The sequence below is a fragment of the Phyllostomus discolor genome, chromosome 14 (genome assembly GCF_004126475.2).
Source record: "Phyllostomus discolor isolate MPI-MPIP mPhyDis1 chromosome 14, mPhyDis1.pri.v3, whole genome shotgun sequence".
Taxonomy (NCBI): domain Eukaryota; kingdom Metazoa; phylum Chordata; class Mammalia; order Chiroptera; family Phyllostomidae; genus Phyllostomus; species Phyllostomus discolor.
In genome coordinates this window covers 2,849,713-2,920,722 of record NC_040916.2, presented here as the reverse complement: position 1 = coordinate 2,920,722, position 71,010 = coordinate 2,849,713, and the positions used below count along the sequence as shown (strand labels likewise).

General features: G+C 44.9%; 2 protein-coding genes and 2 long non-coding RNA genes across 6 annotated transcripts; 3 read left to right on the top strand and 1 right to left on the bottom strand.

The window, feature by feature from the left end:
- Window positions 1-4,200: 4,200 nt before the first annotated feature.
- FMOD (fibromodulin) lies at window positions 4,201-14,238 on the top strand. 2 transcript variants are annotated; one of them, XM_028530769.2, is made up of 3 exons: window positions 4,201-4,396; window positions 7,069-8,056; window positions 12,454-14,238. In XM_028530769.2, the coding sequence occupies exons 2-3, from the start codon at window positions 7,078-7,080 to the stop codon at window positions 12,603-12,605; spliced, it is 1,131 nt and encodes a 376-aa protein (XP_028386570.1). In that variant the 5' UTR covers window positions 4,201-4,396; window positions 7,069-7,077; the 3' UTR covers window positions 12,606-14,238. The 2 variants fall into 2 exon arrangements, with proteins under 2 accessions (XP_028386570.1, XP_028386569.1); XM_028530768.2 differs by lacking the exon at window positions 4,201-4,396 and having other exon boundaries at window positions 7,051-8,056.
- A 16,849-nt stretch (window positions 14,239-31,087) lies between these two features.
- LOC118498250 lies at window positions 31,088-33,030 on the top strand. Of its 2 annotated transcripts, XR_004900776.1 has the most exons (4): window positions 31,088-31,130; window positions 31,283-31,319; window positions 32,594-32,682; window positions 32,869-33,030. It is a non-coding gene; the product is annotated as an uncharacterized LOC118498250 (long non-coding RNA). The 2 variants fall into 2 exon arrangements; XR_004900775.1 differs by lacking the exons at window positions 31,088-31,130; window positions 31,283-31,319 and adding an exon at window positions 32,034-32,131.
- Window positions 33,031-34,399: 1,369 nt separating this feature from the next.
- Window positions 34,400-42,550, bottom strand: BTG2 (BTG anti-proliferation factor 2). The gene is made up of 2 exons (XM_028530868.2): window positions 42,295-42,550; window positions 34,400-41,192 (listed from the first exon to the last, which is right to left on the bottom strand). Exons 1-2 carry the CDS (start codon window positions 42,446-42,448, stop codon window positions 40,858-40,860), a joined length of 489 nt encoding a protein of 162 aa, XP_028386669.1. The 5' UTR covers window positions 42,449-42,550; the 3' UTR covers window positions 34,400-40,857.
- A 17,600-nt stretch (window positions 42,551-60,150) lies between these two features.
- On the top strand, window positions 60,151-61,159 carry LOC118498143. Its single transcript, XR_004900663.1, has 2 exons — window positions 60,151-60,407; window positions 60,497-61,159. It is a non-coding gene; the product is annotated as an uncharacterized LOC118498143 (long non-coding RNA).
- Window positions 61,160-71,010: the final 9,851 nt, after the last annotated feature.

Below are 71,010 nucleotides of genomic sequence, written 5' to 3'. Positions count from 1 at the left end.
AATAGTATGGGGAAATGTAGAAGCCAAAGAACTTATATGTATGACCCATGGACATGAATTAAGTGGGGGAGTGTTAGTGCTAGGGTGGTGGAGGGGAATAAAGTGGGGGAAGGATGGGAAAACTGTAATAGCATAATCAATAAAATATATATTTTAAAAAGAAACCTGTTTGGATGGATTTTTACTCTTACCCTCCATCCCCTGGTTGTTTATGATTAGAGGTTAGTTGTTGGTTATTTGTGGGGATGAAGAGGAAAGGGTTGGTGCTACAAGGGCATCACTATGTCTGTGCTGGAAGAAATTGGAGTCAGAAGGCACTTAGTTGCTTCCACACAGGATGGGTCCAATGTCAGAAACAATCAACTTTGATAAGTACTTTTCCGGGTGGGGAGAAAATAGCAGCACCTTGAACCCCTGAAAAATCTAATTGGCCTGAAGGCTGGAGTGCTTTCCTGGCCTGGTTGATGGTGGTTCTACCCAGCATTGGGTACTGAGTACAAACATACTCCGTAGGGAGCCAAAAATATAATTCACTTCATCACTCTTTTTTTCCTGTTCACAAAGGACTTTATTATCTATTTATGCATACTAAGAACATATGGAAATCTGCATGGCTCACTTCACATGCAGTAAAACAATGTTTACTTTACAATAAGTGAGTGTCAACTGTTTTATGCAAATAGACAACACTTTAAAGGCACATTCTTAAAGAAAATCTTCATTTACAAAATAAATAAAAGGTAAAGAAGCAATTACTGCTTTTAAAAAGCAGCTGCTTTGTTCAAGAGTGGAAAGTTTATGCCTGCATTAAAAGAGAACATGATCACAAATAATGAAAACAATGAACAAATGAAAAACACCTTTACCATAAAGCAGTAGACTTTCAAACACTTCATAACTCTTTACTGCTTACCTACTAAGCACCAAGAATTATGCCCAGCTAGGGATACAGGCTCCAGATATGAATAATATAGCCTCTCTTTTTAATTTGCTTGTGGTCTAATGACTTGATAGAGCTGGCTTGACAACTCCCAGAAAGCACCAGTGTCCCAGATGAACCTCCTTCATATGTGGTCTCCTTTGGAAACCAGGGAAACATCAGTATCCCCTACTTGGTTTCCTGGAAACCAAGCTCTCAGGGTCTAGATTCAGGAAGCAGAAAAAGGGAGCAACAGTATGCAAAATGGAAGAATGTTTGAACAGTGAATGGTTCCCTGGAACACTGACTCCTGACCTGATCCCAGTCATCTCTTCTTTCCCTTCTAACTGAAAAGCTTACCTTGAAACAGGACAGATGAGTGAAGATGTGGTGTAAATCTCATTGCTTTAGAAATGGTCAACAAACCACATGGAGATATTGTCTTTTTTGGTGGAGCTCAGTTGGAAAGAATCACAGTCAATGTTTAGTCTTCTGAACAGACTCTACTGGATTTCATTCTTAGTGAATGCAGTATTATTCAGCATGCTGGAATTTAAACAACAACAACAGCAACAACAACAAAACATCTGTACCAAATGGTTGGATTTGCTAGGCTATCTAGGCCCATCTAAGAAGTGTCAGACCCAGTTGCCAGAACTGTTGTTTTCTGTTGAAAAGTGACTACTTTCTCGACTCAAAAATGAAGAGAAAGTTTTCTATCCTTCATTTTTGACAATCATCTTCATTATTTACAATCATCTTCATGTTAAAGTCACTCTGTCTCACTCATGAGATTGGAGTCTGCTGCATATACAGCTGCTTTATTTTGAGCAGCCATTGGATTGAAGTTTTCTTTGTGTCCTCAACACTAAGGGCCATGCGAGGTACAGTGTAGATACTCATATTTATTAAATTGAAATGAAATATGTGTGGGGTCAGGAAGAGAAGCCCTGTATCCCATCCCCCTCTCATCTTTACATTCCCCTGTCCCCAGTTGGAAGCATACTGCCTCCATATTAGTCTGGCTCTGACAGCAAAGTGTTTACCACCCCCTCCCCTTGACCAGCCCTCTGACCTTTTGCTGTAGGAAAGTGCAAGGGCTTTGGAGTCATGTAGCTCAAAATTCAAATTCTTGTTTTACTACCTTCTAGCTAATCACTTTACATCTCTGAGCCCCTATTTACAATGCACAGTACCTACAGTGGTCATTAAATGAGATAACATAAGTAAACCACCTAGTATATAGTAAGTGGTCAGCAAAGGCCTGTTCATTATGTTTAATCTCTTAAAAACTCTTTCTAAATCCTGAGAAGATTGGGTCCCTGACAAAGACTTTTCTAACAGCTCATACAGCTCAAACCTATTGGAGCAAGCAAAAATGCCATTTGCCTGACTCCTCTAAATTCTTCAAATTCAAATCCAAGCCCTTCTCAGTTGTTGTTTTAATAAGGACTGCTTCAAATTTGAACCTTGTGTACTGTTAGTAGAAATATAAAATGGTGCATCTCCTATGGAAAACAGTATGGTGGTTTAAAAAATTAAAAATAGAATGATGGAATATTAAGAGTTCTAGAATTTTTCAATTCTAAATAGAATTGGTGAATTCTACTTCTGAGCATATATCCAAAATAATTAAAAGCAGAGTCTCAACAAGATATTTATACACCCATATTCATTGCAGCATTATTCACAATAGCAAAGAGGTAGAAACAACACTAATGTACATAAATGGATAAATAAATTTAATAAATTAGGTCAATTTATGCAATAGGATAAAGTAGGAAGAAAATTTTGACACAAGCTACAACATGGATGAAACTTGAGAGAATTATGCTAAGTGAAATTAAAAAGACACAAAAAGATAAATACTGTATGATTGAACCTATATGAGATATTTAGAGTAGTCAAATTTATAGGAAGTAGAATGCTGGTTGCCAAAGGGTGGGGAGTGGAAGGGGAGTAGAGAAATGGGGAATCTTTGTTTAATGAATATACAGTTTCAGTTTTGAAAAATGAAGAGTTCTGGAGACTGGTAGCATAACAATGTAAATATACTTAACACTTCTTATGTGTACACTTAAAAATGTTTAAGAGGGTAAATTTTATGTTTATAAGCACTTTACAAAAATTTTTTAAAAGGGGGGTTTGTTTCCTGGATATCGAGGGAAGCTTTTAGTTGAAGAAAGCAACTAAAAGGACGTGATCTAAATTCTGAGGCTCCCAGATGTTTTCTTCCAAATCCCAAACTCCAGACTCATACTCAGACATCTGCCTGTGTACATTTCCCCTGGAATGCCTAACAGGCATATCTAACTTAGTGCATCCAAAGCATACTTTGGTTTCCCACCCAAGTCTGTTCCTCCCCATCTTTCCAATACCAGGAAACGGAGCTACCACTCATCCAGTTGCTCAAACTTAAAATCTAGGATATATCCTTCAGTTCCCTAACTGCCCATATCAGGTTTATCTTCAGGACTTGTCACTTCCCTGTCTAAAAATACATTCATTAGCTTTCTTCCACTGCACTGAGCCAATCTGCCATCACCTCTCCATGAGGCAGCACTGGTGCCTCTTGCTTTCCCTCGACTCCCTTTCTCCACACACAGTCTCTTCTGTGTGCCTTTAAAAATGTGAATCAGATCCTGTTGCTTCTCCTGAGTAGTTTAAAAGATGACTTTTTCTTTTAGAATAAAAACTAAATCCATTCCATGGCCTAAAACTCCCTTCCTGATCTAGCTCCTGCTTGCTTCTCCGACCTCATCTTCCCCTTGTACAGGGTGTCCACACCTGTAAAATAGGTATAGCAATCATCTCTCCCACATTGTGAATGCCAGCTGTGTGCTAAGCCAGGCACCTTACATACAGCATTTCATATTGTACCACTTCAACCTAACAAAGTAAGTGTTAAGAACCCTAAGATTAAATGAAAGTGTATGATGCTAGTACACTGCAAGCTGGAGCCAGAAGAGTGAGTACTAGCTCTGGGGCAGGGAGGGGGAGTCACAGGTTGCAGAAAGAGTTAATTAAGTTGCCTCTTCCCAAATCCTGGCCCTCCCCATCTTGGCATCTGCCCTTGTGGGTTTAATGAGAAACCCAGGCACTTTGTAAGAGCCTGTACAAATAATTTCTAGGTTGCCACTAACTCATTGAGCAGAAAGAAACCCAGAGCTGCCAATGCTTCAGGGAAGATAGTGAGTGGAAAGAAGGTGGTTTTTATAGCGCCAGGCGGGCAGGATTTGCGTAGTTGAGTGTGGGCTCCACCCCTGAGGCAGAGCTGAAAAAGCCAGGATCCTGGCTCCTGAGCCCCTCTCTTCATAATATTTGATTAGGAATTTGGGGGCGGGACCCTGGCCTGGCACAGACACGGACACTCTCAGTAGACACTCTCACTCCTTCTCTCTCTCATACACACTTTCTCCAACCCAAGGAGTCCACAGACAGAGAGACGTGGTCACTTTCTAAAAGGTTCAGCTCCAGGTAAGTGTAGTCATTTTACTTGTTTTCACGTCTTGTAGTTCAATAAAGAAAATAAAGAAACGGGGCTGCTGGGGAGTGGGAAGAGGGAGGACTCATTCCTCATTTTCTGTGGGCCATGACCCCAGGATGCTGGAGAGAGCAAAGAGGAAGTAAAAAGAAGGGAGCTCTAAATACTACCCTTTTTCTGTAGCTCCTTTCTGATTTTGGGCGGGGGGAGGGAAGGAGACTCCAGTTTTCAGTCACTAAAGCAAAGGGAAGCGAGCTCTGCCCTACTACTATTCATAAACGCTATCAGCCCCATGTCTCTGCTGTCTTTCATATAGAGGGCTGTGTGAACTAAACACTGCTATGGAGGAGGGGAGTTTTGTGTACTGTGTCTGAGTGTGTGTGTGTGTGTGTGTGTGTGTGTGTGTGTGTGTTGCTGGGGTAAAAGGGAAAGAGAAATTTTGAGAGTCGATCATGTCTAGGGAGCTGTGAAGTGTGGGTCCAGTCCAGGAAGAGGTGGATTCTGATTTGACTTCCTCCACTCTGACATGAGGGAGAGATGGTTCGCTAGACTGAAGTAATGAAAGAACAACAGTAACCCCTGAGTGAGCTCCCCGACCTCACAGAGTGCCTGTCCTAGGAACCTTCCACCTCACAAAACTCTGAGCACAGGAGGGTCTTTTAAATTATTAGGGGATAATTTAAAAGTAGACAATCCTTGTGCAATATTGCTAAGAGATGGGGTTGGGGCAAGAAGAGGCACAAGGTCTCCACCAAACTGTGTCAGCAGTCAGGGCTTCTAAAGAGAGGCCAAAATGGGAAGGATGCATGCCCCTGGAAAGCTGAGTCTTGAAGAGGAAGCTGGCTCTTGTCTGCCAAGGTACTCAGTCTGGAAGGAGAAATGGAGACAGAGGCTCACTGTGCCAGCCTCCAGACAGCCACCTTGGTCCTGCAGCAGCCCAGAGCTGTGCATGGAAAAATGCGCTGCTGGCAGTGGGCCACTTCATCCGTCTACTCTCCTGGTCAGAACCCGGGCCCAGTCAGCAAGCCCAGGCAGTGGGCAATTGGGTCCACTTTCTAAAACACTGTGGGTTCTTTGTCTGAGGCCTCAGGTTGCTTGAGAATGAGCCAGGGTGCCTCTCCTCTGCAGCCCAGAGGCTGATGGGATGAAGCAAGCTTAAAGGAACTGCTTTCAGGGGACAGAGAGATCTGGGAAGGGTGCTGGCCACAAAGGGACTATATTGCCATAGTCAAGGTCCTTCCCATTAGTTCTTTGGATTTGATGGTGGCTTTTAGATACCTTTCTTTCCCCTGTTCATGGTTGCCAACCCCAGCAAGGCCCAAACAGCAATGTGAGAGATATATGTGACTTTTCCAGGACCAAGAAAGGTTCTGAGGTTTCCCCATCCAAGGGTGACACTCACACCTCTAGGAGGTGCCCATTGCTCATAGGACTATACAGTGCTTTGGCTGTAGGTATTCAGAGCAGGATGCTCAGGCCTGATATGTCACCTCCCGGCCCCTCATCTTCTATACCTTCAGCTTCCCTCTCAGATGACAGTAAGCCTACATTTCTCTCTAGGACAGCCTGTTCTCATCTCACTAGCATGCATATAAGCTTGAAGGCTGATGCCAGTGTAGAGGTCTTGATATGGAACCTTGTAATTCAGATGTCACCACAGGGAGCTTGGGATGGGAGGGAGAATGCCAGAATCCCATTCTCTTGGACATACATGAGATTCTTCAATTCCTAGTGCTTTTTTAGTGTTCCTCAATTCACGGCCCCATGTAGCTCTTGCATAATGTCCATGGTGCAGCATGAACAGTGCTGACACTTTACTAGATACCACAAAAGACAGCCAAGTGGACTGACTCAGACTCCTTGTACTCAGCCACTCTAGAAGACAAATGCCATTCCTGGGTGCCAGTGTCCCCAGTCTGGAGGGAAGCTGTAATTGTTATATGAAAACCCTGTGCCTGCTAAGTTGCATATGTAGCCACAAACTGCTTACCCAAGAGTTTTCTCACCCAGTAGAATGTCCTAGATATTGGCACTTTAGAGGGTAGCCCAAGTCTCACGGTGGCTGTAGAAGGACCACACCCCTTCACAAAGACTCAAAAGCAGACTCTCAGACTTCCAAAGAGACCAGAAGATCTTTCCGAAGTAGTTGAAATCTTTCCCCTTGTGGTCTCAAGCTACTGGTGGAGGTTTCCTGATACATGGAAAAAGCCACAAGGCTTTTTCCTTGGATTCTTGAAAAATATTATTTCCCTGGGGAGTCAAAGTTGGACATGAATTCAGGCCTAAAAAGCATCCCCACCCCACTGCACAGGGATTGATTGCTGTGGGCTCTCTAGCTACCCCAACAAAAACTTCAGGCTGCAATGAATCTGTCCCTCCAAAAAAAATGCAGCACCCCTAGTCAACTTTTTTCTAATCTCAAAGACTACCTCTGTGACTCTATGACCAGGGGAACATGCACCTAGGTCTCCTCAGGTAGCAAGCTCCAGCTGGACCCAGTATGCAGAGCCAACCCTAGGAAAAGGCATGGAGAAAGTAAGTGCAAGCTCCTGTTCTCAGATGTTTGGCACTATATCAGATCTGCTCAAAGCCTAAGGCTCACCCATTCTGCCTCCCTAAAGTCTCACTCATGCCTGTTTGCTCTGTTCTCTTTCCCTTCTTGCAGAGAGACAAAATGCAGTGGGCCTCTGTCCTGCTGTTGGCAGGGCTCTGCTCCCTCTCCTGGGCTCAGTATGATGAAGATCCCCACTGGTGGTTCCACTACCTCCGAAGCCAGCAGTCCACCTACTATGATCCCTATGACCCTTACCCCTATGAGCCTTATGAGCCTTACCCCTATGGGGTGGAGGAAGGTCCAGCCTATACCTATGGCTCTCCATCCCCACCAGATCCTCGAGACTGCCCCCAGGAGTGTGACTGCCCACCCAACTTCCCTACGGCCATGTACTGTGACAACCGCAACCTCAAGTATCTGCCCTTTGTCCCCTCCCGCATGAAGTATGTCTACTTCCAGAACAATCAGATCTCCTCCATCCAGGAAAGCGTCTTCGACAATTCCACTGGGCTGCTTTGGATCGCTCTTCATGGCAACCAGATCACCAGTGATAAGGTGGGCAGGAAGGTCTTTTCTAAGCTTAGGCACCTGGAGAGGCTGTACCTGGACCACAACAACCTGACCCGAATGCCTGGCCCGCTGCCTCGATCCCTGAGGGAACTCCATCTCGACCACAACCAGATCTCACGGGTTCCCAACAATGCTCTGGAGGGGCTTGAAAACCTCACAGCCTTGTACCTTCAACACAATGAGATTCAGGAAGTGGGAAGTGCAATGAGGGGCCTTCGGTCATTGATCTTGCTGGACCTGAGTTACAACCACCTTCGGAGGGTGCCTGATGGACTGCCCTCAGCCCTTGAGCAGCTGTATCTGGAGCACAATAATGTTTATTCTGTCCCTGACAGCTACTTCCGGGGATCACCAAAACTGCTGTATGTGCGGTTATCCCACAATAGTATCACCAACAATGGCCTGGCCTCCAACACCTTCAATTCCAGCAGCATCCTTGAGCTCGACCTCTCCTACAACCAGCTGCAGAAGATCCCCCCAGTCAACACCAATCTGGAGAACCTCTACCTCCAAGGCAATAGGATCAATGGTGAGACCTTGGCAAAGGGGCATGGGGAGTGGCTGTCTATTTCTTTGAAAAGACCCTATTCTGAGTGCCAGTAGCAATACAAAAGAAATAGCAGTAGGGTAACTAGAGAACAAAATGAGGCAACCTGAAAACCAAGCCTTACACTTAAACTAAATGGCAATATTAATAAAATTCAGTGGGAAGTGGATTGGTAAGAAGACTTCCCAGAAGAGGTAAGTTTCAGTCTAGGTCTTGAGATATAAGTGGGCATGGGCTAGAGGAACTCAGGACAAAGCCATTCTGGGATGACACATAGCTCCTAACAAAGAAACCCTGTCATTGAACAAGTTGCCTGTAGGAGACAGCCAGGAAATTCTTGTGCCTCAGAGGAAGGACTCATGTACGTACTGAGGAGCAGTGAGATATGACTCTGGAAATGTTTGGGGGTGGCAGTTCATAGAGAGAAGGGATTTAAGTTGAACTTCAAGAATCCACCCTAGAAGGAAGTAGGCTAAGAAACCACGGCATATCTGTAACTACTCTCTGACCCAGAAGAGGATGAGCTCTCTGTTTCCACCCAATCTACTCCTGCCTCTCCAGCCTGGTCTTGCATTTAGGTGTTTATTTTTCAAACATAACAGCTGGTGGACAAGAATATGCAGCCTCTCAGAGCTAAATACAGTACTTGTTCTGATGAATTCTCTCTGGAGTTCAAGGAGCCCCTGGAAGTAGGGCAGAGGTCTCTTTAACATAACATGAGCCTGACTGAATATCACAAAGCCCTGGAGTAAGGGGTAAGGAAACTGAGCTTCTTGTTTTCCAAGTACTTCCTTGCAGGTGCCTAAAGGAACCAAAAGAGCTTCCTCTCTGCCTCTAAGAACTGAAATACTTATTTCAGATTGGACTATCCAGTTGCTTTTCAGCTCTTACTAAGAATCTTGTGTTTAGGATGTGCTTATATTACTCCAGGGCCTCTGATGTCTTAATCCTAGCTGGAAGGTCCTGAACCAGTATTTAACCTTCCTTACTCTGTCAGAAAATTTCCTCTCTCCCAGGGGAAAGAAAGACTCATTGGTGATCACTATCAAAGGGTTTCGAAGTAGAGCCTGCTGAGAGAGAACAGCACAGGTAGGGATTGTGTCACTCTGTTTCTCTCGATCTTTTTTCTCCCTGTGCTCAGGGAACAACAGATCAGTCATTTGGCAAGATGTTAATAAACTGGATAGCCCTCTGAGTGAGAGAGCCATCAGTCCTAGAGGATGACAGTGGGGCTGGAAAGGTGATGAGGTGTCTGGTCCTTTAGTTTGAAGTGCAAGACACCATCATATGCACTGCAAACTGTTTTGCCTTTAAAGTTTCTCTTTCTTTGGAGGATTTTCTCATTCCAAGGGAGATGGCTCTCTAAGATGTCTCTAAGATGTTTCATGCCACAAAGTGTTTGACATTTACCGGTAGCTGTCCATCATTCCATGAATTCTACATAATCCCACCCAGAAGTCACCACTACTTACCTGCCACCCATTCTGAATCCAGGAGGATTGTCACATCAGAAATGTCGTATTATATGTGATGCTTAATCAGAGTTTGGCTCTGAAAATGTGACAGCAAAAAACAGCTGTCATGGTAGAGAACCTGTTCGTTATTCCCTAACCGTGCAATCAGAGGAGCTTGGTGTGGAAATGGCTCTATCACAGCATCAGTCACCACTCCGCCCTCACACAGAACTACATCTGCTGCTCAAATATTAGGTAGGCCACTCTTTCCAAAAGCTCTGATGAAGATAAAATTTACTAAAGTATCCCAAGTCTTGCAAGAAAGTTCTCCCTTAAGTCAAACAACCTAAAAATTTTCATTGTCTACCCCAAAAGCCAAACCCTTTTGTCTAGTTCTTTGTCTCTCTCCTAGTATTCTCTGTAGGTAAAATAAAACCAATTTCTTATTGTTCTCAATTAGTGAAATAATAAGTGGAAAGTGCTTGGTCCATGGTCTGGCACATTGTTATTGTTAACTTTGCTTCTTATTACCACTTTGAAGTTAACAGGAATAATTTTGGGTTGTTTGTTTTTTACTTTCTGATGGCAAAGATGGGGAAACTGAGATGCAGAGAAGGAAACACAGTCTCTCCAGGTCACCCAGACTATGTAGGATAGCATCCTGAACCCCAGCTTTTATTGTCCAAGGACCTGGAGCCAGGTGTCTCCGGATGAGAACTCGAGGAGTATCTCTCTAATTCAGACCACCAGCAGAAAAGATTGTTGCCTTGCACAGGAAGTCAGGGACCAGGGGTCGGGGAGCTCTGAGGGAGGGTCCAAAAGGGTGGGAAATAAACGGTGTACAGGGAAAAAGCCCTGTCCTCTTCTTTCTTCCACTAGCATCTTCCTCAGTTTTTCCAGCCTGGCAAAAGCAAGTGAACACAGCTTGGACTGTTATTCAGTAGCTTTGGGAATCCAGGAAGCTGGGCGGGTACAGCAGGAGGAATCTGGAAAGACTTATGTCAGTTTTAATCTGGGCTGGAAAGTGTCTTCATAGTCTCCAAGCAGAAGAGCCCTGCCCTATTCATGAGTTTGAGGAAGACACATGGGGGGCTCACAGTGCCCAACACATGAGTAGAATCTATATACACTGTGTGTCCAACAGCCCCTAAAGACCCCCATATTTATATATGCAGAGTTGGGATCCAGGATTTGAACAGATGGTGTGAGGGCTTCAAGCAAGGGTGGAGAATCTATCCTAGGACCTTCAGCACAGTCCCAAATAGGGCTGGAAATAATACTTAAGCTGGACCACTTTGCTTCTCCCCAGTCCACCCCACTCCACTCCTTCTGTGCAGACACCATAGACCCAGCCCCTAGCCCTTGCTCTGCCCCCAAGCTGCCCACTCAGAGGCCACTTGATCCATTCCCCAGCACCAAAGAGGAAACAAACAAAAGCATTTCAGATTTTCTCTCAGTACTCTCCAGAGAGAGGTATTTCTCATTGCCCCACTATGCCCAGCATCTCATTATTCTTGTGGGCTGGACCTTTGTAGTACAAGTTAATTGGCTGCAGCTTTACCCTGTCTCCTCTTGGTCTGTTTTTAACAGAGACTGAAAACAATCGAATGTGCTAATTTAAAAACATGCTCTTCATCAACCTATATGTTCTCTATACTGTCTTTCTTGCAACCTTCATCTTCGTCCTCATAAACTCTCCCTCCACAATGTCCTCCATCATTCCCCTCCACCCGGGAAGGGAGTCAGATAACCTTCCTCCCACTCTTGTTGCCCAGCTTTAGGCCACACAGTTCCTGACCACTGCTTCAAGCTGAGGAGCACCTCTGGTGGATGCAAAAGCCAACCCTGCTCTGGGCAGCCTGCGTGTTACAGCCCTTGGGGTGTACCATCTGGATCCTACCCTTAAGACCAGATCTATTGGAACTACCACTCACACAGAGATATTCCTGAAGCTCTCACACACCACAGTGAAGTAACCAAAGAGGCCTCAGAGCTTTCAGTGGTGACTTTTGTTATCTGTGCTGGATTTTTAACTGAGTTCTTGGGATTTCTTCTTTCAAGTCTTGACCTAGTAGACTCTAGAGAGAGAGTCTGCTCTAGAGAGAGGTGGTTGATTTGTCTAAGAAGACAACCAGAGGGATAAGTGGGTAAAAGGTAGCAGCAGAATTTGTTAAAACCAAACAGAACTATTGTACCTATTAGGATTGCGTGTTTGTGGGGAAAGCTTCAAAAGGGGGAAATTCTTTTGAGATTTTTAAATAACAGATAAACCATAATCATATGAAATGCAGGAGGCAGGGGAATTGTGTACTTTACTTTTGAGGTTCATAGCAGCCTTATTTGTGGATTTTTGTCTCCGTGAACTACAGAGACTTGCTCACTACTCCAGCAGTGATCGGAATGGAGCGCTGCCTCAAAGCTCTGGCACGCATCGACATTTGCCTCTCTGCCCAGGATTTCTTACTTTAATTGCCACTTTCTTTATCTGCAAAGTGGCAGAGTTTATTCCATTTCCCTAGTCTTCCACCCCAAAGCAATTTAGCAAAGCCCTCTGAAAAGCTATCTATACTTCAAAGCTCCTAGGGTTGACCTTTGATTTCCTTCTGCTCCCCCCCTACTGTACACAGATGGGAAGAGATAAGGTCCTACTATACACTGCTGGGAAAACACTCAAGGGCATTCCAGGGTGTTCAGGATATTTTCCAGGCTCAGGGTGGGTAGGAGGCAGAGCGGCAGATGCCGCAGAGGTCCCACTCAGTCCCTAGTTTTGCCTCCCAGTGGTGAGAGTCGGTATGATTCTAATCCTGTAAAAAGCTTGGGCCACCCAGCCAAGTTTCCAGCCTTAGAGGTTGTGTGGCTTCTCTGTGGATCCGGGTCGCTGATCTGGCCTTCTCCCACCCACTTCCACCCCTCTTGTCCCCACAGAGTTCTCCATCAGCAGCTTCTGCACCGTGGTGGACGTCATGAACTTCTCAAAGCTGCAGGTGCTGCGCCTGGACGGTAACGAGATCCAGCGCAACGCAATGCCGGAGGACGCGCCCCTCTGCCTGCGCCTGGCCAGCCTCATCGAGATCTGAGCGGCCCTCGCATTGGGCGCGGGACCCAGAACCCCCACGCCCCACTGCATTTGGCTTGTTGGTTTGGTTTGGCTTTTGTTGAAAGGTCTAGGGCAGATCATGTGACAGAATTCCACAGGCTCCACCTGTAGTCTTCTCCCCTGTGGTCAGGGTCAGGTGGGATGGGAGGACAGGAAGCTTTTTTTGCTGAGGTACATGGCCCAAACTCTTTTTCAGGATAGAAATGACATCAGAGGGAGTAATCCCTGACAATGCCAACGTCAGAAATCTCACTACCCTTAAGTTCTTCCCAATGCTCTGAAATCATGATCCTTGGGTGTAATACATAACCTACTTCTCCAACAATTCCTGATTCTGTGAGCAGCACTTGACAGCTCTCCCACGTGTAGGGCTGGTCATGCTGTCCCTCTGAGCTGGCAATTGCTGCTCCTCAGAATGTACCTCTCATCCAGTTGCCTCCTCCAAACTCCCCCTCATCCACTCAACTTGCTCCACAGACAGTTCTTCTACACCTTAGGCAGAGGCAGGAAGGACCCCAAGGCACTTGGGCATCTGCCTGCCAGAAAACCCACACCTGTGTCTGAAATTGGACGGACACCAAGAGTCACTTCTGGGCCTCCCTAACCTCACTCCTTGAAAGCCACCAAACTGGAGGTCACGAGTATGTTGACAATATTCATGGCCTAATGTGAGAAGAGACAACTAACCCTTGGCTTATATAAGTGTATTGGGCTATACAGCAGTCAGGCAGTTCTTTGAAGGTAGGTCAGACTTCAAAAGAGGACAGATCGGACTGAATTGGCTGGGCTGAGGAGTCTCCTCAGTAGTTCTACTCTTGTCCCACACCATCTGTATCACCAGCAGCTCCTAACTTGGGTCTTTATTCTCAAAGGGGAAACCATTTAGCTCTCAAAGCATGAGATAGTTTGTCCTTTCCTCTTATCCAAGCAGGAAGGCCTACATCCTGATGGGAGAGACAGGCTCCAACCAGCCCTGCACTTACCTGCTAGCCCAAAGAGGAGGCTGTGGTTCACCTGTATTGATTGATTTGTCCTTAAGGCTACTGTTCTGTAGTACCAGCTCTGGCTGAAGATGCTTACTGGGTCCGTGAGGCCCAGGCCAGGTAACCAACTCTTGCCTCTGCTTTCGCATCTCTGAGCTACACCCTCATTACTGAAGGTGGCTGTTGCTTTACACCTTGGTTGGAAAGCATTGCATTCTTCCCATTTCTGAAAAGTAATGTTGCCTGGGGCCAACCCCTCTTCTCTTTGGGGCACTTCTCTCTGGGCAGCCCAGGGCAGGAACTGCTGAAAGAGAGATAGCCCTACCCTGGCCCCTGCCTAGATGCTATTATGTCCCTGATACCATATGTATTTTAAAGTAGCTTCCTCAAGAAGTGAAAGGGGGAATCCTTGGACTATGTTCATGGCTCCGGACCCTGAAATCCACAAAAGCCAAACCAGCTCATTTCAACAAAGTAGCTCTGATTTGAGGGGCAAGGCTGCCTTCTGCCCCAGGGCTCTTCAGAAAGCATTTGCATGTGAACACCATCATGCCTCCATAAAGGATCCTGGTTACAGGAAAAGCATGAGTGGTGGCTAACCTGACCAATAAAGGCATTTTATGATTGCATCTGTAAAAATGGAGTCATTGAAGGCAGACACTTTAAGGGGAACTTGTTGGGTCATATAGGTCTCAGACAGGAGGAACTCACTTCATCTATTCTTGGGAAGATGTAGCTAAGGGGTTAGCAAATTATCTCTCTATAAAAAAATCATCTGTATAAAATCTGTAGTTAGCATACTCTATGCACTGGAAGTTCTTCTGGAAGTCTAACTTCAATCTCTCAAGTTACATATTTCCTTCTATTTGGTCCCCAAGAGATAAAGAACAACTGATTTTTTTCAATCATTCTAACATTTTTCTTCCACCATCCTCCCTTGTCAACACAGTAATTCTGGGTCTCACTGGTCCTGAGTATTGTTGTCTTAATCTCTCCTGCCCTCTAGTGACAACTGTGCAGAACTGGAGGCAATCAATTACTGCAAAGTCCAATTGTGCCTGGAAGAGGAAAATAAGCATTCTTGTGCCCATCCAATCTTTCATTAATCCTCTCCACATACATTTCTTAAAAGCCTTTAAGTGCCAGATGTTGTTCTAGGTGCTTAGCAAATGTTATAGAGCTAAGAGGGCAGACTAGGGTTGCATTTTCAGGACAATCCACTGTTTTCTAATAGAGAAATAACTTATTTATTAAGTAGTAATATATTCTGTGAAATTCTGTGCCAAGTATGTTACAAATGTTATAACTCCATCTGAAGCCAGAGTAAACTAATTTGATTATAAATCTCTGAAGCAAGAATTCGGTAGGGATCAGAGGGAAATCATGACTTTAAGCACAGGCCTCTCTGCAAGGACAGCACATTCAGCACATCCCAAGGGAGGTGAAGACATGAACATGTAGGCAGCGATCCAGCCAAGCTGTATGGAAGGATCCTCTGCCTCTAATTTGTGCTTCTTAGTGGCTCCCATGAACATCCCAACCACGACAGAGCAGGGGGGAGAATGGGAGCCAGGCCCAGCCCTGCTGCAAGCCTGCCCTCTTTTCTACATCCAGTGCTTCTCAAGAGGGTAGCAAGAGTGGACTCACAACCCCTTAGGTTTGATTGGCTCTTTTTCTTTAGGTACCATTTGATCAGTACTTACCATGTGCTAGTTGCTTTCCTTATGCAATTTCATTAGCATTCGTCATCATTCTATGCCAGAGGTACTATTATTTTTCATTATTTTACAGATGAGGTAACTGAGGCACAAAGAAGCTGAGGTCACCCGGAAGGGTGCCACTAACCCCAGGCCATCTGTCTCCCCGGCCTGTCAGTCTTGCTATACTGTTTCTACTGTGTGATCCTGAAGAGCCCCGTGTTACTGGTGTAAGTAGGACCTCTAGGAGTATGGAGAGACTTGGCAGTAATTGGGGGTGTCATAGTGGAGGGAGGCCATCTGCTTTTATTTTTCCCGGACCTAAATCCGTTCTGCTCACGTTCACAGTCTCTTTATTAATTTTCTGATTCAAATTCATTCTTTATTAGTAAGTATATACTGAATGCACTGGGGATACTTCAGAGAACAAAAGCAAATAGCCCCTGCCCTTGAGGGTTTTATAGTCTAGTGCAGTGATAAACATTAAACATTACCAACAAAAAATATCACCCCTAGGAGAATGAGTTGTGAGCACAGAACTGCAAGAGGATTATCGAGAGGCCTGACCTAGACTGGAGGTTCAGGGGCAGAAACCCAGATATGGAAGGAGAGTGTAGTTATCCCAATGAGCAGATGGGAGAGGCAGTCCAGCCGAGATAATAGCATGTATTAACACCCTAGAAGGAGGAAGCTTGGGGACACTGAAAGAGAAAAGGGCTGGAGCACAGAAAAAAAGGAAGACATTTTCAAGCAATAAGGCTGGGGCTGCAGGCTGGGGTAAAACCAACTATTGCCTTTATTCTCTAATTTCAGATATAAATACCAAGAAACTACCAATCTCACAGTTCTACCTTCCAACCACTAGTAAGCAGCACTTCCCTTCGCATCACCAAAGGCTTCCCACCCCTGCTAGCCAGAGAGTTCCTCCTCTGGGTATCAGGTTACATGTTCAGAGAAACTTCTCCAGTAGGAAACTATAGATATGATCCCTGAATGTATAGTCTTATTCAGAGGCTTTCTGAAACTTTAAAAGGGCTTCAGTTCGCTCCACGTTCTTCCAAACCTGCTCTAGTTAGCGCCCAGCCCCGCCGAACACCAACCAAAAACCAAGACTGCAGAAAGCGCAGTGGAACCAGGGATCTTGACTGAGTGTACAGTGAACTCCTTTGGCAGTCTGGTGAAGCCTATGGGCCTCTTCTCAAAGTGTTTTTAAAGGCATAAGACAAAATGAATAAGTTTACAACAGAAACCAATTACATTTAGGTAGTTCTAAAATACATAAATGTTTACATAGTATATGTATTTTTATTAATGCACTAAATTAAATAACAAGATCTAGCAACAAGTCTAATTAGCTATAGTCATTTTGAAGTGCTGATGAATATAAATGGCATTTCTAAGTATTTTCAATAACTAATATGATACAAAAATACCTATGATTTCAGTTGGTGACAAAGCCTCAGGTACTGCTAATACTGTTGTGGTTTGTTACCTTCATCATAACTGACAGGAATGCTAGATTTCAGTTGGCTGTGTGAAAAATAAAATACAGGGTCTTCATCACAATTCACAGACTTCTCTAAGTTAAGCCATGAAAAGACAGGCAGAATCCTGGATCATAAAGAAAAGAAGGCAAGTCGTGATCCTTTCTGTCTCTGAGTACAGCTCAACTGTTCTACACATTTTAACTGCATGCAAAACCCTGTAGCCAGACAATGCATCACTAGTTGGTACATTCAGGATATGAAAGAATGAATGTAGACCTCTCAAGTTACTTGCTATGAAGTTCGATGGGGAGAATAATAACTAACATGCATTTTACCTTAGCCACTTAGAAGATACAGTTGATTTAAATAGAACCCATGAGGCAGTTTGATGTATACAGAAGTGCCAAAGGAAGTATATGGACAAAATGTCTTTTCATTCTTCTTGAAGAGGAAGGAATGACGAGGACTGGGGTGGCCAGCAAAACTTCGAGAGTAGACCCAGGCACCCTTTTCCTGGGGGTCTGAGAACTACTCCTTCATTCATTAGCTCAAGCCATTATCACAGGCACTCAGGTGCAGGGTCCACAGCTGAGGTGTGTCATCAGGACACTCAAAATCCTGAGTAGACTTCCTCAAACTCTCTGAGACTTCTGCCTCAACCAGACTGATGGTATTGCCTACTACCAGCTGAGCATCTAGGTGACCCAGGTTGCCATGTTGTGCCCAGTGGAAGCAAAGCTCAATTCTATGGTGGCCTGAGTTCCTAGAGCAGCAATCCTTCTTGGGAACTACACTCCATCCTGGGGACAGAGCCCACAAGTGATTTGAGGAGGACAGACACAGAGACTTACCAAGTCCTGGGCTTCCCCAGGTGGACCAGGGAGCAGAAAAAGGGGGAAAACTAGCATAAAAAGGCTGAAATGGACAAAAGACCAAGCAAATCCTGCCCAGTTGTTCAGGTCTCCAACAAAAAATTGCAAATGGTAAACATAAATATGCTGTTTCCACCTACATGTCCAGGTTGCGAGCTACACTTAGGAAGAAAAGAATTACACTTGACCCAGTTTAAGAAACAATAACAGGAAATGGGTCAGAGTCCCAAGAGGAGATAAGGAAACCTACTTATATAATCAAAAGCATTGGAAAACCAGAAGGTTAATCTTGAGCACTCCTAAAACTCACCAGCAGAGAACATTCAACCTCAATAATCCTCACATCTCCTCTAAAGGCGTCATACAGAGCCATAGTCTTGGCAAAAGAAGTCTCTGGAGACAGGTTGGGACAATAACAGGTGCATGCCATTGGTGCCAGGCTTAGCTGGGAATTCTTGAGGTAAATCTGAGTCAACAACTGCAGTTTGCACAAGAAGATGTGGAGAAAGCTGTTCCAAGGAAGAAGCCACAAAACCCAAATGCCAAAATAGAACTAGATATATGTGGTCAAGTGTCAGGGGCACGATCAACTCTAAGCCCAGGAGGAAAGGCGAGTCAGGATCAGATGGGGATATCATTATGGCAACATGGGAGTGGGCTCAGTGCATCCCTGATGACTTCAGCCCATCCTCACATGTGGCACCTTAAAAGTATGAAAAGCATCTCTCATTGGGCTCAATAATCACATTTTCTGAACAAGAATTATAACAGATTTCACTAAATATGCATGTGTTCGTAAGACTTTAAAATGGAACACTTAAAATCATTTGTGTCCTCGGAAGTCTAGGCCATGCAATCAATAAGGTCTATTTGGAAGACAGACCATCAGATAGAGAGAGGAGTTATGTCAATTCCAATTCTGTAGCAGCAGAAATTGAATTTAGCTGATCTAAGTAGAAAAGGAGTCCATTTATTTGTTCATTTGTTTGTTGCCACATTAAGGGGATGTCATATCAGGCAGCTCATCAACTCTCTAGGAGGGATCTAGAACCAGGCTTGAAGGACATGCAGCCAGAAACAATACCTAAGACCCTGTCCATAAAGACCCATAGCCATGCTCCCAGGACAGAGACATGGGGGCTAGCTCCACCAGTGCCACCAGTAGTGGATAATGGATTCTTCATGAGAAGCACCGGTGCTCCTGCCTATGGAATCTGGATGAATCTGCCATTGATACCCTGTCTTCACCACAGTGGGTTCCACAGGCCTCTTCTTTGACATGCCACTAACTTTTAACTCAAGGTTGAATTGGCAGAACCAAGTCGTCTACTAGTGGTCTAGAGATAGGCAAGGCTGGGAAAGAGCACTGGCATACTCATCTTCAATAGTAAGAGCCAGGCTGTGTCACATGGTAGGGAATGGCCCTGAATTAAATAAGACCTCAGATCCTCAGTGGTCAAGCTAATGACAGAGTCTCCTTTTGGGAAATCTGAGGATTGGTCTCCACATCTGCTTCCATGGCAACTCTGTGGAGCTGAGTAACAGATACCCACCCATGGATATAAGGTGTCCTTATATAAATTAGGGCTACTGCATACAGATGCCTCCTTCCTCTTAAAATAGAAATACTTTATTCTAGCTAATACTGCTTTGAATCTGGCTTCAAGTCTACAGAACCCATCTGTATTAGTTTCCTAAGGCTGCTGTAACAAAGTACTACAAACTGGGTGACGTAAAATAATTTTAAACTTGACTTCTTCTCTAGAAGTTCTGGAGGCCAGATGTCTCAAATCCAGGTACCAGTAGAGCCACACTTCCTCTGAAGGCTTTAGGAAAAATTCCTTCGTGGTCTCTTTCAGCTTCTGGTGACTCCTGATGTTCCTTGGCTTGTGGGCACATCACTCCAGTCTCTGCCTACCTCCATCTTTCCATGGCTGTCTTCCCTCTGTGTTTCTCTGTCTCTTTGTGTCCTCTCCTCTTCTTACAAGGACTCTAGTCATTAGATTTAGGGACCACCCTAATTCATTATTATCTCATCTTTATCCGTAACTAATTTCATGAACAAAGATCCTATTTCAAAATAAGGTAATGTTGTCACTGTCTGAGTGGGCATGAATTTGGGGGGACACTGTTTAATCCATCATACTGTCTAAAGGAGACTTCCCTAAGGCGGACTGAAAGAACTTCATCTAGTATGTCAGACAGATATTTCCAGGGACTTGGCTGTGGAATACCAGCCAAGCATTACAGACTCAGGTCTTTCCCTCTGGTGGATGACATCCTGACAATGGCAAAACAGTCCAAGGTAGGCGCCACATAGGTACCAAACCAAACAAGAAAGAGAAAGAAGGGAGGATATCCTTCTGGGTAGGTGTAAATGGAAAACTAATACACACACACATACACACATATATATACTATATGTGTGTATATAGTATATATATATTCCCTGAATCTATACTGCTCCTTTTTACTTTCATTATGAAGTATTTCAAACTTACAAAAACAAGGAAAGCAATACAATAACAAAGACCCATGTGTCTACCATCCAGATTTACCAAATGTTATCATTGTCATGCTTGCTTTAGAGGAATTTTTCAGAAAATAAAACATTGCAATGCATTTTAGGTCTCCTTTGACCTCTTCCCATTCCTGTTTCTTCATCTTCAGAGAAAAGCTCTTGCTGAGGTTTGTGTGTCGTATAATTTTATTGCCTATTTTTGTATCTATAAACTAAGTAGAGAGTTGTTTGTGCCTGTGAACTGTATATACTAGTGCTTTATGTATCATTCTGCTTCTTTCACTGACTATTTTGTGTTCAAGATTTATTCATATTGATTCTTGTAGTTCCAGTCCATTCATTCTAACTGCTGTATGCATACACCTAGTTTATTTTTCTATTCTCCTTTGAAGGGACTAAAATCTAAAATAATTTAGATTATTTTCAACATTTTGCTGTTAGAAATAAATAACACAGTGAACACTCTTTCACCTGTCTCTTTGGGCTTGCATTTCAGAGTCTTTCTAGTGCATATAGCAAGGTTTCTCAATGGTGGTGTTGTTGGCATTTTTGTCTGGATAATTCTTTGTTGGGCAAGGGGCAGGGAGGATGGAACAGTTTGCATTTAGCAGCATCCCTGACTGTTACCCACTAGATGCCAGTAGCACTTGTGTCCTCTCCAGTCAAAATTAAAAATGTCTCCAGTGTTGCGAAATGGTCCCTGGCCACTGTCTTATTTATTTCTAACAACAAAATGTTGAAAATAATCTAAATTATTTTAGATTTTTGTCCCTCCAAAGGAGAATAGAAAAATAAACTAGGTGTATGCATACAACAGTTAGAATGAGTGAACTGGAACTATAAGAATCAATATGAATAAATCTTGAACACAAAATAGTCAGTGAAAGAAGCAGAATGATACATAAAGCACTAGTATATACAGGTTACAGGCACAAACAACTCTCTACTTAGTTTATGGATACAAAAATAGGGCGGGGACTGGGGAACCCACCAGTTAATGTATTAACTCATGTATTTGTCCAGGAGAGAGTTGCTGAGTTGTGAAGTATGAACAATCTTCCTTTACTTGCTGCTGTTAAACTGCTCTTTAAGGAGTTGTACAAAGGTACTCATATCCACAATACATCAGAGACCCCATGTCCCCACATCCCCACAATACCAAATGCTGCTTCAGAGCTGAATAATTTTGACAGTGTGATGGGTGAGACTTGGTTTGATTTTTATTTTAATTAGCATGCTCCACCTTTTCTTTTCAAACAGATAGTACTGATCTATTCATTCTCAGAATTTATGCTGAGCCTTCATTGGCAATCCCACAAAAAGGAGAGGACTTAAATCTGCCAGCCCAACCCTGGGGGTCTGCAACTGGACTCTAACTACCAGGCATGCAACAACCAGACTGACCCTCCACCAAGAGGTCTGGGGTAGTCTCTGAATGTGGCCACAGCTCTCTGTGCTGTGGGGAAAATTGAACAAATACCTTGCATCTTTTCTAGTCTACCCGGTGGGAGGGAGGCAAATGCAGAAATTAGAAGGGGCACACTATCACCCTTCCTTCTCTTGTGGAAGGAAGAGGAGAGGTGGCCTCTTAAGCCTAGAACAGGATGAGTGGGGACAACAGCAAACACAGTGTCCCACCTAGGGCCCACCCCAGAGAAGCTACTGCAGCTACAATAGCTGTGATGGCATTTGTAAGCAAGGGCAGTGGGCGGGTACAGGTGAGAAAGCATCAGGAGTAGGTACCTATATGACTGTAGGTGAAAGGCAGCATCAAAGGTGAGCAGGAGAGAAAGCCCTAGTGAATGCATGGGTATTTCCCTAAGCCCAGGAAGGCAGCAATGAGTAGCTTATAAGACTCTGTGTTCCTCCAAGGTTGGAAAGGGAGAGGTCAGAGGCCAGCAGTTGTACTGGTTAGAGTGGAACCCATCGCCTCTTGGCCCATTGTCATTTCAACCGATTATCCTTTCCTTGCAGAACGCAGTAGGATGGGGTGGGGGAGCCATCACTATAAACCCACAGTCAGTAAGTACCACACATCAATGTTTCATGTGTTAGTTGAGCAACCTGGTTATATGGTAAATACTTTAAAGGTAGAGATCATGTCATATGATTCCTCCATATACCCTACAATAGGTAGCACAGAGCTGGGTTCATAAGATCATATTCTTTTGGGCCCAATGAAAATACTGGCATAAAATAAATTTTAATAGCTCATTACCTTCCCCATCCCAAACACACCTTTTTTTTAATCAAAAAACATGAAATACTCTCAATTGTATGACCTCATTTCTCTTCCTAAAAGATACATATAGTAAGGAGACAAGTAAGATTCACCTATTTACAGGTAGGGTAATTGAAACCTACCACTTTTGATTGACTTGGTTGTAAAGGCATAGACTTAACCCTGAAATCCAGGTCTACTGGCTTCTCATTGAAACATACCCCAGTGCTTTGTGCTCCCTGCCCTCCTTCCTATCCCCATCATCTGGCACCATGGAAGGCCTCACGTACATCATCACTTTTGTTTTTAACAGTCAAAACATCAACTGAGGCCCCCATCTGACATCAACAGTACCCAGCAGGTGGCAGAACTGGGCAACCACCAGGGGTCTGTGAGCAGTGGATTCCCAGTCTCTGTTCACTGAAGAAAATCTGTGTGCCAGTGTGTATTATTAGTGGGGAAGACATGGACAACAGGAGAGACGAGTCTTTCTCTAGGTAACAAAACAGACCTCAGGAGTTTGGGAAGAACAGTCTCATTACAGTGTTAATGTAGGTAGAACACTCCAAAAGTCCATGAAAAAGGGAGAATGTGAAATCCTATTAACATGGAATTTATTATAAATCCTCAGGTGCTGCTGTTCTAAAATTTTTGAGAGGAAGATATTTGAAGAAAAGCCCTTCAGAAAAAGGGGAATCCTGTCGTGCCAAGAGATTTCTCCCATGGTAAAACTCAAGAGCTAAAAGCAGGACGCATGCTAATGTGGGGGCTGTGAGACTGTTACAGAACACGGGCCAAGGAGGGTATGATATATACTATAACCGAAAGGACCCCCCACTAGGTTCGCATTGTCTGCTGCCAGACGGAAGACATCTCTCAATGCCAGAGATTTGTTTAAAGCTATACAGACTTAAAGTAGTGACCCAATGTCTTCATTAAAATATCAAAGTCCTCTAGGATACCCACAGAGGCACACAGCCTTCCTTCTCCTGCTGCCCCAGAATTTGGGGTACTGTATCTCAGGAAAAGTAGAAGTCCATGATTCGGGCTCCCAGCACCATCAGCTGTGTCACCACCAAGATCTCCAGCTTTGGACCCCAGTTAATCCAAAGTCATGTGGCACCTTCTCATGGCCCACCAACAAGAGTCCTTTGGCACCTTTTCTTCCAGGAAAAGTCTCTCTTGCTTCCTAAGCCATGTGGCCAAAGGAAGCACCCCAAAGACATGGGGTCCCCACACTGGCCAAAGCTTCGTGGTTCCTTCTCTCAATGGCTGCTGAGTCTTGGTTTAAATCCCCACACCAATCTTCCTCTGTACCCCCATTTCCAACTCTTCCTACAATCAGTTACACCTGCCAGCATTCCTGGATTATTCCAAGTTTATTGGGCTGCCATCGTGAGTCTGGGCAGGTATGGCCCCATGTCATGGAGCCAATTTTCTCCAAGCTCTCATGCAGGTGCTGTAACCAGAGGGAACTGCCCCCAGTTACATCTTGGGTGAAAGTCCGTTCCATCCTCCTGGCTCAAGGCATGACCACAGCTATTTAACATATCTGTGCAACCAGTGACCATGCCAGAGGTTAGTTGCAAAGCTGTTGCTGTTCAAAACAGCTCTGCATGTTCCCGTTCCATATTTCCCTTCCCCCAGCTCACAACTGTGGGGAAGGGGTGAGGATATCCTATATATGTTTCTAATATTTCCTGGACACCTTGAGTTCTGGACCCCATTCCAAATCCCTATTTGGGGCCCCCCTCTGGGCTGCACCCTGTTTCAAGACTATCCCCTTTTATTCTGAGTTTTATATTGTACACTTTTCTGGCAGAAATTTTAAATGTCCCTAGAATCAAGTGTTGCCCCAGCACTAAAATCAAGAATGGAGGGCTGTGATTAAATGTGGGAAAGAAATACTCCTCCCTTTGTTATTAATACCTAAAATAATATCATCATTTATCAACCGGCATTGAATGCTAAGCATTTTGTCACAGTAATGCTATGGGAGGTAGGTGGTCTTGTTATCTTTTTTCATAGGAAGAAACTGAGTTTCATAGACATTAAGTAACGCTCAAGGTTACACAGCCAGTGAGTGGCAGAGGCTGGAGTGAAACCCTGGTCACCATTGACAGAGTTCTAATCTCGATGCTAATGTGCTAGGTTCTTTGAGTCTATATGTATGTGCATGTATGTATGCATCAAGGTGTATGTACGTTTGTGTGCATCAAGATAGGGAAACAGAGTTAATCAAGATACTTTCTTTTACAAAGTTTAAATCTCTGTCCTGGGAAAATGTGTACTATTAAACAATGTGAGGCTGAAGCCCATGGGATCAGTATAACGAAGGGGTTGATTACTTTGGTTTTTAGAGGGAGGGTGAGGGTTAATGCAACTATAAGGGGGCATGAGAACACACAGACAAGAAGAAGACGAAGAGGGTCCAAGTCACGAACCTGGGGACACAAATGTCCCCAGTTCAAAGGGATTTACGGGAGAGGGCTGGTAAAGGTAAGAGGTACAGAAACCTGGACCTCCAGAATCGCTCCAGAATGGCTGGGTCGGGCCCTGCTGTCTGTCAGCCTCGGGACGGGGACAGAAAGAAATACGGGGTAGGGATGGATAACTGAGTTTTAGGGACCGAGACCCTCTGGCAACAGGTGGCAGGCGGGACAGACAAGGACAACAGCGCCAAGGACCTCCTCCTGCCTCTCCCCTTCGGGAAAGGCCCGCAGCTACCCAGAGCCACTAGGCTGCGTCACAGCGTGCGCCCCTCCCAGCACTCGGTTTCTATCCTCCTCTGCCGCTCGGAGCTTTGGCGAGGCCGTTCATTGGCCCTTGCAACCCGCGCCCAGCCAATCAGCAGCCTGTTGCCGAGGGTGGGGGGAGGGTGGCCTGGGCAGAGACTGAGCGAGGTTAGGCCTCTCCGGGTCCTGGCCCGCTGCTCTTGCCGACTTTCTGACGTGGAGAGCGTGTGGCCCGGGGCACCCCCATCGAGCCGCATCCAGAGGGGTGGCACTGCGTACCTGGCGGCCCTAGCCCCGAGGCCGACCCTTGCTGTTCAGACAAGTTCCAGGCGGCCCGCGGTGGGGTCGCTCTAACCTCAGCTGTCCTGGGCTGAAAGGGGTAGTGGTCATCCCCAGGCGTCCCCAGGCGTGTTGAGCCCTGGAGAGCTGCTTCGGTTGGAAGGAGCAGAAAGCAAACCCAACCCGCTCCCACGTTCGGGGCAGACAAGACTTAAGAAATGAAGATGGACAAAAGAAGATGGTGTCTTACAGTGGGTGACCCACAGTGACTTAGTGGTGACCTCATGCTGGGTGACCTTGCATCCTGGGAGGGGCTAAAAGAATGGGAAAACCCCAGGTAGCAGAAGAATGAAATCTCAAGGCCCCAGCCATTTGAGTAGGTCATTCCTTCAGTAAAATGGGGCTAACAGCAGTGCCAAAATGGCCACAAAGCAAGGTGCAGGAGCCCGAGGCCCTGAGGCTGTTGGGTCAGCGTGATGCAAGTGCAGCAGGGTACAGAGGGCAGAGCAGGTTACCAGAACAGGACTACTCTTGTTGGAACAGCAAAGACTACATTTCCAATCATAGCTCATTACAAACGGGAGAAGGGTTAGAAGCACATGTATACCCCTCACTTCATCCTATCATCCCTACGTAGGCAAATTCTCTTTTGGCCTCATACCCAGTTCCCAAATCCCTGTTTCTCTGTTTCCATTGTGTGGTCTGTAGAAATGCCTCCCAATTGGTGATGATGATGATGATGGTGATGGTGATGATGATGATGATGATGATGGTAATATTTAGTAACATAGTATGTGGGTTTACTAAGAGCCAGGCACTCTTCTAAGTGCTTCACATATGCTAATTCTCTCCACACTACTGAATGGGAAATATTTTTCATCCTCATTTGATAGATGAGAAACCGAGGTATTGAGAAGTTTAGTAAGGTACCTGTGGTAGCAGAGTTGGATTTGAACCTAAGTTGTAGGTTTCTACCCCATCTGACCTTGTTCTTCAAGAGGTAACCCTACCTGCAATATTTTATGCGAAAAAGGCTTGGAATGGGTTACTTTTTGAGGCAGCATGTGTCCCCAAGAGCAGGACCTACAATTATCTGCCTTGTCAATTTTTCCAACAGACTTGTATGATCTCACCAAATAAATTGAAACCAGATAAAATGGTGAATTTCATGCTATATGAATTTTACCACAATTAAAAATAAATGAAACCAGAGAAAATTCTCCCAACTGTCTGCCCAGTCCTGGTCACCAGTAAACCAATTTGGAGCACCCTTTAGTGCCAAAAGACAGGTGAAGGAGGATGATCCCACTCACGCCCTGTCCCCACACTGTGGCTTTATTATTTTCAAAATCGATCTTGCTTAGGGCAGGCAGGAATGTTGAAGTTGGAGAGTGGTGGGCTGACACCCTGCCACCAGCTGGTGTAGGGAAGGGCCATCTGCAGGGCCTGCTTGGGTCTGGGGGGCAGTCTCTGTTTTACTTCCATCCTCCATTCTCTTGCTTATCTCTGCCTCCTTCCACCACCCTCATCCTCACCCTGCAACCATATCCCAGCTCCTTGGGCACACCATCTGCCTATGCCCCCCCCCCCCCCCGGACTCCCCCCCCTCCGCCCCGCCCTGCTTCCCCAGGGACTTAGCTCCTTTTATTGAGACCTTTAAATAACTAAATGCCCCAAAGCCTCCCCTACACTGACCCCAGCCCCTGGCCTGGGGTGCTATTCAAAGACTAGGAGCTGGGCTGGAGGGCTGCCAGCTCCCCCACCCCCACCTCTATTAGCTACTTTCTTTTCCTGTTCAGCTCCCTGGCAGCTAATGGGCTTTTTTTTCCCCCTGCTTTGGCCCCTCTGCCTGCCAGGCCACAGAAACCAAACAAAAAGAGAAAAGCTGTAAAAGACTGATGGGGGTGGAGAGGATGGAGGACCCCAGACACACCTACACTGTGAAAAAGATGGGGACAGAGAGGTCCAGAGCACCTTGTCCTGGTCCCCATCCCTGTGGAGGGGCTGAGGCCACTTTTGCTAACCTGGAAGCTGTTTGGCTGAAGGGGGTTGTGGAGTGGATATGAAATGAGGAGAGGACTGGAGGTTGTCAAGCACATGAATGGTTTGGGGCTTGAGCAGCTTCCTAGTGCAAATTATCCCAGTGAGTCACTGAAAGTTTGGTACAGACACAAAGAAACTGCTTCTGTCACCCTCTAACTCCCTTCACTGCCTACAGCAACGCCCGCCCCCCCTCCTTAGCCAGCTAAACAAAAGGCCCCAAGCCCAACGGTGCATGAAGTGAATGGGCCAGACCCTCCAGACAGATAGCAACAGTTGCCCCACACAGTTGCAAGCCTCCTTTCATCCATCTCCCAGTAGAAGGACAGTGGCCCTCATCCCTCCAGAACCTATTGGCTCCTGAGAGGCAGCCCAAAGACAGAAGGGGTGGGGCAGACTGCCAAAGAGCAGGAGATGAGAGGGGAGCTGACCTGGATGTTTGGCTGGAAAACAAAAAGGTTGTTCAAAGCACTGGCTCTTGGGCCAGCGTGCCCATCTGCCCTTCTTTGGGGAGGCTCTACCCCATGCTTCGCCTGGGCTTATGGCCAGCTCTGTGCAGAGCCTCCCCTCCCCTGGGAGGGGAGACCTCAATTTGGAGCAGCAATGCTATGTTGCAGTAGTATGGGGCATTATGCTTTCCGGTTCTCCTTAGGCAAAAATCCCTTGACTGGGTATTGTTTTACCTCTTTGGAAGTAGAGTTTAAGTTGAAAAATCCCAAGCCCTGGGGGACAGGTGGAAAAAAGTGGGATCTGGGCCCTTTGCCATTAAATTATACAGTTTGAGTTACTCTAGAATGTAATTCCTTCAAAATAATTTACCTGTGTCCTCAAACATTAAAAAGCTAAGTGAAAAGAGTGTACCAGGAGTCAGAAAACCAGATTCCACTTTCAGCTCACCATCTGATTACTATGTGATTTTGGGCCAGCTGCCTAGGCTGTCTGAGTCCCAGTTTACTCTGTGTAATTTGAGGGTAAAATCACCCACCACCTGTACTCCCATCATGTAGAGAGTAAGCTGACTGTGATATGGTGCTCTGTAAATGGAAAGGCTGTACAAATACATAGCTTCATTTTCAGTTTCCCTACATTCATAACTCCCAGGAGGTAGGATGGGCATAACACTTTGAAAGTTTTTCAAAGTACTTCACTCTATGATTGGATTGGCCAAAACGTCCCTTTAGTTTTTTCTGTAAAATAAAACACATTTTTTCATTTTTACCAATAACTTTATTGATTTGGATATTTTAAGTATGTCAGCTTTTTCCTGCATGGTACGACATTGAATGTTCTCAATTAATGTTCTTAATTTGATTGCTATCAACTTCAACTGGTCTTCCCAACTGTGAAGCATTGTCCACAGAGAAATCTCCAGCATGAAACTTAACAAACCACTTTTGACACATTTGATCCATCACAGCACCTTCTCCATACACCACACAAATCTTTTTGTGTGTGTGTTTCAGTTGTGCTTTTACCTTCCTTGAAATAATAAAGCATAAAATGTTGCATATTTTCTTCCATCTTCAATGTTAAAATGGCTACACAAAAACTCACCAATTTTGATGTTTTTTTAAATGCACATTGATATGAAGCTGCCATAGTACAATCTAACAAAATTGTTTTGAATGAAATTAAAGACAACTAAGTACTACTAGAGCCATCTTGCAGAAAAAATGAAATGAACATTTTGGCCAACCCAATATTTCATGAGTCAATTGAGGCCAGAAGGATCCAAGGCAATGAAAAGATCTCTCTCTCTCTCTCTTTTTAAATAGAGTAAGGGTGGAGGTTTCCCTGTTCTTGTCCTCCCAGCTCCTGAATCTCCCATTTTTTGCCTCCCTCATCCTGTTACCTTGTAACATCAGCTCAGCCTGATTTGGGAGGACTAGTGGGAACTGTAGGTTAAGGTCTAGATCTTAATAAATTTAGAATAAAAAGGAATAATTTCCTATGTCTTAAAACAGTGGAAAGGTATACCATATGCTAGTTATGATTCTAAGGCCACAAGCAGGTGTTCTTCTGGACTAAACTCCTTCCCCCACTTGCTTTTGCTGCAGAAGGACTGAGCTGGTGGTGCTGGGGTGCAGAAATGGGGGGACGGGAGGAATGGAGTGGGTGGGCAGGGAACAGAAGTAAGAGAGCTCACAGCTCCCTCCTACCTGCCTTCATGCCCTGCTCTTCCTGCCACCCACTGGCTTCCAGTGTGTGTTGGCCAAGGTGCCCATGCTCAGAGCTGGGTTGAGTTTCTGTTCTCTAGCATCAGGTAGTAAGTAAGGGCATTTCTCAAAACAGCTTTCTTTCCTTATTTTTACTTAAGCTATCCTCACCCATCTCAGATCATTTTTATTTGCCTAGCTACTATCTGAGCTTTTGTGTATAATGTATTGTTCTGCATAATTCCATTAGTTTGCACTTAATCCTCTGTTGTCATTGCTTTATGTACTCTCATATATAATAATCCCTTTACCTCCTTTGGGCTGACAATTCCCTAAGAACAAAAACCCACTTCTCCTGTCTCTGCCCTACTACCCACCTTATGTGTCTCACAACGATCTGTCTCTAGACATAAGAGGGCTCTCACTCCAGGAAACCCACTGCCTGCTGGCTAGAGAGAGGCTGAAAACTCAAAACCATAAAAATATCCTTCAAGTTGCTATAGGCAGCTGTCCCTGTTAGAGGCCAGATATAGACCCTGGACTCCAAGACGAGCATTGATCCACTTCAATCCCTCACATTCAAATAAAATTATAATCTTAACAAGTGCTTTTATATTCTGTTCCATCTGCCAGGGTATCTTTGAGTCTTATCCCAGGACACAATTAGTGTCCCGTTCTTTTTTTTTTTTTCACCTGGGAGGTGCCATGGGAAAAGCCTATTGGTCAAGCAGTGACTATAAAAGGGAGATTATTTTCCTTTTGTGAAAACAAAAGATGCCACTGAGACCTAAGCCTCCACCCTGAAGAGTAAGAAAGGAAGTGGGTCACAAAGAGCACAAGGAGTCCCTGTGTTTTGCACCAGGGCTGGGAAATCAGCAGCTGAGGGTCAAGCAATCCATCTGGCTGGTACATGTCTATTGGATCAGGATTCTCCAACTGGAAAGAGGCAAAGGGCAAGGGGGTGGGGGAGCACTCATGTGTCTGGACTGGACTACCTGGTCCCTCAGCCCTTCTTGCTGTCAGATTTATACCCAGGTGTTATCTTAGACTCAGATGCTATGGCTCTTATTGAGCAATATCAGAGTGATATCTAGGACCTTACATTGAAGTTGAAGTATGACATATAAACAAAATAAAATTCATGAAAGACTTATGCACACAAAACACCATATGTATGAATGAGGATAGCAGCAGTGACTTCTTTCTAGAAGAGTTCTGAAGATTTTTATAAAATCACTTAAGACTAGGATAAATATCAAGGATTTCACAGAGGAGAGCTTGGATATAAAAGGTATGTAAGACTGAGAATTCCAGTTCTTATCTTTTGCAATCTATGCAATGTGAACTGTGGCTTGGTGTAAAAGTTCCTGGAATCCAGAAGACCTGAGGGCTAAGGGTGACAGGGAGAAATAAAAGAAACCCTAGTTTCAGTTTTGTCTTAATTTTTTTCTTTGTTTTTTCAGTCAGTCCTGGATTGGAGTCTGACTCTGTCACGTACTAGCAGTGTGCCATAGGTAATTTGTTTCACCTTCTCTGAGCTTCAGTCTCTTCATAGATACTCTAAGGGTAATGATATCAACCCCATAGGGTTATTTTGAGGATTTAATGAGATCATGTACATGGTGAATGCTCACTAATGCTATGTTTTATTGTGTTATTCTTTTAGCTCATCACAAACATAAAGATAGACAAGGATTAAAGAGGTAACATTCTCATTCATTCATTTACAATATTGTTGAGAATCTACTTTGTGCCATGTCCTATGCAAGCATGGGAGATACTATGTAGCATCAAAACAGACAGTCCAGCTCACCAGAGCCAACAAGAAGATGTAGAAATCACACAGATGAGTGGACTGCTTTCATTGAAATGGAGAAAAGAACTGAAAAGACTGCCTTGCCTTCCTGGGAAGAGTGGCCAGAGAGAAACCCGAGACTGTTTGTCTTTGTACCACCTGGCTGGGTTTGGGGCATCTTGGAGAAGATGAGGAGTGGAGCAGTTTCAGGTCAAACATGGTAAGAACATGGAGGCTTTACCAAGCCAGCCACTGTCCACTCTTGGCTTTTTCATTGAGAGGCAACTGCCATTTCACATAGGGCTTAGAGTCCAGGGTAACCAGGCTTTTGCCCTGAGGTCCCTGGAGTGACCCTCACTTTAGGCTCTGACCCCACCCCTCTCCCTTGGGGAAAGGGAATTGGGGTGGGAAGCTTCTGGACATCTCACTTGTAAAATGACCAACCCCCTCTGATCTGACCCAACGGAAACCTGTCTTGCTCTGCTGAGGAAGCCTCTTTTTTTCTTGTGCTCCGTTACTATGGACACGCTCTCAGAAAGGCAGGTGTTAGGAGGCAGCTGCTGCTTGTGGTCGGTTCTCTCCAGATACAGGAGTGCCCTGCCTCCCCCTCACAGGCTGCCATTGGTTCACAGGAAGCCAAAACAGACTCCCTCTTTCTGCTCTCTGCCACCCAGCCAGAAAACAGAGAGTACAGGAAACACCTGGAGGAGCAGGCAGCTGGTGAGAGGAAGCTCTGCCCAAGAGAACAAAGGGTTTGGGAGTGCGGGTAGTTAGGCTGGTGAGGAGTAGGGAGGGGCTTGGGCACTTAATCACACTTTTCTTGGCACCTACCAGCTGCTGGGAACTAGCAGCTGAGTCCCTCAAATGTACTGTCTCTCACATCCCCACCCCAACCCACATAGTAAAGGGGTCATTCCTCTCTAGCCTCAGCTTTTCTAGAGCCAGGACAAGAACACTCATAAAAGAAAGGCTCCTAGACCGCTTTGCCTCTGCCCCCTTTTGTTCCTTCCATGGCCTCCTCACTCCCACCAGAGAATCTGATCCTCTTTAAATCATGAAAATTTAAACCCACAGTCTAGGCATGAAGACAGAATCCTTACCCTATGCATTAACCTCCATTTGTTTCCCAATGTATTTCTCTAGATCTGTGTACATGTCTGCCTACTCTGCTTTTTATTTTAGGTTGTTGTGGTTTGGGGTGAAAGAGACAACCAAGTAGACCAAATGAAGCACTGTCATCAGGATCCACCCAGGGACATGTTTGCTAGTGTGTATGTATGCAGGGAGGCTCAGCTCATAGGGTCCTCTTACCCCTTCTTAGAAAACTCCAAAGAGGGCACTTTCCCTTTTAGGTGTGGAATGGGAAGAGAGAAGGGGACAGTGAGGAGAGGGGACTTGCCCTATGGCCACCTGTGGGAACACCACAGTTTTACATTCCTTGTCTTTTCATTTAACAGCTAGTGGACTTAGACTGCCCTGGACCAAGTCGCAGACAGCACATGGGAGTATAAAAAGAAATAATTCCATGGTTCCTGCTACAGAGGTTCACATGGTAACAACTGGAAAGGGGGAGCCAGCTTGCAAAGCTATGAGACATCAACCAAAATTAATAAATGAAAATGTGCTGGCTGTATTTGTTGTAAAAGTGTGATTTTAAAAAGAGTGGTCAGTAACAAACCATGTGTACACATCATTAAGAGACACTGGAGTAAGAAATAAGTGATAAAAGTGTGGGCAGTTTTAAAGCACATATATAAAAGTTGAAAAGCCCTGAAGTAAAAACGTTTATGAAGAGAACAATGAAATTATTCAGGGAAGGCATCCCGAAGAGGCAGCAGGTAAAGGGAAAAGCATCAACTCTGGAGACAGTCACAACTAGGTTCCAAACCTGTGTCCGCCTTTCCCTCTAGTTACTGGTGCTTTGCTTTTCTATTCTGTGAGCTTAACAGAATAATGCTTCACAGTGTGCTCATGTACATGAGAGAGCCCGTGCGTAAGCCACCAGGCAGAGTGCCTGGTGATAGTGGGTATTCAGCATACACGAGGTGCTCATTATCTAGAAGAAAAGTATGTCAAACTAGTTTTACAAATAGTTTTGGGTCATGAAAATTGGCAAAGTAGAGAAATTTGCAAATGTGGGCAGAGCTGCAAGGAGAGGTGGGGAGGAGAGAATTGACAAGGTAAGGGGTCTAGGCGTGGTTAGTTTGGCTTGGAAAGATTGGGAGAGGCCTGTATTCCCATATTAGGGATTCCAAATGGCAAAGAAAGGCAGCAGAGAGGGAAAAACATAATGAAAATGGAGTTTTGGGTTGTCCCAGGCTCCCCAGGCTAGTGGAGCAGGTAGAAGGCTGTTGTGGTATTTTGAGAGTGACAGAGGCAGGCCGAGGACTATGTGCTGGCCAGAAATGGAAAAAAAAAGCAGAGATTTTCTTGTTCCAACTGAAATGGAAATGGAATGGTGAGAGATGGTTTAGCACAAGCAACTCATTTTATTTTATATTATTTTTATTTTGTTATACTCAACTGAGGAGATTTTTTTTTATCCTCACTCAAGAGAAGATGGGAGAGAAACATCAATGTCGGAGAGAAGCATCGATTGGTCACCTCCCACATGTGCCCTGACCAGGGATCAAAACTGCAACCCAGGTATGTTCTCTGACCAGGAATTGAACCCGTAAACTTTCTGTTACAGGACGACAGACACTCCAACAAACTGAGCCACACTGGCCAGGGCCACAAGTGACTCAATTTACAGATGACAAAACAGTAGAAGCTCACAAGCAGAAGGAGCTAGTCCAGGATGTCAAAGACATCTATTACTAATTATTGCTAGGCCTGAAGCTAGGCTCCCCACTCCTCAATTTCTAAGCCCAGAGCTACTTGCACCCCACCTCCCCCCACAGCGGCCTCTCAAGTAGTCAGTAGGAAGGATGATTCCTGTGGACAGAATCAGTGTTCAGTAGCTGTGGAGTCTTTCCTGCCACTTCTGTCAGAGTGCCTTCCTGATAGTCTAGCCTTTTTTTCTCCATGCAATTACCTTCTGGGTAAACCTACTTAGGAAGTTAATTGATAACTAAAGTTCTCCTACATTATGATTTAAAGTTTGTCCACTCCTCCCTAAGTTACATTTACATTTAATAGCAGGTGCTTAAAGGCAGAATAGCCTGCAAGACATTAAAGATCGTTTTCTTAACAAGGTACAGTCCACAGGTTGGCTATTGTGAGCTGGGATTCCTCATTGGCAGATCCTGAATTGACCTGATTGGTTTTTCTTCTACCTGATTTAAATCCCTTTCATCTATTAGGCTTTTATTCTTGGCATTTATTCAACCTGAATATTCACCATATTCATTAAGACCTATGAAGCACCAGACACTGCTTGGCAGGGTCTGGGGTCTGCATTTTAGCTAAAATTCAAAGTTACAAGGACAAGGACAGAGGAAAGAACTGAGTATCATGGGAATACACATGGGGGAAGGCAGAGATGCCAGTGGAAAGGTGTCTCTGGAAGAGATGGTCTGAATCTTGAGAGATGAGTTAACCAGACAAAAGTGAGTGGGTAGAAAGCAGGCAGGGCATTCCTTGAGCAAAGGCCCAGAGTCTGCACTCCCAGGCACAGGTTAATGAACACCAGCTGGATGAGAGGGGAGAGAGCTACTTCCAGTTGAATCTTTTTGGAGAAGCATAGGCCCCGTGTGTGCCTTTGGTTCTATCAGGAACATGCTGGATGCTTATTCCTGAGACCATGGCCATGGTTAGAGCCTCCTTCCTAATATGAGTGTGCGAGAGGGGGCAGCTCAAAACCCCCCACATCCCCACATTCAAGAGGTTCCAGCTGCATCATAGGTCACAGAATGGGGGCCTATGAAGATATGTACTTTAAAAAACATGTCTAACACTTAAAAATAGTTGCCATTATTGGAATTTAGGGAGATATCAAATAAAAGTATATTTCAGGTTTCTCTTGAAAAATCACAATATCTTGTATCACCAGTTTCCTAGGATGACAGTGGACTAGAGCTAAGGAGTGAAGCAGGGTTGGACAGGGGGTGTTCAGACAAGGCTTGAGCTTGTTCCCTAAGTTTAGCACAGCCTCTGTCCAGCCATCCTTACTCACTGATTTCCTTGCCCCACCTTCTATCACCTGGTGCTCACTGAACTTTAAGCAGCTCCTCCCTGCTCATGGTGGTAAATAAAGTCACCATTGCTTCAACCTGCCCAGCTACACCCCTCTTATCTGACGTGCTCTGGGTGGCCTGTCAGGTTTACTGGACAAGGGTTGAATAAAGGCCTGTTCTTGTGTATGGGACTGATGATGGGGAGTGGTACAGACAGGTGTCAGCTGGGAACAAAATGACTTGGAGTTGCTGGGGCCAGAGAACCAGGCTCCTATCAAAGCAGAGGATAGGACTGGCTGCACATCTGGGGTACACTTGTTTGTACAAGATGGCTATCCAGGGCCCTATTAGCCTCTTAGACTGAGCTCAAATGTTTTTCTTGCCAGTTCTGTAAAGAAATGTTATAGAGAGAACGCCAGAAATCATCAAGCTTACATCATTTTCAGCTTCATCATTTCTCTCTTCTGGGAAGGGAAAGAGGGTGGATATGATTCCACAGTTGGGCAGAATGGAGGTAAGCAAAGTTGTTGTTAGAAAATCCCTTTCCTGCCCACTTTGTGTGTGAATGAGCATGTATCTCAGTTTGGTATTAACCCACAAGCAGACCGTGGAACCAGCAGGTCAAATTGCTCTGTGGTCAACAAGATCAATTGTCTGGCAAGGACACCATACATTTCAGCAAGGATGGCAGAGTTCAGACATGAGTTCATTCATTCAGCTGGGTCTTATGGGCTACATATAACACTAGGATGGGTTTTGGGACTGTGAAGTTTTTAAACAAAGGATTGAAAGTCATCTATGGGAGGAGAAGACACAGACTTGCTTGGAAGGTGTTAACTATAGCCACTTTGGAAGGTGCTAGTAGGAGCTATTACTTTAATGATGGTTTCCTTCCAGTTATCAGAGTGCCAGAGTGTCCTTAGTCATGTCAGGACCAATTTGGAGCACCTAGGAGAGATGAGGTTAACTTCGACTTAAAACTGTAATTCTCATTTATTGTGTACTTAAATGTGAAAAGCACTAATTCTAAGTAGTTCATTGATCTCATTTAAAACTCATAACAAGATTATGAGATGGATTCTATTCTTAATCCACTTTTACAAATGGAGAAATGGAGGCCCGGTTGATGAAGGGACTTGGCCTGGGTTGCACAGACTGTAGGCAGGCGGTAGAGCTGGTGAGATTCCCTCAGACAGCCTCACACCAGAGCCTGAGGGCCTCATCTGTATGCAGCTGCCTCACTACCTTGGGCACTGAAAACTTATCAGGCAGGAGTGTGATACAAACCAGAGAAGAGTATTCTTGTACTTCCCAGCCCCAAAAAAACCCTTTCAATTCACCTAATTGAAAATGATGATAATCATTGTGCTAATTTACCCTACAGTGATTGCTAGGATAATGGAGATGATTTAGAATCAAAAGCTGAAGAAAGGAACAGAAGTCATTTAAACCAAACCCCTAATTTCTGAGACAGGAAAATTGTGGGGCTTATCCAAACACAGCTGGTTAGGAAGCAGGATCTAGACTACCACCCATATATTCTCCCTGCCAGTCCAGAATTCTCTAGTGTTCCATGCTTTGTTGAGTAGGGGTGCTGGCACTGGCCTGGAAGCCAGGAGGCCTATCTTCTCTTACCAAAGTTTCCTAAAGGATTAGATTTCAGACCCACAGAAGTGGGTTTCTTCCTCCTGGGCTTGTTGTTGAAGCATCGTGGACTCATCCACCCAAAGCTTCTTATCAGGACCCAGGATGGGCTCTTAATCTGCAGCTCCCAGGGCCTTGTCTACACTCTTTGGGAGGTGCATTATCATCCACAAACAGCTGACTGAGCGCAGGTCTCCCAGTGCTGACACTGTTTACCAACTGGGGAAGTTGGGAGCAGAATGACCAACTAAAGCTCAGTCCCTGACGCATGAAGCTACTACTTATAACTCTGGGGACTGCTCCTGTACCTCAGCTGGCTAGGTGGCACTCTCCACCTATGGTGAATCTGGTCAGATCTAATGCAAGTAACATATTCCTTGATCACAGACCCCTTCCATGTAAATTGAGGGACTATTTAGTCTGCCAAGAGCCAAGAGCAACTGCCAAGATGAACCTGCCACTCTGCAGTTTCCCTGGCTTGGAGACAGGGATGTGTGATGATGTCCCATTACCCTCTAGACAAGGTTCGGTGAATTTCAGGCTTTCTACTGAGTGAAATATTCTACCTAAGTGAGGCCTAGTAAGAAACAAGGTAGATGCTGACTTTGTACCAAAAAAGAAAATAGCACTCTTGGATGGGCAAAAATTCAACCTTAATCCTGGGTCCTTACACCCAAAAACATGGATCCTTATCGTGCCTAGGACATTTGTATTAGGAGCTACAAATGAAAATGGGAACATTTATTGAAATAACCCCTCAACACAAGTGGGTCTCCATAACCAGTTCTATTTATGATACATATAAGCTGGCTTTCCCCATATACATATCCCAACTCACCTACTCTCCAAGTGTATCACACAGAGTCTCCAAGGCCCCTGCCACCTAGGACACCTAGGTTAAACTACAAGCTTGTTGAGGAGAGTTGTGGAGGTGTGAAATAAAATGTGTGTGTTTTAGGGGCCGGGTCTCATTGTTCATGAGTCAACATGTTTAAAATGTAAAGACAGCACCTATGGCCAAGAACATTTAAAGAAAACTAGCTCAGGTCAAAAACGTACTTGTGATGTCACTGGAAACTAGTGAGGTCTGACTTTTCTTGTCTAATAAGATGAGACTGGTGGGCAGCAAAGGGTAGTTCCAGAGAGGATAGGAGAGCCTGTACCAGTAATTTCTAACAATTTCTGCCCAACCTTGGAAAGGGTTCGGTGTCCCCTGCTCACCACCTCAGTCTGTGAGAAGATAAGCTGTGTGTCATAATCACCTTTAATATTTCTAGTGCCCAGAACTTACTGACAATATATTCTTGCTAAACGAAAGGAGTGAATACAACTAAGGCCTCACAAGAACAGGATGCATAAGATGGGCCCTGGCTGAATTAAGTGCTTTGCTACCAGAATACTGTCAACTGTTAGAATGTGCATTAAAGGAAGTAAATAAGGAACTATTTCCTGAGGAAGAAGGGATGCTTAGAAATGCCCTTACCACACAACTTAGATTTTTCTTTTCTCTAGCCACATGATTTAGGTCTTCAGAGTGCAACTGAAGATACAAAGAGAGGATTTGGATCGGAAAGACACCCAAATTGGCAATGTGATAATTTTACCTTCTCTGCACCACACACTTCATCTGCTACAGTTTTATTAAAGTAACAAAAAAGTGTACATTTGTCAATAAAGCTGTACATTCTTCCATATAAAAACACTATTTGACAATTAGTAACCTTTGTCTTTTCTTTCAGAATAGCTTACAAAAGCACTATTATTTTTTACCTAATAGGAGAGACAGGCCTGTTCAACAGTTCAGCTCTGGGCATTTTTATTTTTTTAAAGTGAACATCAAAAAGAAGAGAAGAGAGAAAAGATTAAGCATGAGACCATGAGGTTGTTTCTAAGAAAGCAGGGACCTGTTTGCAGACAAAATGCAACAACATAATCTTCAGTGATTCACAGCTTTGTTTCAACCCACCAGCCAGAAAATAAGCTCCTGTGTCTGTGGGCCCGGACCTACCTTTAAAGCAATAAACATTGTAAGCAGAGTTTAGGAAAACAGCTTGGATCTGGAGAATTGAAAAGGAGGCAAAACAGGCAGGAATGGGTTGGGAGAGTGTTTGTTAAATAGCACCTCTGAGTCAGAATGAGTAGTTAAGAAACTCAGGAAAGGGGGATGAAATGGGGAGGGGACTTTAAGAGTGGTGGTGGGTGGGGGTGGGGGAGATTCCTCACTAAAGGTCAATGGCAGGAGGGTAGCCAGGTTGACCAGATGTTCTAGCTATGTCCTTTTTAACCTGGTTCAGGTTTAGAAAACTCAAGGCCTTCTGAGGACCCCTCACTAATGTCACTGAGAAACCAAAGGTAGTTTTCCATTTTTTCTCCAACCCAGAAGAGTAAATATTGCACAAATCTACAGACAAACTTGGATTGAACTGAGGAAGTCAGCAACCTCTCTCAGAGGTGCTCTGAGCACCAGGGAGAAAAAACAATGCCCGATGTTTGGTTTTAGTGTCAGCATTACAAGAATACCAAGTAATCCTATAGAATTTGGGGCTTTCTCTCCATCAGCCAAGGGATACCTGAGCAGCCAGCTACAGTTCTGAGGACAGAGAGAGAGATGGCTCCCTCAGCCCACCAGAGCACCAGGAGGTTGTGAGGGCTAGATTTCCACCTCCTTCTGGGACTGGGGAGCCATATTGCACAGTGACTGAGAACTCTCGTCCTAGAAAATAGGGTAGCTCCATGACCCAACCAGAGGGAAGAAGTGGGGAGAGTTAGAGAGGAGTTTTGTGCTTTTTTAAAAGAAGGCAGTAAAATAAAAGACCTGGTGTTCCCTACAGCTTTTGAGCCACCTCTTAAAGGGATAATGGCAGCAACATTAGGACTTTCATGTTGTTCCAAAAAGAAGAATTTTGGCCTAAAAAAAGAGAAAAAAGCCCAGTGGATACTCTTTGGATCCTAAAATTCCATTGCAAATCACCCCCAAATTATTCACTACAGTTACACACAAAGCAGCACATTGCAAAGCAACCCCTGCCTTACTCACTCCCCTGATCCCCACAAAACAATAAGCTTTAGATTCCTGGCTGAGAAGCAACATCTACAAGACCCTCGGGATAGAATTTAGTGATTTTATAAAAAGCTGCTTAGGATAGAAGGAATCATTCTCTGCCCAGGATCTCATCAGAAAAACAAAAGTGAAGATTAGGCAGCATGAGTTAAGTTCCTGAATGTCCATGAGGTCAGGGATGCAGGTTTGGGAGAGTGACAGACTTGAAGCAGCCTCCCCCCTAGCTCCCAGGGCAGATCTTGATCGATCTCATTTATAGCTGTTAACCTTGCTTGCTCCCTCTCACATCTTCTTGAGGTGCTGGCCAAGCTTCCCTAACCTCACCTTGGTCAGGCCCACCTCTAAACACTCCTCACTCCCATAGGCAGACATTGGCTCCCAGACTGAAGTGTACAACAGTTGTCTCCAAAGGCACCTGGGGTGGCTGCTTCCAAGCAGCACCCTTTAAGGATTTTTTTCTTCTTTAGAAAAATCTTTAGGTGTTTTTCCTCCCCTTTTCTTAAAAAAATAATATATATAAATAGCTCTTCATTTAAAATATAGTTCCCCAGGTTGAGGTATGATGTGGCCTGTTGTCACGGCAGGATGAGTACAGTAGAGTGCAGGCGAGGATGGCAGAGGAGCTAACTGGAGACCGCCATCACATAGTTCTTGGAGGGGCTGCTCCTGCCCAGCATCATTTGGTTCTTGCAGGTGAGGAGCCCATAGGAGGTGACCACCGGGGCCTCCTCATACAGGACGCAGATAGAGCCATCCTCCCCTATTCGGTAGGATACCTCGTAGGGGTCCACCCACAGAGTGAGCTCTCTGGGCAGCAGCTGATGAAGTTGGGGCTGGCTGAGTCCAATCTGGCTGGCCACCTTACTGATGATGGGGTCCATCTTGTGGTTGATGCGGATACAGCGGTAACCAGAGCCCTTGGATGGTTTCTCAGGAAACCAATGGTGTTTGTAGTGCTCTGTGGAGACAGGTCAAGGGGGAGATGCCTTGGTTAGAGCAGCTGGACCAGGGGTGCTACTACTGCAAAGGAGGAGGGGTGGCGGTGAAGGGATAAAGGACAGGAAGGGACTCAGTGACTTCAACTCAACAAGGTAGTTTGTCATAACTTCCAGTTTCACAGCCAGGAAGGCAATCGCCATTGTTGGATCCACAGCAAATGACTGCACCTCCCACCCTGTGCCCCTGAGTCTCCTTCTACCTCCTTTGAAGTAAGAGCCCCTTAGCAAGTGGCTGGCTAAGGGGTCAGAAAGGGTTGCTTCAATGAAACATATGTTGCTCCTCAGAAGACAGAACCTGTGTGGGCATTCAGAGATGGCTGTCGCTGCACAACACGGCCGACCAAGGGGCTAGAAACAGTTGCGAGACAGATCTCTCCCTAGCCAGCCGCTGCCTATTTCTTCTACACCTCCGTGTCTCACGCAGCCCCCACCCCACAACACACGCTCCTACAGAGCAAAGTTACTACCAACAAGGCTCCCGCGGCACCGTAATAGGTGGCAGATGGCTTAGGGGTCTAGGCTCGGAATACAAAAGGAGCCAGACTCCAATTTAGAGAGCAAATCAACAACCCATACAGGACAAGCGCCGCGCGCACAGCCCGAAAGAACCCGGCCTGGGACTCCAGTTGTTGAAAACGCTCGAGGGCACCTTCCTCTCCCAAAAGAGCTCCTCTCGCGGGCCGGGATTTGTCACCCGCAGTGTCCTCGAGGGTCTCAGAGTCCAGTGAGGAAGATGAGCTCGCACTCATCAGACCCGCAGGTACCCCCTCTTCCCAGGCATAAGCCGGGGGAATCGGAACCGCACTGCAGGACAAGAGTCTGCGCCCGCTGAGTCCCATAAGAATCACCACGGATCAAGTAAGACCTGAGCGCAGGGCTGGGAAGGGAGAGGTGGCCAGGGAGCTGGGGACCTGCGGGCCGCCCCGCCGGGGCCGGGCCGGAGGGAAACCGAGACTTGGAGCTGTTCGCCGAGGAGCCCAGCGGGAAGGAGGACAGGTAGGGAGGGGGGCTGAGCCCGGGTGGCGGGGTGTGAGCGGCCTGGATCCCTTGGCGTGGGCTCACCTGTTAGTGCCTCCTGGAGAGCCCTGCTGAACACCTTCAGTCTCTGCTCGCTCACGCAGCCTCGGGTCCTGAGGAGGCTGGAGAGGAAGCCGACTGCTGCGGCGATCTCCGGGAGCATGTTTGTCCTCTTCCCGGTCCAGGTGACCTGGCTCATATCGCGCGCGGTTCCGTGTGCGGCAGCCGAGAGGTTTGAGAGATCTCTGAGGGTCGTTCCCCTCCCCTCCGCAGGATACGTCCTCTCTGCCGCGGCTGGGGCTCTACCCTGGCTGCGGGCAAGACGCGCCTTTCATACCCTGCGGAGAGGCGGGGTAGCCGGTGGCCTCGCTCATTGGTCGCCGCCAGCGGATGGGGGCGAGGCCGAAGCCCGCGCCGCTTCTCCTCTTGCTCACTAGGAACCTGCCCCGCCGCCGCCTCCTCCGCGCTGAGGTCATTGCCCGCTGACGTCAGTGCCGGGAACCCGAGCCCCGCGCGCAGGCCGAAGGAGGCGGGAAAGGAAAGGGGAGCCCGGGAGGGGCGAGAGGAGAGCTACTGAGGAGGGCGGTGCTCGGTTTGCTCGTAGATGGGAATTCCCCGACCTTTCCTCTCCGCCTATCCCTCAAGAATTAGGTGGAAGCCACCTCGTCCGAGAGGCCTTCGCTAATACCACCTCTCCCACGCCGTCTCCTTTTCAGATTCCCACATTTTCTAACTACACACTGTCAGAACCATTCACTGGGACTCCCATCATTTTACCTCTTTGCCGTGTTTCTTAACTAGTGGGAACGGGTTCCTCTTGGTTCTTGGGAAATTGGACTGCCTTCTATTTACTTCCACAATAATTTCCCTTCCCTCAACAAGTTCTGCTCGTCTACAGCGATGCTTTTTCTCTAGCCTAGAAATATCCAAGTCTCACCTATTTGGTGCATGAGTGGATGGTGTGGGGGAAGTTTGCAAAGCTTTTCTGCCTCAAGTTATTTTTCTAGTTCTCGCTTTCCTTTAAATGCCTTTATTTATTTATTTATTTATTTATTTATTTTTTGGTAAGTGGTCTGTTTTCAACTGTATACATTTTTCCATCCACTCCCTCTTTCTCATCCTCCCCTCCTTCCCCACCCTTTCTCCTTTCTCATTGTGGACTGAAGCTTTCAGCCTCAGAATCTCCCTTTTCCACATGCAGGCATGTGCTCTGGGCTTGGCACTCCTAGAAGACTGGGGTAACTTCTAACCAACATCCCAGGGGCTGACATACATGTATGTTAAATAAGTCCAATCCAATCCAATCCAATAGCTTTCTTAAATTCTTTGTCATACACTCTTGGCCCTGCTGACCACCTTATTCTGGGTGGAAGTCTCCCCTCCTTTTCTTTGACAGGTACACAGTCTTCCCTGCCTCCTTGGCTGGATGTCTCCCCCCACCCCCACCCCAGCTGCACCATTCCCTTAATGTCCACCCATCTTCCCTTTCCTCTCCACTTTCTTTTCTCAGGGAGATCCTATTCATGTTGTCCATTTTGGTGCTTACTTTTTTACAATTGACTTTCACATCTGCACAGTCTATCCTTCTGCTTTTTCATCCTGCTCCTCCTACTACCCATGCTGTTCCTCCTGTTGGATGGCTAAGCACAAGCTCAGTGTCAGTCTAGGCCAGTTCTCCTCCCCCAAACCAGCTCCTTCCTGATCCTCATTCTGTCAGAGACACTATCATTTCATCACTCACTCCACCCACAAAACTCATAGCCTTTTTTGACCTTTTCTTATACTTTGCTCCTCAGTATAGTCCCAAGATCTGTTGCTGCTGCTACTTTCTTAAAGATTTTATTTTTATTTATTTATTTTTTACAGAGAGGGGAAGGGGGAAGAAAGAGGGAGAGAAACATCATGTGCAAGAGAAACATTGTTGCTCCTCGCACCATCACCCCCTGCCCCCAACTGGGGACCTGGCCTGCAACCAGGCATGTGCCCTGACTGGGAATGGAACCGGTGCCCTTTCAGTTCGCAAGCTGGCAGTCAATTCACTGAGCCACACCAGCTAGGCTATTGATTATGCTATTACAGTTGTCTTAATTTTTCCCTCTTTGCCCCTCTCTACCCAGTAACCCCCTTCCCGCCAGCCATCCCCCCTTAGTTCATGTCCATGAGTCATGCATATAAGTTCTTTGGCTTTTACATTTCCATGCTGTTCTTAACTTCCCCCTGCCTATTTTGTTCTTATCAAATATGCTTCTTAATCCCTGCACCATTTCTCCATTCCCTTCTTTCCCCTTCCCAATGATTTCCCTATCTATGATTCTGTTCTTGTTCTGGTTGTTTGCTTAGTTTGTTTGTTTGTTTTTAGATTCAATTGTTGATAGTTGTGAATTTGTTGCCTTTTTAATGTCCATGGTTTTGATCTTCTTCATTTTAAAAAATAAGTCCCTTTAACATTTCCTATAATAATGACTTGGTGGTGATGTACTCCTTTAGTTTTGCCTTGTCTTGGCAGCACTTTATTTGAACTTTCATTCTAAATGATAGCTTTGCTGGATAGAGTAATCTAGGTTGTAGGTCCTTGCTTTTCATCACTTGGAATACTTCTTGCTAGACCCTTCTGGCCTGCAAAGTTTCTTTTGAGAAATCAGCCAACAGTCTTATGGAAACTCCTTTGCTCTTGCTGCTTTAAAGATTCTCTGTTTATCTTTAACTTTTGGCATTTTATTGTGATGTGTCTTGTGGTCCTCTTTGGTTCCAACTTGTTTGGGACTATCTGTAATCCCTGGACTCATATTTCTACTTCCTGCACCAAATTAGGGAAGTTTTCTTTCATTATTTTTTCAAATAAGTTTTCAGTTTCTTGCTCTTCCTTTTCTTCTTCTGGCATCCCTATGATTTGGATGTTGGCATGTTTGGAGATGTCCCAGAGGTTCCTAAGCCTATCCTTATTTTGTTTTGTTTTTGTTTTTGTTTTTTGAATTCTTGTTTCTTTTTTTTTGTTCTGGTTGAATGCTTCTCTCTCTCCTTATGTTCTAAATTGTTGGTTTGAATCCCAGCTTTTTTCTCTTCTCTGTTGGTTTCCTGTGGATTATTCTTTATTTCACTTAGTGTAACCTTCATTTCTTCATTTTTTTTGTCATACTCAAGGAGTTCTCTGATCATCCTGATAGCCAGTGTTGTGAACTCTGCATCTGATAGGTTGGCTATTTCCATTTTGCTTAGTTGTTTTTCTGGGGTTTTGTTGTGTTCTTTCATTTGGGCCATATTTCTTTGTCTCCTCAATTTAGCAGCCTCTCTGTGTTTGTTTCTGTGTATTAGGTAGAGCACTTTTACTCCCTGTCTTAATACTGTGGCCTATGTAGAAAAGGCACTTGTAAATAGTGTGGGGAGGAGCCCTAGGTAATTTGTCAGGGTTGATTCCTTGCTTCCCCACTAAGTGGATGTGTGGGGAGGTCTTGGAGGGAGGACAATGCTGCCACCTGGCTTCTGGCGGTTCTCCTGTGCTTGCTCCATTTCCAGTCACTTCACTCCCTTCCCAAGTGTGACTGGTGCCCTTCCATCTTCTTCCTGGTGCTGAATCCTGGAGTGGGTGGGTTTGTCAATGTTCTAATACTGTACTGGCCCTTTAAGCAGAAAAATGTGGCAGTTTCTTCTGCTGCCTCAACCCCCACTGGTTTTTACAGCCAGAGGTAATAGGGATCTATCTTCCTGGTGCTGGAACCCTGGACTGTGTGTTCTAGCCTGGGGCTGGGATTTGTTGATCCTCATCCTCAGGTATCCCTCCTTTATACACCGATTTCTCTTCAGATAGTATAAATCTTTTGCATTTTACTAGGTATCCCTCCTGGCTATTTCACTGCCTCTGCCACCACTACTGCAACCACCACCTTTCAGCACCACACCACCTCTCTACCTGTCTCCGTGACTCAGCCCCTCCTACTTGTCTGGATGAATGTGTCTTATTTAAATCCTTGGTTGTTTGACTACTACACATATCAATTTTCTGACAGTTCTGGGTGTTATTAGTTTTGAGTTCTGGTTGTAATTCTTTCTATGATTGTGCAAGGAGGACAAGTGTGTCTACCTATGCCTTCATCTTGACCAGAAATCCTATTGCTTCTTTATATCCAGATGACTGCAGTGGACTCTGTCAAATCATCTGTCCCACTGTTAGTACAGTTTTGCATTTACTTCCTCTTCTTTTGCTCAGATCATCTGAGGTACCTACCTTCCCCATTTGTCTACTGCATTAAGTCTGGACCCCTTTGCCTAATGGTTAAGACCTTTCCTAATTTGGCCCCAGCTGCTTTTTTAGGTTTCTGTCACTCTGTACTCAAGAGCCATTCTCCCTAATGTTCTTTAAGCATTACACCAGCTTTGCAGCCCAGGGCCCTCAACATTTTGTCCATGATCCCCATCCCTGCCCTGTAACATGGTTCCCAATGCATGCATGCCTGAATGTGCCTGGCTCCCCTATACATGTCATAATCTCTTAGATTCCTCACTGCCTCCTTCTTACTTCTCCAAATCCCCCACACTCCTGAAGACACAGTTTAAGCTCTTTTTTCCACCTTGAAAACCTGCCCTCCCCATTTTCACACTACAGAATTAATGTTAGCCATACCACCCATTTGGCATTTATAATCTATATTTTGGTATTGACAGTGATCTTTTTAGAAGTTCACATCTTGTCTCCACAGTTTGCAAGCTGCTTGAAAACAGGTTACTATGTGCATATGTCCTACATTTCCAGGACAGTTCAGGTTTTAAATACCCTGTTCCATAGCTTCATGCAGTCATCAAAATGCCCTGGAATTCTCATATTTGGCATTGAACACATCTCCTTGCTGGTTCTTCATTGGCTTCTTCTCAAAGTTGGGTCAGTCAAGATGAGACTCTTTCCTCTGCCCATTGAAGGAGAAACAACTTGTTATAGGGAACAGGCCTGGAAGAACAAGATGACATAGAAAACCTCAAACCAAAGAGACCAGGTATCAGAAAGACCAGAACTTACCAAGGTCAAACACAAAAGAAGTCAGGAAAACAGGTAAAGACTTAGACAGGTGTATAGTATCATTCAGCATCTAAATCTGAAAACACTTAACATCTGCCTGGGTGTGTGGTTGACAGGGATCTCATGACTAGGACTTTCTTTAGTCCCAAATTTATTTAAAAAAAGTATTTTTGACAGGATATCATTCATTCCCCCCCCCCCTTAGGAAATAGAACTCTGTCCTTATGTAGATTTTTGTATCACTCAATAGATCACACAGCTGTTTCTAAAAAAAACAGGCCTAGGACCAGATCTTCTAACTTTAAATTGGACCACGGAGCTCCTGTGTTGAGATACTGTGCATTTTTTGGGACAGGAGCAAGGAGACCTTATCACCACCCTTTCCTGTTACTCAGGGTGTGTTATAGCTTCATCATTTGTTACTAGTTCCTGAACTTTGTAAAGAACATAGATAATCAATGAGAATAAGAAGGCACTACTCCTGCTTTCTCATATGCTTTTCTTTCTTCACAAAAACCTAGAGAGAGGAAGCTTAATTTATCTCACATTCAAAGCTCATGAGTCACTACACAGTGTAATTGGCCCAACTCAGAATTTGGTTTCTCAAATCAGTTTCTTTTTTAAATTATATTTTACTTATTATACTACTACAGTTGTCCCAATTTTTCCCTCTTTCCCCCCTATACCCAGCCTCCCCCACCTTCTCAGGTAATCCCTACACCATTGTTCATGTCCATGGGTCACATATGTAAGTTCTTTGGCTACTTCATTTCCTACACTGTACTTCAGATACTCATAGTTATTTTGTAACTACCTATTTGTACTTCTTAATTCCCTCACCTGTTTACCCATTCCTCTACACCACTCCCCACATCTGGCAATCATCAAAACACTCTCTGTATCTATGATTCTGTCTCTGTTTTTCTTGTTTGCTTAGTTTGTTTTTTAGATTCAATTTTTGATGGATTTGGTTTTGTTTTGTGTTTTTTTTTGCCATTTTATTCTTCATAGTTCTGATCTTCTTAAATAAGACACTTTAACATTTCAGGTAATAATGGCTTGGTGATGATGAACTCCTCTAGTTTTTTTTTTGTCTTGGAAACTCTTTATCTGCCCTTTGATTATAAATGATAGCCTTGCTGGGTAGAGCAATCTTGGCTGTAGGTCCCTGCTTTTCATGACTTTGAATATTTCTTGCCAATCCCTCAGGCCTGCAAAGTTTCTTTTGAGAAATCAGCTGACAGTCTTATGGGAACTCCCCTGTAGTTAATTAACTGCTTTTCCCTTGCTACTTTTAAGATTCTCTATCTTTAACCTTTAGCATTTTGATTCTGATGTGTCTTGGATGGGCCACTTTGCATCCATCTTGTTTGGGACTCTCTGTGCTTCCTGGACTTGCATGTCTATTTTTTTCACCAAATTAAGGAAGTTTTCTTTCATTATTCTTTCAAATAGATTTCCAATTTCTTGCTCTTTCTCTTCTCCTTCTGGCACCCCTATGATGTGAATGTTGGACTTCTTGAAGTTGTCCCAGAGGCTGCTTACACTGTCCTCAGTTTTTTTTTGGATTCTTTTTTCTTCTTGTTCTGATAGTTTGTTTTCTGCTTCCTTATGATCCAAATCATTGATCTGATTCTCATTGGCTTCATATCTGACCCAGTGGCCCCACTATGGCCCCCCTGATCCTGGATGCCCACCTGTGTGGCCACTCTAGAGCGACCCAAAGCATCTTAAACTGCCATTGTGAGACCAAATCCCCACCAAATATGGGGTCCCTCTTTTCAGTATTCAGCTCTGGCCTTGTTTGTAGAGTCATATCACATGCCTTGACCTTTACTCCCCAGCAGGAGCAACAAGAATATTGTACATGTCCCTTGTCTTTACCAGCATCCTGTTGGGCCTGCAGGGCCTTGGCTTGTTTACCAAGGTTACCTCCCAGTCTCTTGACCATGTGTAGAAACCTGAGGTTGTATAGAGCTGATGTGCAGGCAGAGTCTGGGCTGAGATATTTTAGGAGGATGACATCAACTCTTACACTGCACAGTGTGTAGTTTTTGTAGATCTGTCTTTGTGTACGTGTTTGTGTGTGTGAGAGAGAGGAAGGAGGGAAGTGTGTGTGTGTGTGTGTGTGTATAATTTGAGTGAGTGTACTTATTTAAATGTGTATGTGTGTGTTTGTGGGTAGGAAGGGCTGGATATATGTTTGCAGATGCTAACACACACTATAATGGTGTATATTGAAGGACATCATTATCAAATGTGGATATTCTGGTGAGTGTGTATTTTGGCAGGGAGAGTACATTTCTGCAGAGTATGTCTGAGTGTGGCTTGTGTAGATGCTAATTTGATCTTTTCTCTTTTCAGATCTCATTGGTGACAACTTTGCTGGGCTGCCCAGAGCTGATAAGAAGCATTACCCAGGGAGAACCAGATGCCTCTTCCTCCCTTCCTAACCAGGTGGAAAGACTGCTAAATATACTCATAACTCTTTACAAGCATCATTGGGTAATGTCCAAAACATCTTTTAGGATTCCCTATCATCTTTTCACAAAACTGTATTTTTCAAGATTGTCTCCAAGCAAGCCAGTCTATGAGTTATTCTTTAGAATGAGGAATAGGAATCAAGGGCAGAAGGTAATGACATTGTCCTTAAAATATGTAATGAAGAGTGTAAGAAAGTAGGGATGTTAGTTATATTACAAATTTCTGTCTTTAAGCCCTTCCTCCACTCCAAAGTGAACTGAGACAGGGACAGAAATAGATAATGCAAAGATGATAGAGAAGTGGAAAAAACATATATCTGGGCTAAAGGAACATTTGGTAAACTATATATGCAAAGGGCTTTCTAATCTTCAGGTCAAAATAATTTTGAGGCCCTAAGAACCAGTTCTGAGATAAAGTCAAGGATTGGAGAAGAATGTGAAAATTAAGAATTGATTCCTTCAGTTGTCTGAAGATGGAAGCACAGAGTAGATTTGGTTATACAAAAAGTATCTAAGCAACAGAACTTCCTGATAGTAAACTGACCATCTAGAATGTGTTGAACTCAATGCCTGCTCCAGCCAGGACTAAAACACTCTGAGGTACAGGGCATCTTTGTACAGGGATAAAAATGGACACAAAGGGGTTGGGGCAAAGGCTGCAGGCTCAACCTCAAGATGCATTTAACCTGGAAAATAGCAGAACCTCAGTGGCTGCTTACACAATTTCCAGGTGATGAGCAGAAATAGGCAAATGCAGGTTCTGTTTGCTGCCACCAACATGGAAGGTCATCAGACATCCAGGGACTAAAAAACATCAGGGCTTCTTTAAACCCTGGCTTCACCCACAGGCAAGCTTGGGAACCTCGGTGGATCCTAGTTCTCCTTGGCACAGTTCCCGGATTTCTTTTCAATTTGTTCAACTCCCTCTTGAATCCCATCTGTGGGACTCTGATGTCACAAATTGGAAGCCTGTGAAGCAGAACTGACTCAATCACAGATACATATATTGTTTTCCTGGATAATGTTTAAACAATTTAAAAATGACTTGTCAATGTTTATGAAGTACCATATTTTAAAAACATAGATTTATGATTTCTCTTTTATAAAAGGTTTATTTATTTATTTATTTATTTATTTTTAGACAGAGGGGAAAGGAGGGAGAAAGAGAGGGAGGGAAACATCAATGTGTAGTTGTCTCTCACATGCTCCATACTGGGAACCTGACCAGCAACCTAGGCATGTACCCTGAGTGAGAATTGAACCGATGACTCTTTGGTTCACAGGCCAGCACTCAATCCCCTGAGCCACACTAGCAAGGGCTATGATTTCTCTTTAAAAACCAGAATATCTATTAACACTTATCCCACATGTCTGCTTAACAATGACTGGTGCCTAAGACAGGAGTGTGTCACCTAGTTTGCCATAGTCTCTACCACTTTTTATCAATCCTTAATAAGACCAAGTGGCAGTTATCATTTATCATGGACTTATGTGGGTTTTTAAAATTATACTTAATCCTCATTTGCAATACCTATTTTGACCATGGAGGTATTTGAATTTGCAACTCCTGATATGCAATAAATCTCAAACCATCAGTTGTCTCTAACCCCAACTTTACTACTGAGCTCCCAGCTCTTTTTTTTCCAATTGAGAACTGGACATCTTTGAAATATTTTTCTGGTATTTTAATCTCAACATATAAGAAATCAAGATACTTTCCTCCCTTCTTCTCCATTTCTGATTTCTTTCTCTCTCAGAGCATTACCATTCTTTTTCTAGTCATAAGGCTCACAACCTGGCAGACATCTTTCATCCTACCCCTGATAATCAGTTGCTAAGGCCTAGAGAGTCTACATTTGCAATATCTTTCCTGTTTTTGCCTCTTGCCATGGGCATCACCTTCCCTGTTGCATTCCTTCTGTTCCCTCTAGGCTATTGCTATGGACACTTGTTGGTATTCTGCCATCCAGTCTCTCTTCCTCTCTTCACTTTAATCCATGCCTAACACTACTTGCCAGAGTAATTTTCTTTGAATAATATTCTCATTATGTTACTTTTGGTATATAAAAAGCCAATGGCTTCCCATTGCCTACAGCATTTATTAAAAATCTCTCACCCAGCATTCAAGTCTCTAACCACGAGACTGCTCAGGACAGTAATTCAAATCACCTGGGAAATTGGGTAAAAATTCAAATTAAATATCTATCCCTGAGGTCGGGTCTGGACATCTGTATTTTTAATGAGAACCCAAGCCATTCTGAAGCAGGGTCCTGTGGATCCCACTCAGCACACCATGTCTTAGAGGCACTCTTAGACCTCCAAGCCCATAGTTGTCATACTTATCTGCCCAGACACCAGGAGCTGTCCTGACCCCATTGTATCTTCTACAATGCTCCCCTCACCCAGCTTCCCCCACCAGCAGCAGCACCTGATTCACAATTGCTACCTGAAGTGAACAGGTGGGGAGTAGGCCCATGCAAAGGGTGGGACAAGTAAGGTGTTTACCCCTAGACATATTTCTGAAGGCAGCCTCCTGCCTTCTCAGAGAGACCTTCAGTAATCAGAAGAGCATGCATTAGTCCCTCTAAACAAAAGATCCCTTTTATCTCAAGACATAAAAATCATTTAGACATATTTGCTTTTGTTAACCAATCTTGATTCTAATCATAAATCTTCCACCTATTATTTTATGGCAAAGCAAATCATTAATCTCTCTTATTTTTATCTTTAAAATGGGGACAATACATTCTTCACAGTTAATGAATAGATGAGGTAGATGAGTAATAATATATAGGAAATGCCTAGCACAATGCCTAAATATCAGAGATGCTCAATAAATCATAGCTCTTACTATTGTCAACTGTCAGGGGTAGAGTTTTCAGAAATCATCTACACAGAATTTCTAATTTTTCAGATAAAGAAAAGGAGGCCACAGAATGGGAATATATGCCCAAAGCTACACAGCTAGCTAGTGGCAGGGTGAGAATTAGAAGCTCTACCTTGCTCTACAGTCTAGTGCTCTTCCCATTACACCAGACTCCTCTCTCATGACACTCACTTCATTGATTCACTTGCTTAGGTAATATTTATCAGGTTCCCCTAAGTGCTGGGCTCTGGAGATACAGTGGGGGGTTTTGACCACCTGCTTGGGGTGGGCTTGGAGGCTGAGAGCAGAAAGATTGCTTGGTGACATGGAGTCAGGAGACTGAGCTTCCCCCGGGGGGAAGAACAAGCTCAGTGGCTCACACGGATGTGGATGTTTCCTCAAGTGATAGCAGGAGTTAGGGGTGGAGAGACATACTGTGAGCCCTGCCGGGGCAAGATCTTGGGTCAATGAGAAGGAGTGAGCAGGAGAGTCAAAGATGATGGTACAGTGGACAAAATGAACTTCAGAGAAGGTAATGCAGAGTGATGGTGGGGAGTAGGTCATGCAGAGCAAGGAAGACTGTCCTACCACCTGAACCTGAGGGAAGTGGGTGGGACAGAGAAACAAGCTCTCTTTGAGAGACCTTTGGGGGACAGCCTGTTTCAGTGAAGTGAGGAGGTGGAGAAATGCTGGGGTAGAGAGGAGGACACAGGGAGCTTTGCTAGATCCAAAGAAAACCCAAGGAGAGGGTTTGGCAATGAGGTGGCAGGAGTCAGATTAGTACAGCATGTACACAGCAGTGTGGGGATGAGAGCATTTTCCCTTCAGACAGTGACCAGTGAAGAGAGGAGCCAGGATTCAGTCTTGGCTGGGCCTTGGAGACAGCTGAACCCAGGGTTCCAGGATAGAGGCTCAGCCACAGAGACATGACATTCAGAGCATTGGGGATGTGTGTGAAGGCGGGTAGGGTGCTGCCACTTTTGCTCTCAGGGGCCAGCTAGGAGACCACAGGGTGACCTCCATGGCTTGAAGGTTTGAGGCCTCCAGGTTCCTGGACTCATACAGAGTCACCCTCCTTTCACCAGGAGGGAGAATTGGGAAGTGTCATTAATTCATTAGACTTGTAACTGAGGCTAACTGCATGCCAGGCCCCATTTAGGTAGGGAATCTGTGCCCCACCCCCCAAAGACAGCTATTCCCTGAGGTTTGCTTCTTAGCTCTGTGCTCTACTGACCCACTAGTATCACAGGCAGAGGAACAGCCTGGATTTTCTTCCCTCCTTTGGCAGCCTGGCCTTGTGGTAAGGCAGGGCAAAGGAAGGCAGGAGGGCTGAGGCTGTTTGTGAGAGTGAATAAGAGATGAGGTAGGAACTGGGAGAGGGGAGAGATGTGGACAGAAGGCCAGACCAGTATTTGGCTAAAAAGGTCCCATGATGTGTTTTACTTTGCTGACTCTGGTGTATCATAGGGTAGAAACTATCTGTTAAGGTCTATTATCCTGAAAGCCTCCTAAGAATGTGATCTCCAGTACCTGCACTCTCCCGGCCTTCTCCAGTGGTACGAGGAGGTATGACTGAAAGTGCCAGAAACTCAACAAGGGGACACATGGCCTTGGGGCAGCAGCAGATCTGAAGCTGAATTTATTGCCTCTTTTCCAAATTTAGAGGATAGATGTAAACCCTCCTCATACTCACTCTTAGAGGCACAGGATAAACCCCTTGATCTCCAGGCAGGAAATACGAGAAGAGGCCCTGAAACTGTTGGAGTTTCCCCAGATGTTGTTTTGGCAGAGCTATAATGGGGCTGGGCCTCCTGGGCTGAGTGTCTGGGGTTGCCAGGAAGCTGGTATCACAACTGTGACAACCAGGGATGATCCTGGGGTGGAGATGACCCAGGGATGACCCTGGCCAAAGTGTGGAGAAAGACAAACCTCAAGAAAGAAGGAAGAATCTGAAGAAGAGGTGCTGCAGTTTCCCAGTTCTGGCCTTCCTGGCTCTGGGCTCAAGGTATTTTTCAACTGCAGCATGACTCAGAGCCAGGAAAGGCCAAACATCTGACCCATATGGTTGAGAGTAAGGAGACTGGTGGCCAGATTGGGAGTCAGTCACCTCTATGAGTTTCAGCTTGCTTATCTGTAACAAGAGAGTGATCTACCCCATATCTTCCTTAATCTGTGATCTATGGTCTACACTGATGACTGCTTGGGTCCCAGAAGAATATTTGATCACCTGCTGTATTACAGATCTCTTGATTTGGAGATATATCCAGGAGGCCTACTGCCTGAACTGATACAGCATATTCAATTAGGGACCCAGTCCTGTCAATCATTCTTTTGAAATATCTTCTACTCAGCATCCCTAAAGCCACTTGTCCTCAAATGTTTCTTGGACCATTCCAAGTTTCCTAAGTGATCCCTCTGCCTTGACTGCTCCCCTTCATGCTCTTCTCTGAGTCCATACACTGCTGTCAGAGCCCCTTCTAACCACAGATTTATCTTGTCTCTCCTGCTCAAAAATCTTTGAAGACTTCCTACAGGAGGAAGTTCAGATTAATAGTTGAGCCTACAAGGCCTTATAATCTAGCTCAAACTCTAACAGTTAAACTCATTCTCAGAGTTTCTCAAACACACACTTTATTCTTCGATACTACTGTGACTTTGCTCATATTATATGCTCTGCGTGGAATTCTGTTGGTCCATTTCTTTGCCCATCCAGAATCCTACTTATCCTTCAAGATCTAGCTTCTCTGTTGTCTCCTTGTGAAGCCTTCCTGGATCCACCCTCCCCCCTCAAATCCCCATTACAATTAATCACTTTCTTTTTTGTTTATAACTCGATAAGTACATATCATGGTATTATCACACACTGTATAGAACTGTGAAATTGGGATTCCTTGAAGGCAGGAACCAGATTATACATTTGCACTGCACTGCCTAGCACATACCTTGGCCCTGAACACAGAATATGTCTTCATGTACCTTTATTGAATTTGGTTGAATGAATTATCTCCATGCAAGTGATACAGAAAGAGAAAAAAAGACACCTTATTCTTTCCATATAAGTGAAGGAAAAAATAACATAGATCAAATGATGGACATGTCAGAAAAGATACTGAAAGGGGCTAGGGTCAGGGGAGGGTGCTGAGGAAGGATGGGCAAAGATTCTAAATATTACTGCCTCCAACCTCTGCATCAAAAATAAGGTTGGTGGGAGGAGTCTCTCTACAAATTAAGAATGGGTGATCTGAGCTGCTTATATATCAGCCTTATCCTGAGGATGACTGACCTAGATGACTTAAAAGCTTTTGAACTAGCTTGTAATTTACTTATTCTAGTGTGATGGTTAGAGCATATGTGTTAAAGCCATACTGCCCAGGTTCAAATCCTAGCTGTGTTATCTCAAGCAATTTATTAAACTCTCTGTGCTTAGTTTCTTTATATATAATATGAGGCTAATAGTAGTTCTTACCTCATAGAGTTGTTGGTAAATGAGTTTATAGTACTTAGATTAGCACCCAGTACATACTAGTTGAGTACATGTTATTACTTATAATTTATACATACTTTGCTTCCTTCCAAGAAGAATTTGAGCCATATTAAAATATTAAACCACATATAAAAGAGAATTATATGTGCGTATTTATATTTTATTGAGGATTAGAAACCAATTAGTAGTATGAGGGAGAGAGATAAAGATAGGTATTTGCTAATGTGTTTGGATTAGACTTCATTGAACCTTAAAGTTATCTCTGAGTTTCCAGGAAGCCAAGGCAAAAACAGAATACATGCACTATATAATTTTCATTCTGAAATATAAGAAAGTATTCAAATTAGCCTGTTAAAATAACATCCCCCACAACATACATACATACACACACACATACTGAACTCAAGGAGGAATTTATGGTGTGAATCTCTATGTTGGAATATTGAAGCCAGTAATCTGAAATCATTCTCAGTTGGCATTTGGCATCATCCTCAGTGGGTTTAATGAGAGGCCATAATGACAATGGGAGTAATCAGGGTCAGGATAATAGGTGGGAAAAGGACAATCAACATCCTTTCCTTGTTTCTTTCTGTGCTCAGTTCAGGGCTTTCTTCACTCCCTCTTGGCTGAGAAAACTCCCTTGAGGTCAGAGGCTGAGTTGTGTTCAGTCAGGCAAAGAGTCAGGTGGTCCCAGGTGTTTTCAGCTGCCTCCCTCTGTTAGCATAGGTAGCTAGATATTAATAAAGGAAGGGAGCAAAGGAAATCAAACATATAAGCATAATCAACTAGGAAGCATAAATCTGCTTAAGCACAAAGTTACAGCTTCACGTGCTACCCAGGAAACCACCAGTCCATTCAACATAGATTCCTGGGAGGCAGGACAGAACACTAAAGGGGGAGGTAAGCACATGTGCAGTAGGAGCAAAAATGGTGACCATAAAGACCTGTCAGTCTAGTCTGGGAAAAGGATCAGGTTGGATAAGGTATATAAGACCCCAGAAGATCTAGGAAAGGGATTGGTTAGGGGAAGTATCCAGTGCCAGCCTGTGGAAGCTTGGGAAGTTGATTGGTTAGTCTGAACAGAAACAAGCCCGAGATAATATAACCCAATTTAACAAAGAATCTCCCCTCCCCTCCCCTCCCCTTCCCTCCCTCTGTGTCTCTCTCTTTTCTCCCCTCTCTCCCCTCCTCTTTCCTCTCTCTCCTGGTAACAGGCACCTAGCTGTTGCCTGGGGCCTGAGGCAGACTGTGCAGACTCTGAAGGACTAAGCTTTAATATGGCAGAAAATGTCTGGGCACTGGCCCTATTTCTAGGCCTGATGAAGGCAAGTTGGACTTTTTCCACTCATAAAGATGAGATATTGGAAACCTGGGAGCAGTCTTTTATTTCCACACAAATAACTACTAACACCAGACCTTATCCTTCTTTGTGAGTCCCTGAAAATGCTTTTCTTGTGACACTGCAAGCACCCCATTTCCACCAGCAACACCTCCAGCATTAGAGTGTGTGGAAGCCACGTGGGTCTCATGTCAAAAATTCCCGAGATGAATGGAGAGAGGAATGTTATGAGATAGGTTTGAGGACTTTGGGGAGGTTGAGCCACCAAATGTGAGCATAATGATGATCTTAGTGGTAATGTGGAAGCTCCCAGAAAGATGCTCCCTGCCCCCTCTGAATTCAGAGAAGGATCTGGTGTAAATAAATATTCTTATGTAAAAACAACAACAACATTGTACAAATCCAGGAAGATTAACACCCCTTCCAGCATTGGCCTGGCTCAGGAAGAGGGGAACTTAAAGAGAGGAGCATTGGAGCCAAGTCAGAAATGTGGGTGAGGTTTAGAAAGAGCTGAATTACTCTGCAAAAGAAAGTAGGAGGAATCTGGATTTTTGCTATTGAGGAGAAAAGCAAAAAATGGGGGAAGTGGTAGAAGAGAGAACTAAGAACTTGAGTAACATTAAAGTGGTGTAGGGTTGGGGCTAGAGCCAGTGTTATAGAGGAAACAGAGGGCATTTTTAAGAATGGAAATGTCCAACAGTCTTTTAGAAGCTATTTTCAATTTTGCTGCATTAACCCCTCCATAGACCCCAGCCATCTGTAAGCTTCTAGTGCATGTGCAGACCTCATAAGGAGTTCACTTGTAAGGAAAAGGGATGAAATCCACAGCTCACAACAGCAAGAGCACTCATGGATCAGCAAGAAGATTCCTAAACTGATCTGACTTGAGAAAAACAAAAACTCTAAGCCAGGGGCAATGATGAGAAGGAAAGTACTCCCCACCCTCCATCCCCACTCCCAAAGGAATCATGAAATTTTGAGGAGGAACATTTGATCTCCCATAGATCTTAAACTGTATCTTTGAACCAATTTTAGCCAGCACTTCAGGAGCACTCAACCTCATCTGTTAAGAGGACCTTAATTGTAATGGAGACAGTCACCTCCAAAAACTGGGTACCTGCCTGTCCATTGTGTAGTCTCATTCTCAACAATCCAGCAGCTCCTCCCTGGCTAGGGAAGAGTCTTGTGGGGATCACTGAAGCCTTGGATGAGAAGGAAGCTTGAGGGAGTGAGCACTGCAAAGACTCTCCTTATCTGTTCTATGACTCACTGCCATTTATAATTCAATGAGTTGACTCTAGAATGTGAACACTCTTCGTCCTCCTTGTTTTTGAGAGATCGAAAGGAGACTTGGTGCCTAACCTCATGGGTGAAGAGTGAGGGCTCTTCTGTCTGGTTTGGAGAGAAATGGTCTGTTCCTTTAGGAAACTCCAAGTACTGGAGGAGGAGGAAGCAGGCACACAGAGGACATACATGTAAAGTAACCAGCACTCAGAGAAATGTGGTCAGCTGAGCCTTGGGAAAACATAGTTCAAAGTTAATGGAGGGGGCAGGAATGGAGATACCAATAGTGAGCTGGTGTCCAGTAGGCAACTGCTTGTTAGCGCTGGGAGTTCTGAGCCTGGACTGGATTTGGAAGGAAAGAGGTCTGATTAGGAGGCACAGAAGACAGGTCCTGTACAGTACTGAACACTGTATGAGACATTCACAGACTGCTCATCACTTTTAGCAATTCTGGTTTCCAACTTGGCTTAACTGGATCATCTCAAGCTGGTTCACCACTTGCTCACCAACAGAGGTCCCCAACAGCTGTCCACAGTCGGGGGGAAAAGAAGGAAGCAAACACCAGATGACTGCTTGCCGAGCTTAAGCTTTTCATCAGAGTCAAAGCGCCTTGCCAGAGCAGGTGGGTGAAGCCACAGAGAGGTAGGTTCTGTAAGCCCAGTCCATCTCTTGAGACTGTTCCTTTCCTCAAAAGGAGCACCTGAAGAGGTTCTTTGGGGGCACAAAATGACTACTTTTACGTGTGCAAGTGGAAGGCTCATCTGATCCTCATCACACTCACAGGCAAGTATCCTCTGTATTATAGACAAGGAAACTCAGGCCCGAAGCCATTTTGAGGCTTAAGGTCACCGAGCAGAGGCATGGCTGTCCTTTACATTACCTGACACTGGCCTCTGGCCTTGGACTTTAAGGACCCAGGATATCAAGGGACCATCTGAGTGCATCTATTAAAGGCCAACTCGTCATCTGTATTTCAATCTAGCTTTGACTATTTAATGACAAACTCAAAGAGGGAGGATGCAGGGAGCTGACATCTGAGAAGGCTGCCCACACGGGCCTCCAGCTCTCAGGAGGAGAGCGGAAAGCCACATCCTTTGCCCTGACATAGGACACGGCTCACTACCCTGAGCCCGGCCAGGGGCAGCCTGAGAGTGCTGCTGCCCTGCCCCGCCCCGGAGTCTTCACCCTTATGAGGGCAGCGCTTCCGGTCGGCGGGGCGTGACGTCCAGAGGGTCACGTAAGCGGTGGGCGGGGTGGGCCTCAGAGCACGTAAACAGCGACCTCGGGCGGGAAGGGGGAGGGAAACTGTGGAAGGCGATGGGTGAGGGGAGAGGAAGTCGGAGGGTGAACTGGAGGGAGGGCGGTGAGGGAGAGGCGGAGTGGAGGGGAAAGGGAAGCCACGGGGCGAGGGAGGGCGGGAGGAAAGGGAGCTGGGTACCCCCACCCCCGCTGCGCCGCCGCCCCACCCACAGCGCCTAGGCAACCTAGAGCCTCTGTTTTCCCCATGACGTGGGGTCGCCTGCCTTAGCACTTCTGTCCCTGCCTGGATGCGGGTATATGTGTTGGGGCGGTCTGTGTAGTCTTTGGACATCCATACGATTTTGCAGTGTTTTACCTAAAGAGTCAAGGATGTGCATTTCACCTCCCGGGGATGATCTGTAGTTGTACTCCGGAAGCTGACAAGAAACATAGCGGTGGGTGTTTAAAGACATACACATCTCTCCGTCTTTTTCTCGTTAAATAAGCGAACAAAAAGCAAGACCCACTTGTTTTGTGTTACCAGAGACCCTTAGGAAGTCTCACTGGAGGGACTGGCTGCCCTTCTACCAAACCGCCTCCCACAGTCGCCCCCACCAAGTGAAATAGAAAGTAATCTGGCCTGGGGGCTGACGGGGGAGACGCCCGAAAAAAACCGTGGCAGGACGCCTAGTGCCAGGCAGACTCCTGGCAACAGAAAGGAAGGGAAGTCGCAAGGAGAGAAGCTCGGGTTCATATTTCAACCAGGTTTCTTCATGGAGCCTTCCTGGGGTGGGGGTGGAGGAGCGGTGCCCTCATTTCGGAGTCCAGCTGTGCTCTGGTGAAGTCTGGTAGGCCCGCTTTGCTCACCTGAGAGTGTGTGTGTGTGTGTGTGTGTGTGTGGGCAGGGGCGGGAGGGAGGAAAGGAGCAATGAGTAGTAAAATGATTCCAAGATTAAGGGAGAGAGGTGCATCACAGAGGGTGTGAGATAAATAAACTAGGACTTGGATCTGAAGAGTCGGAAACCCAAACACGTTCAGACCCGTGGTATGTTGGGGAACTTCGATGCCCTACCTCGGGGAGGAGCTCAGACGTAGGGGAAAGTCCCCCTGGTCGCGCAAACTGTCCCTTCACACCCACGGTGCTTGCCCACCCCGTCTCCCTCCCCTATCTGACCCACTTCCTCTCTCTACTTCCCCTGGTGGAGAATTGCATGGGTGAAAACCTCACCCACCCCAAGCTTTGGGCACAGTGAGAGAGTGGGAGTTAAAGGCCTGGGGGAAGAGATGGTGGCCCTCCTTGGCAGGGGGTCTGCCCAGGATATTGCCAGTTTGCCTTGGCTATGGACACCTTCCTCAGGCCTAGGCTCAGGAAAGTTCGTCAAAATGGTTTTAAGCCTGGGAATTTAAGAAGCTACAGAATAGAAGCCTTCTTCCTGGGCGGGGGCAGCTCCCTGGGGCCGGATGATGCCAAAGGTATTGAATGAAATAATGGGGCAGTATTCCTGTGCCACCTGGGAGGTGTTTCCCAGTGGCTATGAGTTTGGGCTTTGCAGTCTTAATCGTGCCAGTCCTGTGAGGTTGAAAGCAAATTCCTAACCTCTCTGAATCTCAATTTTCTTCTCTGAAAAGTAGAAATAAAAGTTATTTGTAGTAGTAACAGTGATCAGAGAAGTGCTTTCCAGGACACCCCTTGTAAAGTTAGCCAGAATCACCAGGTGTTCCTGGTTTGCCTTTGGGGGTCCCCTAGCCCTCAGCTTCTCCCTCTAAGGTACTCATCACTTTTGCTACCTTCTCCATTCTGATCCCAACTCGGCCTTGAAGAAAGAGCAGGGAGCTTGGATATAAAAGATGGGTGTTTACATCCCAGCTGTACTCTCTCTCTCACCTGTGCCTCAATTTCCTCATCACTGAAGTGGGGAGAATAGTTTCTGGCTGGCTTCCCTTATTGTGTGAGTGGAAGGAATAAAAAGTTTTTGATAACATTTTGAAAACTGCTCCCAGTACCAGTTCTTCAATTGGCTAATTCTTCCTTCTCAGCCTTACCTCCTGTTTCTTTTCCTCCTCACCCAGTTCTCCCTCCTGTGGGTTTTCACATCTTATAGCATTTTGTCCACAGCTCTGTTGATGGCTGTCCCCTTACCTCATAATTCTCGTAGTTATTTAACTCTGAATTTCCTAATGGACAACTCCTAGGGCAGGAAATGTCTTATTCATTTCATTGCGTGACCACAGTGCCAAGCCCAGGGAAGGGCACATAGCAGAGCTCAGTGAAACCTAGTTTCCATTTGTCTATCAGCAAATCTGATTGATAGGCCAGAAGGAGGTGGGTGCAACAGAATTTGGGGAAGCAGACTTCTGCTTCTGGGAGGGAGGGCATAGGGAAGAGAGCAGAAGGAGGGAGGCAGAGGAGTCTGCCCTGGTATTGTTCAGATTCAAGGATTCCTGCTGTTCTCATCACATAAAACCAAGATCACCCGCATCTGGACAGGGAGACATTGTGCTGACTGGTTTCAGGGCTCAGAGAAACCTCTGAAAACCTCTAGACAGGGTTGTCCAACCTGAGGCCTATGGGCCGAATATAGCCCAGGATGGCTGTGAATGCAGCCCAACAAAAAATTGTAAATTTACTTAAAACATTATGAGATATTTTTTGTGATTATGTGTTGCAATGTATTTAGTGTGTAGCCCAAGACAACTCGTCGTCTTCCAGTATGGCCAAGAGATGCCAAAAGGTTGGGCAGCCCTTGCCAATATACTCCAAGGAAGTCTTTCTGTAACAAGTTCCACTTCCTCACAGCCAGAGTACTAAACCAACCCCACCCCTTGTTTTCTCCCCCACTGCATCACAGGCAACCCAGTTTCCTCTTCTGCTGGCTTATGGAAACAAAGAACAGCTGCCCTACTTTGGTTGGTTTAAAAATGAGAGTTTCAGGTCTAACATTTAAGTCTTTAATCCACTTCAAATTTATTCTTGTGTGTGGTATAAGAAGGTGGTCTAGTTTCCTTTTTCTGAACATATCTGTCCAATTTTCCAATACCACTTATTGAATAAACTATGTTTAGCCCATTGTATGTGTTTGCCTCCTGTCAAACATTAATTGACTAAAGGTATGGATTTATTTCTGAGTGTTCTATTCTGTTCCATTGAGCTGTGTCTGTTTTTATGCCAGTGCCATGCTGTTTTGATTACTATGGCCTTAAAGTATAGTTTGATATTAGGTAGCGTGATTTCTCCAACTTCATTCTTCTTTCTCAAGATTGCTGTTAGTATTCAGGGTCTTTTGTGATTCCATATAAATTTTTGAAATATTTGGTTTAGTTCTATGAAATACATCATTGGTATATTGATAGGAATTGCACTGAATCTATAGATTGCTTTGGGTAGTATGGACATTTTAATGATAATTTTTCCTACCCATGAATAAGACAACATAGGCAGTAAAATCTCAGACATCTCTCAGAGCAATATTTTTTCTAATATATATCCGTAGTCAAGGGAAACAACAGAAAAAAAAAACTAGGAGTACATCAAATTTAAAAGTTTTTTCACAACAAAGGAAACCATTAACAAAATAAAAAGACACCCCTGGCTGTTGTAGCTCAGTGGATTGAGCATGGGCCTATGAACCAAAGAGTTGTTAGTTTGATTCCCAGTCAGGGCACATGCCAGGGTTGTGGATCAGGTCCCAAGTTGGGGCCACATGAGAAGCAACCACACATTGATGTTTCTTTCCTTCTCTTTCTCCTTCCTTTCCCCTCTCTCTAAAAATATAAATGGATAAAGTTAAAAAATAAAAAGACAACCCACTGAATGGGAGAAGATATTTACCAATACATCTGACAAGTGGTTAGTATCCAAATGTATAAAGAATTGATAAAATTCAACCCCCCCAAAAATATAATCCAATCAAAAATGGGCAAAAGACCTGAATAAACATTTCTCTAAAGAGGACATACAGATGGCCAATAAGATATATGAAAAGATGTCCAACATCACTATTCATCAGAAAAATACAATGAGATATCACTTCACGTCTGTAAGCATGGCTATCATTAATAAATCAACAAACAAGTGCTCATGAGGCTGTGGAGAAAGGGGAACCCTTTTGTTCTGTTGGGAATGCAGACTGGTGCAGCCACTGTGGAAAGCAGTATGAAGGTACCTCAAAATATTAAAAACAGAACTGCCTTATTACCCAGTGATTCCTCTTTTGGAATTTATCCAAAGAAACCCGAAACACTAATTTGAAAGAACATAAGCAGCCCTATGTTCATTGCAGAGTTATTTACCATTGACAAGTTTTGGAAGCAGCCCCAGTGTCCCTCAGTAGATGAATGGATTAAACAACTATGGGACACTTACACAGTGAAATTCTACTCAGCCTAAAAAAGAAAATTTTACCCTCTGTGGCAGCATGGATGGATCTGGAGAACATTGTGCTAAGTGAAATAAGCCAGTCAGAGAAAGACAAATACCATATGGTTTTACTCATATGTAGGCTCTAATGAACAAACTGAACTAAGAAGCAAAATAGAGACAGACTCATATATAGAGAGTAAGCCAACAGCTCTTAGAGGGGGTATTGGGGTGGAGGGATTGAACAAAAAGGTGAAAAGACTCATGGACATGGACAACAGTGTGGTGATTGTTGGGGGAGGGAGGGGAGTATAGGGAGGATAAATGGGAATGGAAAAATACAATAAAAAAATGAGAGACAAGCTTTATCTCACCCTTATATCTGGTGACTAGAAACCTCTGCACACAGTCAGACTTTCCTGAGGCTTGACCCCACTCCTGGACACAGTAGCAGACCCTTCTCCCTTGTGTTCTTTGCTTGCCACTGAGCCACTCCTGTCCTCTGTGGGAGGTCTGCTCAGCTCAGCCCCTGAGTGCTCCTGGATGTTCCTGCTGCTGTCTGACCACCAGTTCTCATCAATGTGGCCCCTGCCTACTCATGTTTTACCACCATGACTTTGAGTCTGCAGTGGACCTTGCACAAAGCTGGGAGGAAGCTGCCTCTGTAGGAGAAGTCAAGGTTTTCCCTTCATGAGGCTGAGTCTCCAAGGAGAGAATTGCTGAGACTTCCTCAGGCAAACTGCCACCTAAGGGTAAGAACGTAAGTCAGAAGCCCTGAGTTTAGGCCCTGGCTGGTGTGGCTCAGTGGATTGAGTGCCAGCCTGCAAACCAAAGGGTTGCCGGTTTGATTCCCAGTCAGGGCATATGCCTGGGTTGCAGGCCAGGTTCCCCAATAGGGGGCACACGTGAGGCAACCACACATTGATGTTTCTCTCCCTCTCTCCCTCCTTTTTCCTCTCTCTAAAAATAAATAAATAAAACCTAAAAAAAAAAAAAAGCCCTGAGTTTAGGGCCACTCATAGACCTCACTGAGCATCAGTTTTCTCATCTGAGGAATGAGGGTGGTGAAGCCTGGTTACAGAGTGGCATCAGGACAAAATGAGAGGTGGTTGTGAAGGTGCATTGTAAATAGTGCCTGCCACCCCTACAGACCACCAGCTGCCATCTCCCCAGGGGGCTCTGCCTTTTTAAAACCCAAGTAAAGTCTCCCCTCTTTGGTCAGCTAAATGTGTCCCACTCTACCTCCTCTGAGCTTACTTATTCAAATTGTGGCACAGCGAGGTGCACCTGTGTTTGGGGATGTGGAAAATGACATCTAGTTTTTTCTGTTTGGTGTACTTATCTGTTCCTGCCCCCTTACTGCTATCAGGAGAGTACAAGCTTGTTCCCTTTTGATCCACAGCTGGTACGTCTTTGTTCCCCACAACACAAGGAACCAATAAGTGTACTGAATTGCAATGTGTTCCCTGGGAGAGAGTGCACAGCTAGATGGCTTCTTGGGGCAAAACTTTATTTTTATCACATAGGACTTTGTAGACAAATCATTCACTGGCAATAGATGGGTTTTGTGTATTTTCCTCTTGTGAAACAAGCTAGTTTTGGATTTACTGGGCATTCAAAAGGCCTGCAGAAGGATCTAGGGAACTGAGCAGAGCCAAGCCCTGAGGAGGAGGCTTTGTGCTCCTTACAGAGGAGGACAAAGGGCTCAGGTTTTCAGCTCTCAGCAGGTTGTCCTTCCCAGACCATCTGGCCTCTCAGAGGTGTGGCAGAGGGCAGGCGTACCAGGCAGCTTTCCATCTAAAAGCCGCCTGACCTTGGCCAGCAATGTCAGTGGGCAAATGAAAATTTGTGGTGGGAAGCTCTTGCTAAATGCCCCACTATGCCAGGGAACAGAATGTCCTGGAAGACACCAGAGAGTTCTAGCTCTAGCTTATCAAGCAGACCTAGAACTAGGATGAAGAGAGGCTTTGAATCTCCCTCTAAAGGTCCAGAGAAATGTCCTTGGTGTTGATCATTGTAACAAGAGTTACTCACCTGGAAAGCTCCCCAGGTGGCCTCTAGTGTAATGAGGGGTCAGGGGTTCAGGCTGATGTGTCAAACTTCTAGGTTCAAACCTGAGCCCAAACAAGCTACCTAATACTCTCTGTGCCTCTGTTTCTTCATCTGTCAAGTGAGAATTAAATAGTATGTGTCATATAAGATTATTTGTGCCCAGTGGGTTATCATGAGAAAGACCTTAAGAAGCCGCCTAGTCTACTTCTCTACCACTGTGTAGAGTCAGATTTTCTCTCTGGTTCTGAAACCTTTGAATCAGGCCAGCATATATATACAACAGATGAAGTCTATCCAGAAGGTATCCAGCCATGTCATATGAAAAATAGAAACATTTATTGAAGAAGGTACAAGACACAAGAAACATTGTCCATAGGACAATGATGCCTCAGTCTGCTTCAAAGTAGGCACCTTGGGACCTCACACAATTCCCCCAATCACCTTCAGCTGCTCTGTCATATTTTCCTGATTCTCATCATGGGTCTGAAATCTCTTCCCTTTCAAAGGTAATTTTAGTTTTGGGAAAAGCCAGAGGTCATAGGATGCCAAATCTGTGCTGTAGGGAGGCTGAGTCACCTGGCTGATTTGATGTTTTGCCAAAAACTCTGCACAAGAAGATGCATGAGCAGGCACATTGTTGTGATGAAGTTGCCAATCACCAGTTGCCCATAGCTGCAGCCTTCTGAGTCATCTGAATAGTTTCTGTGGAGGAATGTTCAAACTTAACACCAAATTTGATGCAGATTCATTGTTCTACTCTCACATTTTGAATGCAATGGCCACACAGTACACACGCTAACTCAACAGTGTCTACCACCCCCACAGTGACTAGTGCAGTGAAGTCGTCACTGTTCACACATGCACATTCCAGTCCACTCTCTTTGGCTGCCAGGTTACACCAATGTTGTGCAAACTGTTCTTATTATATTAACAATGGCTAGACTTTTTCTGGACAGACCTTGTATTATATTTTATTATATTTTCTGGACATATATTTCTTCTGACCTTTAAACTCCAGGTTTGGCAAGAGGAGAATGCTCAGTTCCTTCTTTGTGGATGAAAACCCCATCAGATCATACCAGTTGTTCTCCACCAATGTTGAGATGATAATAACTAGTCTGGGGATGAGGAGTGGAAGGTCTGAGAAGCTTTTAAGTATAAGAAACCTGCCTGTCCAAGTATCCCTAACTCAATTTATTCAATTTCCTCACCTGCCAAATACTTTTTTTAGTGATAGTGTTTATCTCCCAGAACTTTCACATTTATTGTTATTGAATCCTTACATCAATCCCACAGAATAGGCTGTAAAGATCTTATCAGAGGCCAGCTGGGTCTCCCATCTCCTGACTCCCTGTTCCAGCAGTCTACTCAGGAGTGATGAGGGTCCCATCCAGCTTGGGGTGGGGTTGGCTGAGGAAGCCGAGTGGTGGTTCCATGGGGGCAAAGTTCAGGGTTTCACAGTGATAAGGTGACTTAATAACAGGTTGATTTGGTGGGTTATTTGGGGGCAGATACTATACAGAAAAAGGGCTCATCCTTTCCTCTCTTCAAACATTCTCACGCAGAGTCTAGGGAGTACGTTATACTATTAATGATAGAGCCAAGCAACCTTCTAGCCTGCAAACAAAAAATTCCAGGTGCCTCAGGGTGGTACTGCTGGCCTGGACATCCAGAGAACCACCTAGGTCCAGATTTACCCTGAACTGAGTCTGTGCATCTGTCTGGAAGTCAAGCACAAAAGCCTGCTAGTTATACCTTAGTAGGGAACCTGTTGGTAACAGACCTCGTTCTATAGCATGGAGCTGGAGGGCAGGAGGTCTGCCACCAACTTGAGGGTCTCAGTCCCCCTTGAATATAAAGTGAGGGTGCTGGGCCAACTATACCTAAGGTCCCTATGAGTTTGGACAGGCTGTGATTAACTTCTCTATGCAAAATTATCTCAATTCTTTCCATCTTTGGTCATTTTTGGTCATTTGCCTTCAGTTTATTGGTCTCATTTACATCCTTTTAAAGTGTTTTTTTTTCTGATTTAGTTCAACATTCTCCAAGCAACTATTATATGCCAGACCTTAAGCTGGGTGCTGGAAAGTCAGTGGTGTCCCAGATTGCTGTTTTCAAGGTGCTTCCCATCTAGTGGGGGGACAGGCAAACCAGTAATGATACCAGGGTCTCTGGAAGCCCCTGGGTACAGATAGGATCTCCCCGAGGATACTTAAATCTGGGAAGACACTCACCCCCTTTTAGAAGAAAGGGGAGGGGAAACTAACCTTCAAAAATCACCTCTCTTGGCCAAACATTGTGCTAGATAACTTATATATGCTATTTTATTCATTGCATCCTTATAGGAACTATTAGAGTAGGTATTAAGCCCATTTTACAAGGGAAAAAAAACTAAGATTCAGGTGCTTAAAGCCAGACTCTGTGTTACAGCTGAGATTCAAATTCAAGTCTGCCTAACTCCAGAGCCTCTCTTTTCCACCCAAATGGCAGGCTGTGAAGGGCACAAGTAGTTGACACTCTGAAAACCACTCAGGGTTTGGGCACTGCTGGCTTTCTCTGAGTCCTTTTTCCTCCCTGTGGCCAGCAGAACTGCTGCTTTAAGAGAGGCAGCCCCTTCTCAGAGGGGTTGGTTTCCATTCATTTTTAATAGCCCCACTGCTGTGGTTTTCCCTGCCTCCTTCATACCAGCCAGGGAGCTTCTCTGCAACTGAGCACCATGCTCTGGACTATCCATGTTTAATAGCACCAAGAATTTTATCTGTTACTCAGGTTCTTTAGATTAGCCTGGCACAGAGACCTGGACTTGGAAAGTTCAGGGACTGCAGATGGCAGATTCATCAGTCACCTTTGTGCTTGTAGAGGGAGGAGAGATTATTGGAACCAAAGGGGTGAGAGGAAGGGTGATATGAGGGTAGGGGTGGTGGGGGTGGTAGGAGAGGCACTAAAATGGGGACAGAGCACCCAGCAGCACATCTGTGTGGCTCTGGCCATTGTCTCCTCTACTCAGCCTCTTATCGATGATTTCCAGTAGCAATAATGCAGGGTCTGCTCACTGCCCACTCTCAGCCTTCCTGGGAGACCCAAAACATGGGGTGGGGGGAGCAGTAATGAGTGGGTAAATTTCTGTAGGGCTTAAATGCAGATTTCCTTTCAGCCCACTCTGGTGTCTCCTGCACATCTGAATTTCTGCTTATTTTCAGGGAGAAAACAGCAATATTTGTCATTCATTTTTTAAAAGATTTTATTTATTTTTAGAGAGGGGGGGAAGAGAGGAAGAAAGAGAAGAAGAGAAACATCAATGTGTGAGAGATACATCAATCTGTTGCCCACTTCCAATTGGGGACCTGGCCCGCAACCCAGGCGTGTGTCCTGACTGGGAATCAAACTGGTGATTCCTGTCACAGGCTGGCACTCAATCCACTGAGCCATACCAACCAGGGCAATATTTTCCATTCTTATGAACTACTGAAAATAGGAACTTTGAGTGCTCAAGGAACATAGGCAAGTTGCAAAGGTCACAGTTACCATACCTTCAGCAGAACCCCACTATATGCCTGTGAGCTGGGGTCCTCATGCCCTGGATCCTGGCTCTGTAGTACCTTGAATGGGATGCACAGGTTCTAGTCCCTTTCTTACAGGCCATGAAATGCTTGGAGCAGATAGTCAATATCTATTTGGGGAGTAGAATGTCATGGTTCAAACAGAGCTCCAGAGGCCACTCAGATGTTATTTACAGACCTTGTCTAATGAACTGGCCTCTGAGCTGGGAGGTAGGGAATGGACATGCTGCCTTGTCCAACTTCTCCTGCTTTCTGACTTTCTTATACCCTGTTACAATTACTCAACTTCCCACCTCCTTTCTACTCAGGAGTACCTGGTTCTTCTGTATCTGAAGTATAACTCACAGCTGGGAGCCTGGATAGAGTATTCTAGGGACAGAGGGAGGGGCTTGGGAGTGGGGTAGAGGGCTCACCAAAGGACCAAGAGGGGTTCCTAGTCATGGGGGTGGGGGCAGCAGGAAGGGGCATACAGCTCCCATGAGTTGGATAGACATGGCCCTGTCCTATAGGAGCTACCACTCTGGTGGGAGTTAAAGTAAAAGAGGGCAGGATCCTTTTGTAGGAAGATTTCTGTGTGGTGGTGGGGGTGGAGGTGGACAACAAGACAGGTAATGGTGATTTCATAATTATTTCACCCCTAATTCAAATGGGAGGAAAGGTGGTTGAACAGATCAAAAATGGTCAGCATATGAAACAAATGTTTACAAAGCCCAGAACATTGACCCCTAGGTTGGTTTTCTGAATGTTGAACTTTTAGATAGTGAAATCTGAAGGACATTCCTGAGAACTCATGCTATCAAGATTAAAGGCATGATAAAGGTGGAACTGGGTCTCTCTGCTCTAAAAAACTGAGGCTACCTCAGGTGTCCCTGGGGTTTCCATGCTGATGAAATCCCTCTTCCTGATCTTTTTACTCTTTAGCATAAATGCTTGGCCTCCCCAACAACCACTTCATAGCCTTTAACCCCTAAATAGCACAGGCCCTAATATGCACTATGTATAAAAAGAGTCCTTATCTCAAAATGTTATGAGAATTAAATGAGATAATCCATGTGAAATAGTGAAAACAGCACTTAGCGCCCAGTAAAC

Bases quoted from the DNA above. Each gene is read 5' to 3' on its own strand.
- FMOD (XM_028530769.2), top strand. From the start codon at position 7,078: ATGCAGTGGGCCTCTGTCCTGCTGTTGGCAGGGCTCTGCTCCCTCTCC. The intron at 8,057-12,453 runs GTGAGACCTTGG...TTGTCCCCACAG, and splicing joins CCAAGGCAATAGGATCAATG to AGTTCTCCATCAGCAGCTTC.
- BTG2 (XM_028530868.2), bottom strand. From the start codon at position 42,448: ATGAGCCAGGTCACCTGGACCGGGAAGAGGACAAACATGCTCCCGGAG. The intron at 41,193-42,294 runs GTGAGCCCACGC...CTGTCTCCACAG, and splicing joins TCTCCAGGAGGCACTAACAG to AGCACTACAAACACCATTGG.